The sequence below is a fragment of the Triticum urartu genome, chromosome 4 (assembly GCF_003073215.2).
Source record: "Triticum urartu cultivar G1812 chromosome 4, Tu2.1, whole genome shotgun sequence".
Classification (NCBI taxonomy): domain Eukaryota; kingdom Viridiplantae; phylum Streptophyta; class Magnoliopsida; order Poales; family Poaceae; genus Triticum; species Triticum urartu.
This window is the reverse complement of record NC_053025.1, coordinates 443,306,743-443,378,831: the sequence shown is the minus strand read 5'-3', so window position 1 is coordinate 443,378,831 and position 72,089 is coordinate 443,306,743. Positions and strand designations below refer to the sequence as shown.

The 72,089-nt window shown below is 44.9% G+C and overlaps 3 protein-coding genes across 4 annotated transcripts; 2 read left to right on the top strand and 1 right to left on the bottom strand.

Annotated features, from left to right (window-relative positions):
* Positions 1-23,698: 23,698 nt before the first annotated feature.
* On the bottom strand, positions 23,699-24,902 carry LOC125553920 (sex determination protein tasselseed-2-like). Its single transcript, XM_048717572.1, has one exon. It carries the CDS (start codon positions 24,836-24,838, stop codon positions 23,840-23,842), a length of 999 nt encoding a protein of 332 aa, XP_048573529.1. The 5' UTR covers positions 24,839-24,902; the 3' UTR covers positions 23,699-23,839.
* Positions 24,903-37,243: 12,341 nt separating this feature from the next.
* On the top strand, positions 37,244-43,568 carry LOC125551954 (U2 small nuclear ribonucleoprotein B''-like). Its single transcript, XM_048715378.1, has 5 exons — positions 37,244-37,423; positions 37,900-38,072; positions 38,846-38,939; positions 41,713-41,789; positions 43,110-43,568. Exons 1-5 carry the CDS (start codon positions 37,351-37,353, stop codon positions 43,392-43,394), a joined length of 702 nt encoding a protein of 233 aa, XP_048571335.1. The 5' UTR covers positions 37,244-37,350; the 3' UTR covers positions 43,395-43,568.
* A 151-nt stretch (positions 43,569-43,719) lies between these two features.
* LOC125551953 (SCAR-like protein 1) lies at positions 43,720-51,110 on the top strand. 2 transcript variants are annotated; one of them, XM_048715377.1, is made up of 10 exons: positions 45,149-45,281; positions 45,993-46,103; positions 46,254-46,414; positions 46,524-46,647; positions 46,730-46,859; positions 47,034-47,101; positions 47,208-50,277; positions 50,379-50,462; positions 50,542-50,649; positions 50,759-51,110. In XM_048715377.1, the coding sequence occupies exons 3-10, from the start codon at positions 46,294-46,296 to the stop codon at positions 50,798-50,800; spliced, it is 3,747 nt and encodes a 1,248-aa protein (XP_048571334.1). In that variant the 5' UTR covers positions 45,149-45,281; positions 45,993-46,103; positions 46,254-46,293; the 3' UTR covers positions 50,801-51,110. The 2 variants fall into 2 exon arrangements, with proteins under 2 accessions (XP_048571333.1, XP_048571334.1); XM_048715376.1 differs by lacking the exon at positions 45,993-46,103 and having other exon boundaries at positions 43,720-45,281.
* The last annotated feature ends 20,979 nt before the right edge of the window (positions 51,111-72,089 follow it).

The window sequence follows — 72,089 nt, the reverse complement described above, 5'->3', positions numbered from 1 at the left end:
TCTCTCTGCAGCGATGTGAGAGGCTTGGGAAGATACTCCTCATGGAGACGCGATGGGTCGCCTCCACCGGCGCCTCCGTCAGTGCGGGGAAAACCGGGAGGACTGGGCGGTCCATCGACCATCAGAACCTCCGCCGCCGGATCGCTGCTGTCGCACTCGGATGCGGTCTCTGCGGAGCCAGTCGAACAGGCCGTAGAGGGATTCGTCGGGCTCGATTGCCGCGACTTGAGGGGTGGCCGACTGACGTGCCACCGCGTGTCTCACCCACCGCTGAAGTCTCGACCGACCGGAGCGCTTGCACCGGCGGGAAACGGGTAGGGAGGACAACACAGGAGCCGACCGGTAGGGGGTCGACGGTTGCCGTAGGAGAACGCCGCGGACGCACGCGCTAAAGTGCGTTGCCCCATGAACAGGGAGTGCGTCCACGTCGAGCGGAGCCTCCTGGAGCCAAGCAGACTCGTCGACGATGAACGCGAGCGCGCCGAGACGGATCTCACGGCCCTCCACCGAAACTCCACTGAAAACCATGATGATTCGGGTCGGAAAAGGTCGCAACTCCTCCAACAAAATGCTAAAACACCGGCCCCACGGTGGGCGCCAACTGTCGTGGTTCTAAGTCTGACAGTAGTGTTGGGGGTAAGTATGGAGAGGCAAGATCTTAGCTATGGAGAAGTTGTAAGCACGCAAGGTTTACGAGTTCAGGCCCTTCTCAGAGGAAGTAATAGCCATACGTCTCGGATCCCGGAGGCGGTCGACTGGATTATGTGAGTATGAATTACAGAGGTGCGAACCCTTGTCTCGGAGGAGGGGGAGCCTTATATAGAGTACGCCAGGACCCCGGCCAGCCCACGTTACAAAGGGTTCAATGTACATTAAGGCAGGGTGTTATTGGTAACGCTAGTAATAAAGTGCTATGATGACCATAAAAGCTACTTAATGACCGACCGTTAGCGTGCAGAGTGACTTTAGGTCTCCTGGCCGTCGAGTGGTTGGATCTTGGTCGAGTGATTGCTTCTTGGTCGAGTGTCTTCGAGTCTGTTGAGTGGAACACCTCCAAGTCGATTGAAAGGTGATTTCTTCTAGAGATGTCCTTGGGTAGGGCAGTTAGGACAGGTCCATGACCCTACCCTAGGTACATAGCTTCATCATTAGCCCCCGAATGGATCGAGGTTTGAGTGGGGAAGGAGTTGAGAACTTCTCCGACTCGTTTTTCATGCCGTGAGCATATCTTGTTTCGGATCAACGGACCTGAGTGATGACAGCAACTTCCTTTTCAGTCGCCTTGATCCATTCTTAATTCTTCGTCGAGTGAGTTTCTTTACTTGTAAGGTTCCGAGTGACGATGCGGAGGAGATCTTTGGTCTGACAAGTTGTTTGCTGCCCGCAGATTTCGTGGGATCCAAATTTTGGGAAGCGCGCGGGACGGGGGAGGCCGCAGTAATCGGATGGGATAGAGCGGAGCCGCCTCGATCCCCGCGCCACCTTTTTCGCCACGTATCGCGCGCGCGATCATTACGGGATTTGACAGAGCCACCTGGGCCTACCCGTCAGCCACTCGGAAGCGGCCTCATATAAGGCGTTGGACCGGAGTCTCCCGAACAGTGCGTTCCCATTTCCTCTTCTCCTCTTCATGCCCCTCCGCTGCGCTTGCTCTCTCCCCAGCATCACCGCTCCGTACGCGTCTTGCGAGCGACGATGGGGAAGGAGAAGACGGCGGCTCTGGAGCGGGCAAAGAAGGCGACGACGAGGTCAAAGGGGAAGGCGACCAGCCGGGGCGGATCTTCCTCGCGGACTGGCCTGCCGAAGGGCTGGATCCAGGGCGACTGGATCCACTCGAGGATCACCCAAGAAGACCTCGACGACCTGGCCGAAGGGGGGCTGATCCCCTATGACTCGGCGCGGCTTCCGGGGAAGGAATCTGAGCCGCAACCTCGGGAGGGTGAGCGTGTTCTTCTTGCCACCCACGTCGATCGTGGATTTTCCTTGCCTCCTCACCCTTTCTTTCGAGGGTTTCTGAACTTCTTTGGGGCACAACTCCACCATTTTACCCCCAACTCAATCGTTTATCTCGCCGCTTTCATTTCTTTGTGTGAGAATTTCCTAGGTTGCCGGCCTCACAGGGGTCTTTTCAAGCATATTTTCACTTGTCGCTCCCAGACAGTGAAAAAGGCTAATCCGAGTGACGAGAGGACCCAAGTGATCCAGATGTGTGGGGGTCTTGGCATCCAGACGAGAGGGGAAAGCTCCTTTCCGGCCATGATTCTTCCTAACTCAGTTCGCGGATGGCAGTCGACCTGGTTTTACTGTAAAGACCAGTCGATGCCAGGGCAATCGACTAGCCTCCCTCCCTTTACCATGGACCGAGTGGAGAAACCCTCCCCTTTGAAGGTGCTCCCGGAGGAGAAGGCGCACGTGAAGGTGTTGGTCGATCGAGTGGTCCAGCTTATTCATGATGGGGTCACTGGTATGGATCTCTTGGAGGTCTTCCTTCAGCGGCGCATCCAGCCTCTTCAAGCTCGAGACCATCCGATGTGGATGTATTCGGGTCTTGAAGACTCCACTCGAATCCACCCGGAGGAGGTCGACGACGACACACTGGAGAAGTGGCTGTCGGGCATTACCGGGAACAAGGACAATCCCAGGGGAGCCAGGAGAGTTCCCCCATTCGACCAGTCGCATGCACCAGAGCAGGTCTGATTCTGAGTTTTTGCTTGTAATTTGAATTCACTCGCGCAGCTGCCTATATTGTGTCGACTGACTTTGTTCTCCCTGCTTTCTTTCAGGCCATTATTGAAATGTATTCAATGCCCAACGGGGAGCAAGAGCAAGCACTGGAAGGCGAGGCGAGTGGACTTTCGATGGTGAAGGGGATGGAGGAAGCGACGACTCAAGTGATGGAGAAGAAGTCGAGTCGCCCCCTCGCAGGGAGAGGCGATCCAAGCTCGACCAAGAACGGCCGAGTGCCCGCGACAAGGCAACTACTCAGGCTGGTCAGTCTTCGAAGCATCCTCGGATCTCTTCACCAACCCCGACTGAGAAGGCGCCAAAGCACCCCAAAGTTTTGCTTGCTGTTTGAATAAAATACCAAGATCTGAAATTCTTAAATGTTATAGAGTCTTCACATAGTTGCATAATTATTCGACTACTCATTGATCTTCACTTATATCTTTTGGAGTAGTTTGTCATTTGCTCTAGTGCTTCACTTATATCCTCTTAGAGCACGGTGGTGGTTTTATTTTGTAGAAATAGATGAACTCTCATGCGTCACTTATATTATTTTGAGAGTCCTAAACATCATGGTAATTTGCTTTGGTTATGAATTTAGTCCTAATATGATGGGCATCCAAGAGGGATATAATAAAAACTTTCATATAAAGTGCATTGAATACTATGAGAAGTTTGATGCTTGATAATTGTTTTGAGATATGAAGATGCTGATATTAGAGTCATGCTAGTTGAGTAGTTGTGAATTTGAGAGATACTTGTGTTGAAGTTTGTGATTCCCGTAGCATGCACGTACGGTGAACCGTTATGTGACGAAGTCGCAGCATGATTTATTTATTGATTGTCTTCCTTATGAGTGGCGGTCGGGGACGAGCGATGGTCTTTTCCTACCAATCTATCTCCCTAGGAGCATGCGCGTAGTACTTTGTTTCGATAACTAATAGATTTTTGCAATAAGTATGTGAGTTCTTTATGACTAATGTTGAGTCCATGGATTATACGCACTCTCACCCTTCCACCATTGCTAGCCTCTCTAGTACCGCAGAACTTTCGCCGGTACCATAAACCTGTTGGATATATGCCCTAGAGGCAATAATAAAATGGTTATTATTGTATTTCCTTGTTCATCATAATTGTCTATTGTTCATGCTATAATTGTATTAACTGGAAACCGTAATACATGTGTGAATACATAGACCACAACATGTCCCTAGTAAGCCTCTAGTTGACTAGCTCGTTGATCAATAGATGGTTATGGTTTCCTGACCATGGACATTGGATGTCGTTGATAACGGTATCACATCATTAGGAGAATGATGAGATGGACAAGACCCAATCCTAAGCATAGCTCAAGATCGTATAGTTCGTCTGCTAAAGCTTTTCTAATGTCAAGTATCATTTCCTTAGACCATGAGATTGTGCAACTCCCGGATACCGTAGGAATGCTTTGGATGTACCAAACGTCACAACGTAACTGGGTGGCTATAAAGGTGCATTACAGGTATCTCCGAAAGTGTCTGTTGGGTTGGCACGAATCGAGACTGGGATTTGTCACTCCGTATGACAGAGAGGTATCTCTGGGCCCACTCGGTAATGCATCATCATAGTGAGCTCAATGTGACTAAGGTGTTGGTCACGGGATCATGCATTACGGAACGAGTAAAGAGACTTGTCGGTAACGAGATTGAACGAGGTATGGGGATACCGACGATCGAATCTCGGGCAAGTAACATACCGATAGACAAAGGGAATTGTATACGGGATTGATTGAATCCCCGACATCGTGGTTCATCCGATGAGATCATCGTGGAACATGGGGGAGCCAATATGGGTATCCAGATCCCGCTATTGGTTATTGGCCGGAGAGATGTCTCGGTCATGTCTGCATGGTTCCCGAACCCGTAGGGTCTACACACTTAAGGTTCGGTGACGCTAGAGTTGTTATAGGAAATAGTATGTGGTTACCGAAGGTTGTTCGGAGTCCCGGATGAGATCCCGGACGTGACGAGGAGTTCCGAAATGGTCCGGAGGTGAAGATCGATATATTGGACGAAGGGTATTGGAGTCCGGAATTGTTCCGGTGGTACCGGGTGACGACCAGCGTGTCCGAAAGTGGTTTCGGAGGCCCTGGCAAGCGTTGGGGGCCTTATGGGCCAAGGGGAAGGGGCACACCAGCCCACTAAGGAGCTGTGCGCCCATCTCACGTAACTTGGAGAGGTGGGGGCGCCTCCCCTAGGGCAGCCACCCCTCCCGGCTTGGGGGGAAAGTTTCCTAGGGGTGGGGGCGCCCAAACCCATCTAGGGTTTTCCCTGTGGCCGCCGCCCCTCCCCTAGGGAACCCTAGGGCGCCTCCTCCACCCCCCTTCCCCCTATATATAGGGAGGGAGAGAGAGGGCAGCGGTACCCCTTCCCTGGCGCAGCCCCTCCCTCCTCCAACTCTTCCTTCTCCTCCGTAGAGCTTGGCGAAGCCCTGCAGGAATACCACAAACTCCACCACCACGTCGTCGTGCTGCTGGAGTTCTCTCTCAAATTCTCCTCTCCTCTTGCTGGATCAAGAAGGAGGAGACGTCCCCGGGCTGTACGTGTGTTGAACGCGGAGGCGCCGTCCGTTCGGCGCTAGATCGGATCTTCCGCGATTTGAATCGCCGCGAGTACGACTCCATCAACCGCGTTCTTGTAACGCTTCTGCTTAGCGATCTTCAAGGGTATGAAGATGCACTCCCTCTCTCTCGTTGCTAGCATCTCATAGATTGATCTTGGTGACACATAGGAATTTTTTTGAATTATTGCTACATTCCCCAATAGTGGCATCATGAGCTAGGTCTATGCGTAGATTCTATGCACGAGTAGAACACAAAGCAGTTGTGGGCGATGATTTGTTCAATTTGCTTACCGATACTAGTCTTATCTTGATCCGGCGGCATTGTGGGATGAAGCGGCCTGGACCGACTTTACACATACGCTTACGTGAGACTAGTTCCACCGACTGACATGCACTTGATGCATAAGGTGGCTGGCGGGTGTCTGTCTCTCCCACTTTAGTCGGATCGGATTCGATGAAAAGGGTCCTTATGGAGGGTAAATAGCAATTGGCATATCACCGTTGTGGTTTTGCGTAGTTAAGAAACGTTCTTGCTAGAATCCCATAGCGGCCACGTAAAACATGCAACAACAATTAGAGGACGTCTAACATTTTTTTGCAGGGTTTGCTATGTGATGTGATATGGCCAAAAGGATGTGATGAATGATATATGTGATGTATGAGATTGATCATGTTCTTGTAATAGGAATCACGACTTGCATGTCGATGAGTATGACAACCGGCAAGAGCCATAGGAGTTGTCTTAATTTATTATGACCTGCGTGTCAATGAAAACTCCATGTAATTACTTTACTTTATTGCTAACCGTTAGCCATAGTAGTAGAAGTAATAGTTGGCGAGGAAACTTCATGAAGACACGATGATGGAGATCATGATGATGGAGATCATGGTGTCATGCCGGTGACGAAGGTGATCATGCCGCGCCTCGAAGATGGAGATCAAAAGGTGCAAGATGATATTGGCCATATCATGTCACTTTATGATTTTCATGTGATGTTTGTCATGTTTACATCTTATTTGCTTAGAACGACGGTAGCATAAATAAGATGATCCCTCGCTAAAATTTCAAGAAAGTGTCCCCCTAACTGTGCACCGTTGCAAAGGTTCGTTGTTTCGAAGCACCACGTGATGATCGGGTGTGATAGATTCTAACGTTCGCATACAACGAGTGTAAGCCAGATTTACACATGCGAAACACTTAGGTTGACTTGACGAGCCTAGCATGTATAGACATGGCCTCGGAACACAAGAGACCGAAAGGTCGAGCATGAGTCGTATAGTAGATATGATCAACATGAAGATGTTCATCGATGATGACTAGTCCGTCTCACGTGATGATCGGACACGGCCTAGTTGACTCGGATCATGTATCACTTAGATGACTAGAGGGATGTCTATCTAAGTGGGAGTTCATTAAATAATCAGATAAACTTGATTATCATGAACATAGTCAAAAGTTCTTTGCAAATTATCTCGTAGCTTACGCTTTAGTTCTGCTGTTTAAGATATGTTCCTAGAGAAAATTTAGTTGAAAGTTGATAGTAGAAATTATGCGGACTAGGTCCGTAAACTGAGGATTATCCTCATTTCTGAGTAGAAGGCTTATGTCCTTAATGCACCGCTCGGTGTGTGAACCTCGAGCGTCGTCTGTAGATGTTGGGAAACATCTGACATACACATTTTGATGACTACGTGATAGTTCAGTGCGTAATGCTAACGGTTTAGAATTGTGGCACCAAAGACGTTTTTGAAACGTCATAGAACATACGAGATGTTCCAAAGACTGAAATTGGGATTTCAGACTAGTGCCCACGTCAAGAGGTATGAGACCTCTGACAAGTTTCTTAAGCCTGCGAACTAAGGGAGAAAAGCTCAATCGTTGAGCATGTGCTTAGATTGTCTGAGTACTACAATCGCTTGAATCGAGTGGGAGTTAATCTTCCAGATGAGATAGTGATGGTTCTCCATAGTCACTACCACCAAGCTATTAGAGCTTCGTGATGAACTATAACATATCAGGGATAGACATGATGATCCTTGAGCAACTCGCGATGTTTGACACCGCGAAAGTAGAAATCAAGTAGGAGCATCAATTGTTGATGGTTAAACCACTAGTTTCAAGAAGGGCAGGGGAAAGAAGGGATACTTCATGAAACGGCAAATCAGTTGCTGCTCTAGTGAAGAAACCCAAGGTTGAACCCAAACCCGAGACTAAGTGCTTCTCTAATGAGGGGAACGGTCACTGAAGCAGAACTACCCTAGATACTTGGTAGATGAGAAGGCTGGCAAGGTCGACAGAGGTATTTTGAATATACGTTATATTATTGTGTACTTTACTAGTACTCCTAGTAGCACCGGGGTAAAAAATACCAGTTCGGTTGCTAAGTGTTAGTAACTCGAAATAAAAGGTTGCGGAGACTAGCTAAAGGTGAGATGACGATATGTGTTGGAAGTGTTTCCAAGGTTGATGTGATCAAACATCGCACGCTCCCTCTACCATCAGGATTGGTGTTAAACCTAAATAATTGTTATTTGGTGTTTGCGTTGAAGCATAGACATGATTGGACGAGGAGGCGCCGTCCGTTCGGCGCTAGATCGGATCTTCCGCGATTTGAATCGCCGCGAGTACGACTCCATCAACCGCGTTCTTGTAAAGCTTCCGCTTAGCGATCTTCAAGGGTATGAAGATGCACTCCCTCTCTCTCGTTGCTAGCATCTCCTAGATTGATCTTGGTGACACGTAGGAATTTTTTTGAATTATTGCTACGTTCCCCAATAAAACCCACAATATATCTTCCTCAAAACAGCCACCATACCTACCTATTATGGCATTTCCATAGCCATTCCGAGATATATTGGCATGCAACTTACCACCGTTCTGTTTATTATGACACGCTCCATCATTGTCATATTGCTTTGCATGATCATGTAGTTGACATCGTATTTGTGGAAAAGCCACCTCTCATAATTCTTTCATACATGTCACTCATGAGTCATTGCACATCCCGATACACCGCCGGAGGCATTCATATAGAGTCATACTTTGTTCTAGTATCGAGTTGTAATCTTTGAAGTTGTAAATAAATAGAAGTGTGATGATCATCATTAATACATCATTGTCCCAAAAAAGGCCAAATAAAAAAAGGAAGGCCAAAAAAGGCCAAATAAAAAAATAAAAGGGATAATGCTACTATCCTTTTTTCCACACTTGTGCTTCAAAGTAGCACCATGATCTTCATGATAGAGAGTCTCTTGTTTTGTCACTTTCATATACTAGTGGTAAATTTTCATTATAAAACATGGCTTGTATATTCCAACAATGGGCTTCCTCAAATGCCCTAGGTCTTCGTGAGTAAGCAAGTTGGATGCACACCCACTTAGTTCCTTTTGTTGAGCTCTCATATACTTATAGCTCCAGTGCATCCGTTGCATGGCAATCCCTACTCACTCACATTGATATCTATTAATGGGCATCTCCATAGCCCGTTGATACGCCTAGTTGATGTGAGACTATCTTCTCCCTTTTTGTCTTCTCCACAACCACCCTTCTATTGAAAAAGTTTGAGAACATCAAAAGTATGAAACAATTGCTTGGCTTGTCATCGGGGTTGTGCATGATTTAAATATGTTGTGTGGTGAAGATGGAGTATAGCCAGACTATATGATTTTGTAGGGATAACTTTCTTTGGCCATGTTATTTTGAGAAGACATAATTGCTTAGTTAGTATGCTTGAAGTATTATTATTTTTATGTCAATATTAAACTTTTGTCTTGAATCTTATGGATTTGAAAATTCATGCCAAAATTAAGAGAATTACTTAGAGAAATATGTTAGGTAGCATTCCACATCAAAAATTCTATTTTTTATCATTTACCTACTCGATGATGAGCAGGAATTAAGCTTGGGGATGCTGATACGTATCCAAAGTATCTATAATTTTTGATTGTTCCAAGCTATTATATTATCTGTTTTGGATGTTTATGGGCTTTATTATGCACTTTGATATTATTTTTGGGACTAACCTATTAACCCAGAGCCCAGTGCCAGTTTCTGTTTTTTCCTTGTTTTAGAGTATCACAGAAAAGGAAAATCAAACGGAGTCCAGTTGACCTGAAACTTCACGGAACTTATTTTTGGACAAGAAGAAGCCCACAGAGTATCGGAGATGGACCAGGAGAGTCCCGGGCTGCCCACGAGGGTGGGGGCGCGCCCACCCCCCTGGGCGCGCCCCCCTGCCTCGTGGACAGCCCGGAGATCCACCGACGTACTTCTTCCTCCTATATATATATATACATATACCCTAAAAAATTCGGGGAGCACAATAGATCGGGAGTTCCGCCGCCATAAGCCTCCGTAGCCATCGAAAACCAATCTAGACCCATTCCGGCACCCTGCCAGAGGGGGAATCCCTTTACAGTGGCCATCTTCATCATCCCGGTGCTCTCCATGACGATGAGGGAGTAGTTCACCCTCGGGGCTGAGGGTATGTACCAGTAGCTATGTGTTTGATCTCTCTCTCTCTCTCTCGTGTTCTTGAGGTGATACGATCTTGATGTATCGCAAGCTTTGCTATTATAGTTGGATCTTATGATGTTTCTCCCCTCTACTCTCTTGTAATGGATTGAGTTTTCCCTTTGAAGTTATCTTATCGGGTTGAGTCTTTAAGGATTTGAGAACACTTGATGTATGTCTTGTGTGGGATACCCGTGGTGACAATGGGGTATTCTATTGATCCACTTGATGTATTGTTTGGCGATCAACTTGCTGGTTCCGTCCATGAACCTATGCATAGGGGTTGGCACACGTTTTCGTCTTGACTCTCCGGTAGAAACTTTGGGGCACTCTTTGAAGTACTTTGTGTTGGTTTGAATAGATGAATCTGAGATTGTGTGATGCATATCGTATAATCATACCCACGGATACTTGAGGTGGCATTGGAGTATCTAGGTGACATTAGGGTTTTGGTTGATTTGTGTCTTAAGGTGTTATTCTAGTACGAACTCTATGATAGATTGAACGAAAAGAATAGCTTCATGTTATTTTACTACGGACTCTTGAATAGATAGATCAGAAAGGATAACTTTGAGGTGGTTTCGTACCCTACCATAATCTCTTCGTTTGCTCTCCGCTATTAGTGACTTTGGAGTGACTCTTTATTGCATGTTGAGGGATAGTTATATGATCCAATTATGTTATTATTGTTGAGGGAACTTGCGCTAGTGAAAGTATGAGCCCTAGGCCTTATTTCAACGCATTGCAATACCGTTTGTGCTCACTTTTATCATTAGTTACCTTGCTGTTTTTATATTTTTCAGATTACCAAAACCATTATCTACTATCCATATTGCACTTGTATCACCATCTATTCGTCGAACTAGTGCACCTATACAATTTACTATTGTATTGGGTGTGTTGGGGACACAAGAGACTCTTTGTTATTTGGTTGCAGGGTTACTTGAGAGAGACCATCTTCATCCTACGCCTCCCACGGATTGATAAACCTTAGGTCATCCACTTGAGGGAAATTTGCTACTGTCCTACAAACCTCTGCACTTGGAGGCCCAACAACGTCTACAAGAAGAAGGTTGTGTAGTAGAAATCACACACAGGCTTAACTTCAAGTGACATCTGTGTCACTGGAACCATGGACTCGTCTCCGGCTACAGGTTCCGAACCTTGCGCGTCCATGTACGATGAGCTTGATCGGTCATCGATCGTCGAATTCAGCTCCATGGATATCTTCCGGCACTCGCCTTTGGGCGATGTGTTAAACTCGTTAAGCGCTCTGTCCTTAGTAGGGGGCTCATAGCCAAATTGTGTCCGGTTCGAACTGGAGGCTGACAACGGAGAATTTTGCTTCCCACCCACCGCCCACTTCATACACACCGTCAAAGACTTAACCGACACGCTCGATTACGGCTCCGAAGACATCGACGGTATGGACGATGATGCCGATGAGGAGCCGGGCCAAGACCCGCCGTTTACCGAACGCTGGACGGCCACCTCTTCTTACGACGTGTACATGGTGGATTCACCTAAAAGAACTAACAACGATGACAAAGAAGATCCAGTTGAGGACGAACCTCCTGTGATACAACCAAAACACCGGCGTCAGCAGCGCTGCTCTAAGTCACGTCATGGAAAAGATGGCGATACTAGCACAGGGGAAAATAATATTACGGACGATGCCAAAGATAACGAAGACCCCGCTGAGATAACCTCCGAACAGGAGGAACGGGAAAACAGGAAAGTTGGCCCTGACGAACAGGTCATAAACGATGACTCGGAGGACAATAATTATCTTCCACTCTTCGAGGATGAGGTGACCCTTGGCAGCGAGGATTTTATCGTGCCTGAGGAACCTCAGGAGCAGGAGCGCTTTAAGCAACGTCTAATAGCCAATGCAAGGAATCTAAAAAAGAAGCAGCAGCAGCTTCAAGCTGACCAAGATCTGCTCAACGACAGATGGACTGATGTCCTATCAGCCGAAGAACACGGCCTCAAGCGCCCAGCCAAAAGCTACCCGAAGCGCAAACTGTACCTCGGTTCGACAACGAGGCGCCGAAGCACATACCATCATCGCGCAATGCGGCTGACCGACCACCACGTGGTTGGGATAAAGCGGCAACTCAAGCCGAACACCAGCCTGCCCCGCCTCACCGTAAAAGCAAAGGAAAACAGCTCGCAGTCATACATATGACCTTCGACAGGACCTGGACAATAGAGCAGGACATACCAGATCGATCTACGGATCACAAGGATGTGCCCCGACATGTGACGACGGCTATCTATTCAGACGTGACAAGCCTAGTCACACCCGGGCCGAACACTGTAGACTGACTCCATCGGAACTACGTCGCAATGTGGCCCAACATAGAGGTGCCGCACACCTTCTTTGCTTCACAGACGAAGTAATGGAGCACGAATTCCCAAAAGGGTTTAAACTCGTAAATATCGAATCATATGATGGAACAACTGATCCCGTGGTATGGATCGAGGATTTCCTTCTCCATATCCACATGGACCATGGAGATGACCTTCATGCCATCAAATACATCCCGTTAAAACTCAAAGGTCCAGCTTGGCACTGGTTAAACAATCTGCCCGAAAACTCTATTGGCAGCTGGGAGGATTTGGAGGACGCCTTCCAGAACAACTTCCAAGGTACATATGTCCGGCCACCAGACGCCGATGACTTAAGCCATATAGTTCAATAGCCCAGAGAATCAGCCAGGAAGCTCTGGACTAGGTTCTTAGTTAAAAAGAACCAAATCATCGACTGTCCGGACGCGGAAGCCCTAGCGGCCTTCAAACATAGCGTATGGGACGAGTGGCATGCCCGCCACATCGGTCAAGAAAAACCAAAATCCATGTCTGCCCTTACCGCTCTGATGACCCGATTTTGCGCAGGAGAAGACAGCTGGCTCGCTCATAGAAGCAACAACGCCAACGATCCAGGCACTTCCGAAGTCCGAAACGACAATGGCAAACCTCGATGCAGCAAACACAAACGTCGCAATGATAATGAAAGAACACGCGACACATCGGTCAACGCCGGATTCAGCGGCCCTAAACCCGGTCAACGGAAAAAGGCATTCAAGGCAAACAAAGACGAAGAATCCAATTTAGACAAGATATTGGATCAGCCCTGCCAGATTCATGGCAACCCCGATAAACTAGCTAATCACACCAACAGAAGCTGTTGGGTCTTCAAGTAGGCCGGCAAGCTCAACGCCCAACACAAGGGGAAAAGGCCGCCCAGTGATAGCGATGACGAAGAGATTCACCAACCGAATACCGGGGGTCAGAAGCAATTTCCCCCTAAGGTAAAAACAGTGAACATGGTATACGTCACACACGCCCCTACAGAGGAGCATGAGACGCACTCCCTCCGAACTGAGGATCATACTACGTTCCCTCCAGTCGGAGTACAAATCAGTCTTATTAAACCGCATACCTTGTCGGCCATTAAGCCGCCGGTCTCCATTCAGCAGGACCGACCAATTATGGAGCTGGACTAGCAGTTCGGCTTCCGCCGTCCGCCTCATACACCCGCGAAATATGTACCGCGCATACATAACTATGCACTTAAAATACCATGGGCATCGGCGGAGGCACAATACGGACGGGCCTACAAGTACTCCCATAACCTCCTTCTTTTCTTTTCTAACCACCCTTTCTTTTTCATTATCCTTTACCACAGGTGACTCGCAGGCTGGTCATCTCACCGACTCCATCGGAGTTCCCGTTTGTACATTCATCCAAAAGCTACTCCCTTTAAGGAGACCCTTCATCAAGGAAAGGCGGCGCAGACGTGTGACAGGAGGTCCAAAACAACTTTTTGTAGACCACACTCTATTTTTTGAGCCTGTAAAGTGCCTTCTACCTCAGCCGTCGACCCTTGGCATGTCAAATAGCCGGGGTCGTGGCGTTATTATATACAAAACAACGATTGGCATATCACTCAAGTTCTAGTGAATATAATCTGTATTCAGTATTCACTTTTCTCTTAAAAACTGCATTTTGCTCCTTGTGTTATTTCACACGCCCTGACATAACTCGCCAGGGGCTCGATATGGGAACAAAATAAATTGCCAACAAGTCCGAACAACTTTATAGCATACTTCGGCGTCGCGAGTTTAGCCTTATATGCATCAGCTCTGAATCATGTCATGGGTCAATAGTTAGGTTGCCCGGCTCCTGTGCTTGCTACCTTACGTTCCGCTTTATCGGCTAAGGTAGTAAAGGGAGAACTACTGCGATTGTGTTTCCGGTTCATCTGGTCAAACACCTCAGTAGAGAAAGCCGAAAACTGACTGTCATGATGCGGCGAGAGCTGGTCAACCACTCAACGACTTATCAGAATCTTCCGCGATTCCCCCCGTATTACACGAAGGACCTTTTTTCAGGTCATACATGTAAACGCACCACATTGGGATAACCGTGTACATACCAGGGTTTATATCGTAGACCCACCATAAAACTCCTATGGCTAAGTGAAAGTGTTAACGCCCTATAGTCCGATTGCCTCGTTCACCGCATTGACACCTCCTTCATGGACCAAGACATTGGGTTAAGAGTGATCAAGTGCTTTTCCAAACACCCCCGTATTTTCTACGAGGGGGCTGAAGCCGACGACTGGAAAACTTTCAAATTATACAAAAACGGCCGCACAGGAGGAACCAAAAGCTTTTAAGAAAATATCATAATATTGTCTTTTACAATTCAAATACATTTCATTCGAATATCATATCTTTCAAGCACTGACCCTCTATCAAGCAGGCACCCTCTAAGACGTCCTCGAAATAATGTTTGGGTGCGTGATGGTCCTTACCCTTGAGGGGACTCCTCGCTGCAACGTCGGTGGGGTTCATCTTCGCCCAGTATGTTTTGACATGGGCAAAGGCCATCCGTGCACCTTCAATGCATGTTGAACGCTTAACGGCGTCGATACGCGGCACCACATCCACAAGCCGCTGCACCAAACCGAAGTAACTATTCGGAATGGGCTCAGTAGGCCACAACCGGACTATGACGTCCTTCATGGCAAAACTGGATATCCTGTGGAGCTCGGCCCACTGGGCCATCTGTTCATTTAGTAACAGCGGACGCTTTGGCGCGCCGAACTGTGACCAAAAAAGCTTCTCCGTGGCACACCCTTTCTGCGCTTGGTAAAATTGCGCCGCATCGGCGGTACTCTTCGGCAGGTCCAAGAATGCGCCTGGCGAGCTCACATCTGATTAAGCGGGGAATACTTCGGATCGCCTAATTTAGTCTGTAACAAGAAAGGCTAACCAGCCGCTATCTCCCCAGCTTGTCGGATCTCCTCCCGAGCCACTCTAGACTCGGACCGTGCTTCTCTCGCCTCTTGTAAGGCCTTGTCGAGATCGGCCGCTTTGGCTTTATTATCCCTCTCGAGGAACTCGCACTGGACAGTAGTTTCCTCTAGCTCGCGCGCCATGACAGAAATTCTCTACTCACACTGGCATCGAGCAGCCTGTTCGGTTTTTAATTCATCAGCTGCCTTATTGGCAGCCAAATTGCTCATCCGGGCTTGCTCCATGGCTAGATCAAGTTCAACCCGAAGGGCCTCTACCGCGGCAGCACCATCTGCAGTTATGCGTGTCTCAGTATACAATTCTAGCTTCGTGCATATATTATCATTGTTGGGGAACGTAGTAATTTCAAAAAAAATCCTACGCACACACAGGATCATGGTGACGCATAGCAACGAGAGGGGAGAGTGTGTCCATGTACCCTCGTAGACCGAAAGCGGAAGCGTTAGCACGACGCGGTAGATGTAGTTGTACGTCTTCACGATCCGACCGATCCAAGTACCGAACGCACGGCACCTCCGAGTTCAGCACACGTTCAGCTCGATGACGTCCCATGAACTCCGATCCAGCGAAGCTTCACGGGAGAGGTTCGTCAGCACGACGGCGTGATGACGATGATGATGATGCTACTGACGCAGGGCTTCTCCTAAGCACCGCTACAATATGATCGAGGTGGATTATGGTGGAGGGGCACCGCACACGGCTGAGAGAGATCAACAGATCAACTTGTGTGTCTAGAGGTGCCCCCTGCCCCCGTATATAAAGAAGCAAGGGGGAGGGTGGGCGGCCCCTGTAGGCGCGCCAGGAGGAGGAGTCCTCCTCCTAGTAGGAGTAGGACTCCCCTCTTTCCTACTCCTACTAGGAGGGGGAAAGGAAGGGGGAGAGGGAGAAGGAAAGGGGGCGTCGCCCCCCCCCCCTCTCCTAGTCCAATTCGGACCATAGGGGAAGGGGAGCGTGGCCTACCCTAGGCTAGTCCTCTCTCTCCACTAAGGCTCATAAGGCCCACTATTTCTCCCGGGGGGTTCCGGTAACCCTCCGGCACTCCGGTTTTCTCCGAAACCACCCGGAACACTTCCGGTGTCCGAATATAGTCGTCCAATATAACGATCTTTACGTCTCGACCATTTCGATACTCCTCGTCATATCCGTGATCATATCCGGGACTCCGAACTACCTTCGGTACATCAAAAGACAAAAACTCATAATACCGATCGTCACTGAACTTTAAGCGTGCGGACCCTACGGGTTCGAGAACTATGTAGACATGACCGAGACACATCTCCGGTCAATAACCAATAGCGGAACCTGGATGCTCATATTGGCTCCCACATATTCTACGAAGATCTTTATCGGTCAAACCGCATAACAACATACGTTGTTCCCTTTGTCATCGGTATGCTACTTGCCCGAGATTCGATCGTCGGTATCTCAATACCTAGTTCAATATCGTTACCGGAAAGTCTCTTTACTCGTTCCGTAATACATCATCTCACAACTAACTCATTAGTTACAATGCTTGCAAGGCTTATAGTGATGTGCATTACCGAGTGGGCCCAGAGATACCTCTCCGACAATCGGAGTGACAAATCCTAATCTTGATCTATGCCAACTCAACAAGGACCATCGGAGACACCTGTAGAGCACCTTTATGATCACCCAGTTACGTTGTGACATTTGGTAGCACACAAAGTGTTCCTCCGGTAATCGGGAGTTGGATAACCTCATAGTCATAGGAACATGTATGAGTCATGAAGAAAGCAATAGCAGTAAACTAAACGATCAAGTGATAAGCTAATGGAATGGTCCAAGTCAATCACATCATTCTCCTAATGATGTGATCCCGTTAATCAAATGACAACTCATGTCTATGGTTAGGAAACTTAACCATCTTTGATTAATGAGCTAGTCAAGTAGAGGCATACTAGTGACACTCTGTTTGTCTATGTATTTACACATGTACTAAGTTTCGGGTTAATACAATTATAGCATGAATAATAAACATTTATCATGATATGAGTAAATAAATAATAACTTTATTATTGCCTCTAGGGCATATTTCCATCAGTCATACACACATATACTGACTGCCCCAAAAAACATACCTTGCGCCTCGTCAAGCCGCCTGTTGATAAGCGTGGTGTCATCATCTGCCTCAACAATCTTCCGCTGTAGATATGCAACCTCTATGGATCGGGCAGTAGCCGGGGAGGTAACAGCCTGTGTTCCAAGTAGTCAGATTATTTCCTGGACATATCTTTTTGACCCCCTGATCGCCTCCCTTGGAAAGCCAATTAGAGTCTCAGGGGCTACTATCTATACACAGGAGTACTTTGTGAATAAAACACAATCGAAAGCATTACAGCACAAATCTCGAAGCCTCTTAGCAGGCTCGTGAAGGCCTCATTCAATCCGCTTTTTGCGGACAGGACCTTTTCAACCACCGTACCCATCAAGGTACGATGGTCCTCGGAGATAGACGCATGTCGCAGCATGTTCGTCAATATATCTGGCGCTTCTGGATCTCCGGAAGCTGCTGTAGCAGCACGGCCTCCCTTCGAAGGGATCCGTTCATTCGCCCCTAGAGTTGTCTCCGGCTGAAAGCCGGACATTCCAAGACCTTTATTGTTGGCCCCCGGACCCTGGGCTACCGAAGTATCACCTTTGGTTAGTGTTTTCATCATCCCTCGCATCACTTGTTGATCAGGGGAGACCCTCTGGGACGACACCTCAAAGTCGTCCGCCCTATTGGGCGAGGAGACAGGTGGAGGCGTCTCGCTTTCCATCATCTCTGGGAGAAGATCCCTCGAGGAAGAGGATTGTTGAGGAAGATTGTGCGCCGAGCTGCAAAAACATACATTCTAGATGTTACCCTGGTCACAGGAGAGGAACGGGGTATGTGTAAAAAAACCTTTGTTCGCTTACGATTTAGGCTTGTCCTCGCCGAGGGACTGCGCGATAATGTCGTCCTCCAAGCCCGAGCCGCCCGACAGGGGCATCTTGCCTCGCTTGGGTGCCTTTTCCTCCCAATCTTCGGAGACGGCCCTTTTCTTACCATGGGGAGAATGAATGTTGTCTTCTCCTTTACTTTTGTCTTCGGGCGATGGGATTTTCATCTCCCCGGACACATCATCTAATATATCTTCGGGATGGAGGCCACCTTCGGTCCTCCTGCTCTCTGTCTTGTCCTCCTTCACATGCATCTGGTACAGTGCCGGGACCAGCATCCTTGTTAATACGGAATCCACCGAGTCTTCGGGAAGGGGGCCGAACACCTGATTCGCTCTGCTTTCTTTATCCAGCCCTGGAAGAGGATAGTGTGATCAGTGTCGCACTACGGCATACATTACTGAAAAATTGTTCGGAAATAGAGTGCTTACCGAGGTGTCCGGATGGTTGCGGTGAAGGCCGATGTCCGATGTCCTCGGTGGTGTCCGGCCATTGTTTTTGTTTCCCGAAAAACAGCTTCCACATTCCTTTGTGCGTAATACCAAAGAAGTCTTGGAGGGTCCATGGTCCTTTCGGATTAAACTCCCACACACGGAGAGGCCGTCGCTGGCACGGCAGAACCCGGCGGACCAGCATTACTTGAACCACGTTGATAAGACTGACGTCCTTCTCAAGGAGGCTCCGGATGCGGCTCTGTAGAGTCTGCACTTCGTCAATTGATCCCCAGTCCAGTCCTTTATTAATCCATGACACAAGCTGTAACGGAGGGCCAGATCGAAACACAGGTATAACCTCCCACTTGGTACTGTGGGGTTCAGTGACATAAAACCACTCCCGCTGCCGTAGGTCAGGAGTTTCGGTGAAAGAGCCTTTTGGCCAGGGAGCATTGATAAGTTTGCTCACTGTAGCACCTGTGCACTCCGCTTGTTCCCCGTCGACTACCTTTGGCTTCACACTAAAGGTCTTGAGCCATAAACCGAAGTGCGGGGGAATGCGGAAAAAGGCCTCGCACATGATAATGAACGTCGAGATGAATCTGGGGCTAGATCGTGAAAATCTAGTCCGTAGTAAAACATGAGCCCCCGGACAGAGGAGGCCACCCATCGGCCCTGTGGGCTGGGTCCGGACATAATCCTAGCCCTCGTAGGAAGTGGGAGATGAACACGACCCTCTCGTCGGATCTGGGAGTAGGAATAACATGTCCTCGAGCAGGGAGCCTGTGGGGGATCTCTGCGGTCAGGTATCTTGTCGCATGAAGCTTCGTGATGTCCTCCTCCGTAACAGAGGAGGCCACCCATCGGCCCTGTGGGCTGGGTCCGGACATGATTGGGAGGAATCTTAAAGCGATGAAGTCGAGCCTTGGGTGCTAGAACTCGAAGTTGGAAGGGCTAAGGAAAAGGTTGGCGCAAAACAAGGCGGCCCTTGGCTCCTTTATAAAGGCAACGGATATCGAACGCCTCCACCTAAACCTGAAAACCTGCCTATTCCTAAGAAATCATACCAATGGAATGGTTGGGTTATCCACGCTCGTATTGATGAGAATCCCGCAATAAAGGGACACGATCTCTTCTTCGAAAAGACATGCCAATAAAAACCGCGCCCCAAAACATGGAACGGCGGGACAAGAAACGGTTCGAAATAATGACCTAGCAGACGTGATGTCACATTACAAAAAGTTGTCAGCGGATTGGACTCGTGCAATATTATATTCTCTGCGGTTGTATGTGGTACTTGTGTCGTAGATCCGGACACGTTCATTACGTCCGAAGACTATCTTGGAGTATTCGGAAAGGGGAACCCGCCTTGCAATGCCGAAGACAAACTGCGCGCCGGACACCTCGTCATTGAAGTCTGGTTTAGGGGCTACTAAGGGAGTCCTGGACTAAGGGGTCCTCGGGCGTCCGACCTATTAGACATGGGCCGGACTGATGGGCTGTGAAGATACAAAGACTGAAGACTTTACCCGTGTCCGGATGGGACTCTCCTTGGCATAGAAGGCAAGCTAGGCGTCCGAATATGAAGATTCCTTTCTCTGTAACTGACCTTATGTAACCCTAGATCCCTCCGATGTCTATATAAACCGGAGGGCTAGGTCCGTAGAGATATATCCTCATAATCATAGTCAGACAGGCTAGACTTTTAGGGTTTAGCCATTACGATCTCATGGTAGATCAACTCTTGTAATACTCATATTCATCAAGACCAATCAAGCAGGAAGTAGGGTATTACCTCCATAGAGAGGGCCCGAACCTGGATAAACATTGTGTCTCCCGTCTCCTGTTACCATCGACCTTAAACGCATAGTTCGGGACCCCCTACCCGAGATCCGCCGGTTTTGACACCGACATCCACCACCTGCGGCCGGTGGGAGCTACCGCTTGTCACCTCGTCGTCCTGCCGTCCCCTCAACCTCCCCCCCCCCCTTCGCGGCCATCCCTCCAAGGCCTTGTACAATGCTAGATGCTTAGAGAGGTGCTTAAAAAAATAAATTGGGTTTTTTCTAAAGCATCGGTGCCTATTTCTATAGGAGAGACGCTTAATTAAGCATCTCTCCTGTAGAAATAGGCACCGGTGCTTAATTAAACGTCTACCATGTACAAATAAGCACCGATGCTTAATAAAAGCCTGATTTATTTCGCTAAGCACCTCTCCTAAGTACCTTGCATTGTACAAGGCCTAAGCCTCCCCCGATGTACAGTGTCAGCATCTACCGCCTCCCTGATCCACACCATCAAAGTTTCATACTGGTTCCTACACCTTCACCGTCGCACTCGTTGTGGAGCCCGTGGTCGACCGCGCCTTCCTATCTCACACTCAGAGGGGAGCAGAAAAAGTGCTTAGCGCAATTTTTTTCCAGCTGCATGATATTTGGCCGTGGCCTTTAATCAGATAGTCTTATTGCAACATCAAATAGGAAGTCTGATACGTAAAACGAATGAGACAACCCACACTCGACAAGGAAAATCATATTAGATGCTCCATCTGTTTCAAAATATAGTGCATATTTTGGTTTCTATGCTAGACCAAGTTCAAATTAAAACTATCAACATCCACAATTCAAAATTAGTATTATTAGATTCATGATGAAGTATACTTTCATATTTTATTTATTTATTTATTTATTGTTTTAGATGTGGATAGTTTATTCTATAAACTTGATCAAATATAAACATGTTGACTTTTCAAAAACAAAATATGCACTACATTATGGAATGAAGAAAAAACTAAAGAACCACTCACATAGTCATATGCCTGCAATCCAAACATGAACATCAACTCCCATATGAGCCAATTAAAAATCTTAGCGGCGTTCTCCATCGAGGCGTTATGCCACGATCGTTGTAGGATAGACCATCACCGCAACAAGTTGGTACTTTTTGGTGTAGGAACACAACTGATCTGAAATTAGTGCAGTCGCCCGCGTGTTGTCCTTGGCGACTTGGGTGGCGATCCTGCGGTGACAAGAACCACCGCCACCTCCCTCCCCCTCCCCTGCCGCTGCCAGAGGGCGTCGTCGAAAAAGTTATGCGGCGTTGGCGGTGGCAAGATGGTGGTCAGCCCGGGCGAGGCGTGGTGCTCGATCTGGGTTCAGGCAGGGAGGCATGTTGGGTGCTGACGTGAGGTTGCGTGTTGGTGCTCCGGTGCCACCACTACGGTTGGTTGATGGTCGTGTGTGCTAACGTGGCCCCTGCTTGCTCTGCAGCGGCGACTGGCTTGGGTCCAATGTGATGGGGGCGTAGTAGCCCGATTTGGTGCAAAGGACATCGACCATGTTGGACGGCTTGTTTCAGACCAAGATCCGACGCTTCGTTGGTGGCTCGGCAGGTGGATCTGCTTCCTCTAGGCCACGACTAATGATGCCGCAGCGTTGGTGGCTCGACCGACTTGAAAACTTTCTTCATAAAATTGGTCAAACCATACTGATTTGTCTTTTACAAAATATATCCATCCAAAAATAAGTGTCGTTGATTTGGTATAACTTTAGTATAAGGTTGTATCACGTGAGCGACACTTATTTTACGACAGAGGAAGTACATGATAGCTGTGGTGAGTTACTCGGTTATCTCGAGCTGACGATTATTTTGATGCAGATCATCACCCCATGAAAGAAAAACGTAGGTACATTACGCACCGTGTCCCGACGATTGCCGAAGCGACGGGTAGTAGAACAGAAGAGAATGGCGTGATGAGATGAGACAAGAAAGAAAGATGGAGGGGCAAGAGAAATGGATGGCAGACAGGGATATGGCAACCACATGTCCCCCATACTCGGAGCTCTGTTGCCGCGAGATGGAGCAAATCCGCGCGCGCGTACACACACACACACACACAGCTGGTGTGGGAAGGGAAGGCGTGACTCGGTCAGGGCTCTACAGTTGTCCCTCATGGCGTGCCACTCCTACTCCTACTCCTCGGGATCGGGGTTGCACCAGTCTGGCACCACGCAGCTCCCCCCTACTCCCCGCCCGCCATCTTTCTTAATTTAGAGTAGAGATCAGTCGGTCTAATCCATCCAGGAAAGAGACGGCACCGTGCACCACTCAGCTCCCCCGATCTCTGTTTCCACGATCGGTCTCATCTCCACCATCTCCCAGTGATACCACTCCTAGATATCCCCTGCCACAACCAAAAATTAAGTAAATAAAAAGACGAGTTCCTGCTGCAGGTAAGCTAGCGCGTATCTGAAATTGTCGTCGGTCAAAAACGTTGTATGGACATCATAACCTTTACCTTTCACATTGTGTCATTCCCCAGTTTAGTTTTTCTTTTTTTGGCCAAACCCCCAGATTATTACTACTACAGTACAGTATGACCGACGATGCGGTGAGCTTCGTGAGCGCGTACGCAGCATTGCGTAATGCGCGTTGAGGTCCCTACACTAGACGGCCAGGCTGCTGGAACGCAAGACGTGGCTCGGCTGCATTCAACTTTTAGGCCAGCCATCCCTTTTCCCCAGTTTATACATATATTCTGCCCTTCGATCTTTCCGGTCCATTTTGAACTCCCCATGGAATCTCTCCTACGAACTGTATCGCGTCTTTTTCCTGGCCCGGAAACCCGCACGCAGCTGCTTCTTTCTCAGCTCCGCTCTGCAGAAAATTGTTCAAATCGACAGATAGATTTGCTCGGGGAAACCGCATTATTGGTGCCCCGTACCCTAGTTGCTGCCTCTGCTCGCCAATGGGCATATACAAAGTAGGAGTAGCAACCATGTCAAATCTACAGATAGATCGCACCCTGGGAACCAGCTTACCCGTCGCCTAGTTGCCAATTGTAAATGCACAGCCTATCAACCATCCCAACTCTAGCGGAAGAGAGCGTGTGTGTGTGTGTGTGCGGCCCAAAATTTCCCAGTGGCCCGTTTGATAATCACAACTGGTTCAATAAAAGTACATGCGTGTACAGTGCACCAAGTACCCAAGGCTGCAAGCTAGGCTAGTGCTAGTGCTAGTGCTAACTGATTCGCAGTACTTACTGTACTTTCCGTCTCAGATCGTATCTGCTAGGCTGCTAGCCAGAGGCCAAACGATTGGAGCGTTCAGAGACAAGCCAGAAAAATGGGACACGGAAGCAACAATGCTCGGACGAATAGCACACTGAATCAATCAACCAATTAACCGAACCAACCAAAGAACTTGCGTACAGTTATTGCAGACTAAACAATCGGCCTTGTTCCTCCTACTGATCTACATTACGTAGGTGCCTAGATGCGAGGTCGGCCATGTGATTTTCACAGCCCGATCAAGTTTCTTGAGGTGGTGACGCCGCCGTCCACCACGAGGTTGTGGCCGGACACGTATCTGGAGTCGTCGCTGGCCAGGAAGAGCACCGCCTCGGCGATGTCCCTGGGCCTGAGGGTGGACCCCTTGAGCGTGGCGAGGCTCCTCACCACCTCCTCCATCTTCTCCACCTCCTGGTCGCTCGGCGCGGCCACGTCGAGGCCGATGTCGGCGTCGGCGTCGTCGGCGGCGGACGCGTCGTGGCCCTGGCGCCACGCGTTGATGAGCATTGGGGTGGCGACGCCGAAGGGCGAGACGCAGTTGACGCGGATGCCGTGCGCGCCCAGCTCGCAGGCGGCGTTCTTGGTGAGCCCCACGATGGCGTGCTTGGAGGCGGTGTATGCGTGCGGGCCGAGGCCGCCGAGCACGCCGGCGACGCTGGCGATGGAGACGATGCTGCCGTAGCGGCGGGCCATCATGGCGCGCCCGGCGTGCTTCATGCCGAGCGCGGTGCCCAGCGCGTTGACGCGGAGCACGCGGTCGAACTCGCCGGCGTCGAACGTGAGGATGCTCTTGGCGGCGCTGGTCTGGCGGCCCAGCACCCCGGCGTTGTTGCAGAAGACGTCGAGGCGGCCGTAGCGCGACACGGCGCGGTCGACGGCGCGCTCCACGTCCTCCTCCACGGACACGTCGCAGCGCACGAAGGCGACGTGCGGGCCGAGCGAGGCGGCCAGCGCCTCGCCGGCGGCGTCGTCGATGTCCGCGATGACCACCTTGGCGCCGTGCTTGACGAAGAGCCTGACGATGGCCTCCCCGATGCCCCGCGCGCCGCCGGTGACAATGGCCACCTTGCCGTCCAGCCTCTTGTGCATGGGGGTGGGGGCGCCGCTGGCGTCCCACCCGTGGCCGTGGTGCGACGGCGACATGGCCGGCTGGTGGGCCTTCTCCGGCATGACGTCCAAGGCAGGCATGGCGAGGTCTTGCGCGTACGAGGCGAGGCTAGCGCGCATGTACAGGAGCCACAACAGGAAGGAAGGAAGTGTGTGAAGCTTGCTGGTTTATGCAGGGGAGTGCCGGGCTGTACTTTATATAGGCGGGCCGGGGCGACTGGTTGGTTGTACGGCCAGCTCTCGCGGGACTACACGTAATTCAACGCGTACGTAGTTGTTGCTTGCTTATGTGTGGCCTAAAAGAAAAAAGTTGTTGCTACTTCTTTATCGTTTGATTCGCGATTAGCCAAGCAAATACTTTCAGTAGTAGAGGGTGCTCTGATGTACTCGTACATGGCTGTCTGGCTGGCTCTGATGTCATGGTCTTTGCAGCCTTGGTTAACTCGATCTGGTGTGAGATTATTCAGTACCGGCGGATCAGCGCGGAGAGAGACACTGCCTCTGACCGGACCAGATGTCTGCGGTCCACGAGGGAGAAAAAAAAAACCCCGAGAGAAAACAGAGACGTCGCCAACGCCAGCGCATTCGTAGAAGCGAACGCGAGGGCGCGACAGGGAGGCCGAGACCGAGGGGAGAGGCGCACACGGTTGGGCGGACGGATCGGATTGACCGCGGCTTCGGGTTTGGGGGTGGACCGCCCGCCCGGCGCCGGAGAAATGATGGGCTCCGACGACCGTACGTGGGTGGGGTCGGTGGCTGTCTTGAGGCGATGCCGATGCGTGAGCGTGACTAACTCAACCACTAGGGCGGATTTCAACAGTGTGGACGCTCGCAAGATTGAGGAGCACGAAACCGATGCCCTTTTCTTTTCTTTAAATTGAAAAAAAACAATTGTTTTCGTGGGACTTTTGCATTGCATGGGAACGAGACTATGCGAGGGTTGCGTGCTGGGTCAACCCCTTCAGAGGAGGGGAGAAGACATTGTGTTCGCTTGCTTCGACTTTTCTGGCCGGGTGGTTGCCGACCGGAGCCCCAGTTCAACATCCTCCTCCTCCGCCTAATTCTACGTGCGAGAACGGTTCCTACGCAACACCCTCCTCCTAACTCATCGCTTTACCAGCCCACAAAGATCGGCATTTTCAGCCTCTCCTCTGGTTGGGCCATACGGTTCCTTTTCCGTATAAGGCTGTGCTAAGTCTTTTTTTTTTAGAGGAAAAGGGCCGCGCCCCTGTTCCATTTTTTGAATGCTAAAGCCTTCTTTGGTTTGTAGGAATCTCATAGAAATTCTAAAGGATAATATTCTTATAAGATTTTTTTCTTTAGAGCCTTTTGGTTCATAGAAATGGATTCCTATTCCTACATAGGATTGGTTTCTATCCTTTACATTTCATAGAAAAATAAAAATGAGCCTAGACTCAATGAAAAAATTCATTTGATGTCAACAAAATGACATCTTGTTTCCTATTCGTACTCATACGATTTGAGATATATGTCATCTCATTTCCTACAAGATTCCTATTCCTACGATAATCCTATCCTATGAATCAAAAGAGGCCTAAGTCTGTACCATGTACCATGCTTTTTTGTCTGTACCACGCTTTGTTAGAGTGACTGCATTTTTTTCACTCGTGCCGTACGGTCTTACACTTTGCCCGATTGTAATGTAATGTACATGAGAGAATTCCTTATTTAACACTGTGTCTAAATTTTATGCCCTATTTGACATCGACAAATAGTTTCTTCCCTATATAGCAACGAGTCTAAATTTTATGCCTTTTATAACACTTATGTCCATTTTTAGCCTAAATGACACTTGAAAAGACCCTTTTGCCCCTCAAGTGGTATGTTTCGGCGCACGTGCTGTTCAATGATTTCTTATCATTTTTATTAATAATTATTATACTATTAATTGTTGGATTTTCTTATGGAGCTCACATAATCTATTTTAAATATCTGAGTTTTCTTTTAGTGCAGGATCTTCAAGGGAGAATATATGTATGTCTAGATACATTATATAGTGGATGCATACATTAGATGGTCTATCATTGCCTTTGTACGTAGTGCATGGCAAAATTGCCCACGCGTACAATTGCATACATGCATCGAAGGCCATACACGGCAGTAGCATGTACTCCGTACGTGGCTTATGGCTCTAGCAGATGTATGTTGTATGCATACAATTCTGAATACCCACACGTCTATGCTGCACGTACAGAATACCATGTATGTGTGTGCGTGTTTGTGCTGCTGCGTGTGTGCTGCGTGCGTGTGCGCTGTTGTGTGCGCGCGTGCCTATGTGCAGTGTGCTGCTGTGTGCGTGCTCCTGCCGATGCGTGCGTGTGCGCTACTGCCCCATTGATGTTGTGTGTATACTACTGCATCTCACACACACATATATCACACGAGGGGCAAAGGGGTCTTTTTATGTGTCATTTAGGCTCAAAATGGATGAAAGTGTCGTAAAGGGCATAAAATTTTAACTCGTTGTTAGATAAGGAAGGAAAAAAAATTAAGTACTAAATAAGGAAACAAAATTTAAAATAGTGTTAAATAAGGAATTCTCTCAATGTACATCCCCTCGCTCTACTCCAGCGATCGAATTAATCACCTCGCTTTATTATATATTGACTCAATGGACAATGGTGCCCCTAATTTCTGCCCACAAACCCAGCAGCTCCATCACACATTCATACATGCGCATATGATCACAAGATTAATCGCACCCAATCGGGCCGGCAATCGGTACAAAGAAGGCATACATATGCAGTGTAGAATAGTCTTTCTTTTTTTGCGAAAATGAATAGTCTCCTTTGAAAGAGAGAGAGAATTCCGATGAAGGAGACGAATTTTAGTCCACCCCACGCCAACAGCAATCCCGGTGTTAAAACCTCTCCCCAAAAAAAAGTCAAAGGCGAAGAAGGCCACGAACCTTCCTCCATCTCATCAACCCCAGACTCCAGGTATAAAAACGGGCTTGGCCTTTCGTCGGGACCCGGTTGCAGACGAGCTAAACAAATTGACCAAATCTTGGCGTCACCGCCTAATAAGCACTTTTGTAGTAGCACTTCGTATGTATACGTATGGCTCTCCCTTATGCACGTACTGCTTACATCAGTCGTATCCCGCACCGCGTACATGTATAATACCAGTATATGTACCGGTGACGTGATGCTGATGATAATACGTATGTTGTCGACGTGGGGAAGCCAGGGTGTACACATGGTACTTATTGAATTCCTGTGAGATGGCGTAGGGACGTGGCGATTTCAGAAGACTTTTCTGAGTTATACGTACGAGTAGTATATTCTCTCGTGGAAGGGGTGGAGACTATGAAATGCAGGTTAGTTTCTTACGTGGACGAATCTGCTCATATATTTTTTGGCTCTTCCCCTTGAAGTATCGCTGCTTGCTCGCAGGTCAGCATCGCCCGGCTAGCTAGGAGCTAGCTAAGCATAGCCATGTTATGGCCAAGCCAAGTTGGAGCCGAGCAAAGCCGGCTTAGCCAAAGGCCGGTGCAAAGCTAAGCTCTCGAGTCAAGGCTAACACATGCATTATTGATGCCGGACAAGGACAAAACTGCAGGGAATTTCGGCTTCTAAGGCTGGTCGTAATGGAAGTATCATAACTAGTATCATGCATGCCAATTAGACAATTTAAATGATGTGACATAGAATTAAATGAAGAAAGAGAAGGTTGAGTATCATATTATGATACCGTATCATAATAAATGTTACACTACTATGTGTCATGCATGGCAATAAATAAAATCATCTATGATACTACTATATGATACTATGCATTAGAGAGGTAGTATCATACACTAGTATCAGCCTTAATGCCCTGTTTATTACTATCATTAGGCCATGATCCGATGCACTTAATGTCGTAATCATTAGGATTTATAGCGTGTACAACTTTCTGCAGCATCACTGTTAGCCATTCACGCTGTCCGGTTAATTTGCTTTGCCAAGACCATTACTTCAACCAGCTGGTAACAAGCTCACTCTGTAAAACAAATGTATACAGAGGGAGTAGTATAACTCACTGTTGTTGATTGTTTGCCCTAACATTGTCAAGGATCTAATTTATGTTTGTAAACTATCTCGTGACAATCAAGTTTTAGGGCCGTGGTCGCCACCGCCGTTGCCACCAAAGCCGTGTCCAGAGGAAGGAGCGTGGTTGCCGCGGTCGTTGGTGGAGCCGAAACCGCCGGAGACGGTGAGAGCAGCAGAGTCCACCTCGGCAGCGCGGAGATTGAGGTTGTATTCCGACGAGGTCCAACCCAGAGCGCGCGACATCGAAGGCAGGCAGCGGCACCGTGTCTTCGAGGATGGTGTCGAAACGGTGGTTGAGACCATGGAGGAGCTGCATCGTCAGATCCTTAGGAGAGACCGGGTTGCCGTTGTCGGGGAGGCCGTCCACAAGAGTCTTGAGGCGGCGGGCGTAGTCGGAGACCATCAGGTCACCTTGCTTGAGGTTGTCGTACTGCCGTGTCAGGTGGAGGTAGCGGGCACCTTGGTTTGCGAGAAAGTAATCACGAATGCAAGACCAGGCCGTGTACGCATTGACGGCGTGTACCCATGATGAGCACGAGGAGGGAATCAACTAAGGTGAAGACAATCCAATGAGTAAGCCTCTGGTCGACGGCAAGCCAGGCAGCGTCGGGATTGGCCGGGGGCGAACGATTGACATGATCTTGGACGCCATATTGGAGGATAATGCAGGTCAAGAAGGTGTGTCATTTTGATGTAGTTGTTCTCAGCGGGAACGAGTTTGAATTTTGTGTGGTTTGAGATATGACATGTATGAATGTTGAGATGGAATGGGTCGGGAGGTGGAGTGGTAGAGAGGGCGACGATGGTGGTGATTGCCGAGGAGGCAACGGGAGTAGCGGATGAAGAGAGGGAAGAGGAGGTCCCAGGAGAGGAGGACTGAGGGGGTGGCGAGCGGGCGGGCGGCCAGAGTAGGGAGCTCGCCGAAGATGTCTTCGGAAGACATAGAATCTGATACCAGGATAGACGAAGGAGATCTCAATGATGTTGTTATTTGCTCTAACATTGTGAAATGTCAAATTTCCAATAGTATGTTGTATGAGGAGATTATGAATAGCTTATCGTACTAATAAAATACCATGCTGGCCCATACTTGCAAGGTGCACGTACGATTTGCCGAAGAGTTTGTCTAGGTCTCAGTCGACTTAGACTTCACGAAGTCTAAGTCAGGTGACATCATCCAACAGTAGCCCAGCCCATTTTAGTTTCTTATTAAGTCTTGGTACCTTTTTCTACTGTTGCTGGGCCGACCGTATTATTGCAGCCTAATGCCTTCATTTTTTCGGTTGTTGTGTGCTTTTGGACCAACGATTTTTTGAATATCGAGAGTTTTTGTAGATGCTGCTCGTTCTGGCACACTGGCCGGGGCAGTAGTTAACTTTTTTTTACGGTGAGGGCCAATAGTAACCTTAGATGTCTCAAAACAAGTAGTAACCTTAGCCGTTTGCATGATTTTCCTATCATCCGGCCTTTTGTTGTTTTTGTTTGGTTTTTCTGTTTTTGCTTTTGTTTGTTAAATGTTTATTTCCTTTGAAAAATCAGTTATTGCTTCACCGTAAAAAAGAAATGAAAGCTTTGTTTACATTCATAGTAATATTTTGGAAGAAAGTGCTTGTTTATTTTTTAAATCATCATGTGTTGAAACAAATATTCTTAAAAAACATCATGTATATTAAAAAAATGTTCACGGTGTGTTTACAAAAATAGAAAATAACTAAAAATACAACAACAAAATAAATTAAGCAGAAAAATAAAATATGATAATAATAGTAGTAGTGATAATAATAATAATAATAATAATAATAATAATAACACAAAGTTGCACTTTGAAAGACATGTAGTTGTAGTCGCGGCTACACTGTATCTAGTGGATGATATGCAACTGTCCCCCTTCTGACAAAAAGCATCACTGAGTTGCAGTCACGTTGAAGACACACAATTGCAGTCACCTGTCCAGCCTTGATTTTCCCAGTTATTACTCGAGCGCGCTGAGGGGGAGTGACACTTGCAGTGGTGTGTTTAATGGCAGAGATGAAAAGAAAAAAAGTTTCACACCGATAGTAGACATGTAATTACGCGTGATTTAATTTACACGCAATTGTGTGTGATCGATGTATGTGCAAATAGGTGGTAATATTTTTGAAAAAAATAAAATTAATAAAAACAGAAAAATGGGGAAAATAAAAAACAAAAATGGGAGCGAAGCTGGGGAACAATCAAGCGCAAATGCAACACAAAGAATGACAAAAAGAACAAAAAAACAAAACAAAAATGCGTGCCCGCCCAACCCACAAAAGCATGCCTAGTGTCAAGAATGCAACTGTGCCCCCTCTCCTGTCGCCCTATGGGGAAATGAAGGTAAGTTGCAGCCGGATGGTTAGACATTAAGTTGCAGTTTGGGGCGACGCTTGCAGTTGCGTACCTAGTGTCAGACATGCAATTGCAGTCGAGGGTGACACTTGCAGTTGTATGCCAAGTGTTAGACATGCAACTTCCCCTACCTCTCTCGATGCCCTCCAACAAAACAAAAGTTCAGTTGCAGTAGGGGGCGACACTTGCAATTGCATGCCTAGTGGCCGACGTGCAACCGCCCCCTCTCCCACTGCCAGCTAACAAAACAAAGGCCAGTTGCAGTTGGATTAGTAGACATGCAATTGCAGTCGGGTACGACGCTTGCAGTTGCGAGCGTAGTGTTAGACATGCAACTGCCACCTCTCCCATCATCTGACATAATAAAAAAGTCAGTTGCAGTCGGGTGGGTAGACATGTAGTTGCAGTCGAGGGAGACGCTTGCAGTTGCATGTCTAGTGTCAGACATGCAACCCCCCCTCCCCTCTCCGACTGCTCACCGAGAAAACAAAAAGGATAGTTACAGTCGTGTGGGTAGACATGCAGTTGTAGTCGAGGGCGACACTTGCAGTTGCATGCCCAGTGTCAGACATGCGACCCCCCCTCTCCGACTGCTCATCGAGAAAACAAAAGGATAGTTACAGTCGGGTGTGTAGACATGCAGTTGTTGTCGGGGGCGACACCTGCAGTTGCATGCGTAGCATCAAACATGCAACAGCCCCCGCTCCCACGGCCTACCGACAAAACAAAAGGTCAGTTACAGTCGTCTGGGTAGACATGCAGTTACATTCAGGGCGACACTTTAGTTGCATGCCTAGTGTCAGACATGCAACTGCCCCTCTCCCGCCTCTCTTCGACGAAACAAAAGTCAGTTTCAGCTAGGTGGGTAGACATGCAATTGCAGTTGGTGGTGATGCTTGCAGTTGCATGCCTAGTATCAGACATGCAACTACCCCTCCTTTCCCTCATCCTCCGACATAACAAAAAGGTTAGTTGCGGCCGGGTGGGTAGACACGCACTTGCAGTTGCATGCCTAGTCTCAAACATGCAACTACCCCCCTCTCCCGCCCACTAGCGGAACAATGGTCAGTTTCAGTTACCATTGAAAATTATTGAGTTGCCGTTGTGATTTTAAATTCCCTCCATAAATAGATGCCAACCGCTACCCATGTTCCTGTGTTTGCAATGACTCAAGCAAACTTCACAGACCATTGCCAGAGCGCATAAAAGAACAAACAACATGAAGAATGTTAACAAGGATATGAAAATGGCATATTTTATGACCAGACAAGCAAACAACGGTTTCTTAACTAGGATATGAAAAGGCAAACATATATGCATAGATGATATAAAAAAGAAACAATTACTAACAAAAATATGCATAAGTGGATTTTTTTTCCGTATAAGTGGATATATTAACAGGATGTGGTCACAAAAATTGAAAATGAACATATTATGTTGACTAACAAACAAATTCCGCTACTATCAAAAAAGAAACATTTCAAAAACTAGACAGAAAAACAAACATACATGCATACCTCTAGAATGTCTACTTGAAAACTAACAGAACTCTGCATTGACTAACAACAAACTCTATTGCATTTAAAACAAAGAAACATTTCTATTTGAAACTACTACAAACTCTGCTTGAAAATACTAGACCTCTCTTGATCCTCTGCTAAGAATGGGGAAATGGAAATAAAACTCACTAACCTCTGCTGATCCAAAATATATTTTGACTACTGGTGAAAGAGAAACTATTAATCTGCACTTTGTCCAAACTACTGGAACAAACAAATCCCCTGGGAAAATGAAGATAACTACTAATCTCTACTTAAAACAACCTACTGGAACCAACAAACATAAGAAATCGGAGAAACACCTACTCTCAGATCTACAGAATGACAGCTAAAAAAAAGAAATCAGAGGAACGCCTACCCAGCCCAGCGAACAACCCACCGAGAAAACCTCCCATGTCCCCCGACAAAAAGAAGCCCGACAAACAAACAAACAAACGGGCTGGACACACATGTTACACAGGCTGAAACAAGATAACCCACTTTCAGCGCGAATCTTGAAGTAAACAAAGATTCGACGGATGGCGCGTCGACTGAGACTTCACTAAATCTCAGTCGACTGAGATTTAGCGAGTCCGTTAAAATAATGAAAGCTAAAAAGTACAAAAAAATAAACTAAAAATGGGACAATAAAAAATAATAACAAAAGAAAGAAAAAAAGAAAAAGAAAAGACATACAAATGATACATAAAATGAAAAAGGGAGGAAAATAAAGAAAAAGAAAAGACAAAGAACGAGAGAACAGCAGCCTAAAAACACACATTGAGATGCGACCTGAAAAAAATAAAACAAAATGAGAAAGACCTACACGCATGGCCTGTTACATACACAGATAACAAAAGTGAGAAAATCACAACACGAAAACAAAAAACAGCCCAAACAACGGAAGACACAGACAAACAGAGAATCGGGCTGGACGCTCTCCTTAGCAGGCTGAAAACGAGACAGCCAACTCTCCAGCATGAATCTTAAAGCAAGAAATAATCATACGGCTGACACGTCGACTGAGACTTCGCGAAGTCTCAGTCGACTGAGATTTAGCGTCACCGTTTGCCGAATATATATCTAGATAGTATTGCCATTTCCTGATTCATGACTAATGACAAGTCGAATCTTTTAAGGATCGGTATCCCCGGGTTGTTACTAAATTATTGCACACCCAGATCTCCTTCTCTTTGTATATCGCCGCAGACCAATCTAACAATCTGTGTGGCTCTACCGATGTTTTAAAACGGGGGCTGCAGGGAGTGCAATATCGATCAAGATATGCCAAGAAAAGATGAGACATCTAAGCAATCAACCAGTGCAGGGGGGACGACCTTCCTTTTGCTCCCGGGATGGACGGGAGCTCTAGGTGCAATCAGTGCGTGGGCTCAAAAATCTTCTGAGACACTGATATGTGCCGTTATTTTTTTATGATCGGATGGCGATATAAGATGCTATCAATGATCAAACAGGGAAAGTATATACCTTTTATTGCCAACAATACTGAAATAAAAATCAGCGTCACTAAAATAAAAAGGTCGACAATTGATGAATAGATCGAAAATTGCAAATGCCGCCCCCACCCCCGGCGCGTTCACATTGCGGGCCTTTTGTCTGATTCAAAATATTTCTCTACACATTAACATAAGCCTTTTGAGCTTTGAAAAAAAGGAAAAATCAAGTCTTTTTTTTTTCGACCAACGTGGCGAGCGTGGTAGAAGCAATTTCAAACAGACAAAAAAAAGTCTTTTTTTTCAGGAAAAAAAATCATTGAACGAGCTAGCATACCCGTGGATCGGTCCAACTCAGGCATCCAAGGCAGGCAGCCAACTACTCTGTTTTGAAAGTCACTGACGACTTATATTTTTCCTGAATCCGGTCCAGCGGGGTAAAACAAAACATCCAGCTGACGGGGCGAGTGGTGCCTTGGATTGTACGTTTATAAGGATTTTGCTGTGGTCTGGTGTGGTTTGTGCGAGAGAGAGAGAGAGAGGGGTTGACCGCCAACCGATCCGGCGGTCAAAGGCCAGGATCCTCCTCCATTGCTCCCACTCTAGAAGGTGTTTTGACCCGACCCTGATAGGCCGGTTGACCCCTGCCAGTGGCGCAACTCGCAGGCACCCTGCTCCTTTCCTGCTGATGAAAAGGACGTCAGTCGCGTCAGCCATGTCGAGTTCAGGTTTGGTATTATGTCGATTCGAGTAATTAATTATGGGGTTTGCTGTATGATAGGAGTAGCACTTGTTTTTGATTTCGAGAATAAGAACCGACGCATTGATCTGCACAGATCCGCGTTCTGTCCGTCGTCGTTTGTGTGTGAGATGTTTGGGGCATGGCCATTGTGCTCCGGTTTACTCCAGTCGAGAGGCAGCTTTGAGCAACTCTGGTAAATGCGCCATATCAATCTGATCATCGTAATATTCGCAGTTGAAACAAACGGTCTACTAGAGTCGCCATAGCCTGTAGTTAAAATTATACTAGTATCGAATACTAGTTTTTTCTTCTTCCAGAAAACATTCGATCTATTCATCATCAATCATATAGTATTAAACATACATAACAAAATAATAAAAGTTACATCCACATCCGTAGACCATCTAGTGATGAACTAAAAGCACCGAATCAAGCTGGAGGCGCGTCGCTGGAGCCGGACAAACTTGTTGTACTAGACAATTTATTTCAACGCAGCAGAACAACAATCGTCACCGATGAAGAGTAACGTAAATCGAAATAATTCAACCTGAAGACACATGAAATAGACGACGACGACCAGATCCATCAAAGACAGATCCGCCGAAGACACAACTCCATACGCCCACTGACGACACTAGAGGCGCCACCGGGACGGGGGCTAAGCGGGGAGAACCTTATTACATCTTCATGGAGCCGCCACCATCTCGCCTTTCTGAGCAGGACACAAACCCTAGCAAAATTTAAAAAAAACATATGAAAATGGAGATCTCCCGCCGGCAAGGACCGGGATCCATCGCGCCCCCATGGTCCTAAGACCACCGCAGACGAGGCGGACCGACGGCAACGCCGACGGGAGGTAGAGGTACCCTAATCTTTTTCGAAGAGGAGGTGGCTGGGGGCTGTTTGTTAGTTTTGGCGTGGTTGTATTGAATACTAGTTGAAACGATTGTTCAAATGGTTGTTGAAATCCTTGCAGAAATCAAGTTAAAAAATAATTTAGTTGTTGTTCAATGAGATGGGGAAGGCAGAGGTCTTGTTAGTCAAATGGAAAACTGGTTTCACACATTTTTTTGAGGACTTCATTTGTCGCGCATCTAAGTTTGCGTCTCCATAATATTCACTGCTTAATTGTTAAGGCCGCCGATATCTAGCGCTGCTCTTGACAAACCGAATTGACATGGAAGGGAAATATACAGGCGACTGAACTGACCATTTCTTTCTTTCTTTCTTTCTTTCTTTTGAGCTGGTTGAACCGATCAAGTTGAAGTATATATAATCGCCGCACAATCATGGATTTCCTTCTTCGCGAGTGTCATTACCCTGGACTAAGATCGAGTCCCACTAGCCCGACCTGCGGGGTCGTAATTGGAAGGGGCACGTTCGCTGGCCGTCCTTTTGCTGCAATTGGAACTAGCCTGTGCCCTGCAGCCCTGCTCATGGGCTGCAAAATTGGCCCCGACAGCTAAACTTAGCAGGTTCAGGCGGCAACTTGGGCGCCCAGCCGTGCGATGGAAAGGGGCTCCGCACGAGCGCGGCTGATCTGGGCACTAGTACGTGACAGCCACCGTCCGATTAGGACGGACGGAATCCTTCCTTAATTAAAAAAGGCGGTGATTCCGACCGAAAAGCGACGATCCAGCACTTCTCGCAGGGATCCACTCCACCATGGAACGGGCAGCTTCCAGGAACACCGACTGTCCCGGCGACCAAGTGGCGGCCAATGCCAAGCGGCGTTTCCAGCTCCGGAATCGGGTTTTGCCGAGAGGCGCCGCGGAAGAGCCCTGGCAGCTAGCCCGTTCACACTCGTGCAAGTGCAAAGCTAGCTGCCGCTGCTTGTTGGCGACGCCATTCGAACTTCAGCTGCTGTTTTTCCGTTCGGGAAAAAGTGGCCGCGATCAGTGAAACTTTTGACAGAGTAAACGTGATTAGTTCTTCGGTTAATGGACATGAGATTACTTAGAGCAGCGACGTTTACCTGGTCTTGCCAGAACCAGGAACGTTTCTGTTGGAACCTTTCAAAAGTGAGGAATTAGAATGAGAGTATATATACGAGGTAAAGTTAGATGATGGACCGATTTTACCATGCAGCGAGTGAAAAAGCACTCACTTTTTTGTAGCAAATCAGTCTGTCCTTTTTTGGGGGGCAAAATTTCGAGAGACGTTAAGATATTTTTTTTTGAAAAAAGCAGAACAAAGTAACCGGACTACTATTAAAAGCCCAATAGGTATACAAAAAATTCATTCAAACCCAGCCAATATGGGTCTACGTGGTCCACAGACAAGCAGGCTGAGCCCATATTATCCATACAGCCCATCGACCTGGCCTGTACCGACCTCGAGGCCCGAAGAGATAAGCGGAAGCGGGACTGGAAACCCAAAAATCAGCGACTAGAATATCCCGGCCCGAAACAGCAAGGTCTCTCTCTCGCGCTCGCCTCTCTCCTCCTCGTCTTCGGCGGCGGCGACGGCGGTGGCGATGCTGTCCGGCGACGTTCCCCCGAACCAGACCGTCTACTTCAGGAACCTCAACGAGAAGGTCAAGAAAGAAGGTATTCTTCACCCGGCCGCTTAGCGTCCCGCCGCACCCGCTGGCAAAATCCCTCTCCTAAAACCCTAGCCTCCCGATCCAGGCTGTTGCTCGTCCGCGCCTCGCTTTCGGTTCGTAGGATATGGTGCGGACTCTCGAGAGATGAAACGTTAGTTCATAGTGTTAAATGCTGGCCGTAGGAGCTGACTGAGCTGCCCGATTTTGGTTTCGTTTCATGCTTTTGCTGGAACCTGTGTTTGGCTCAGCCCGTCTCATCCTTTTAGGAATGTCTCACTCTCTGCAAGCTGCGTCAGAGCTTTGAAGGGGCAAAATTATTGCCTCCCTCTACAGAGCATAGTTGTAATGTCCAAGCGAGCATGGCCATATATTTGTCTAAATCGAGTTTGCATAAACAATAGTAGCTCTTTGGTTGTAGGCTGTAGTATGCTAGTAATTTCAGTCGGTTCATGCTGTAACGATTGTTCATCTTTCCTGCAGAGCTGAAGAGATCACTTTATGCATTGTGCTCTCAGTATGGAAGGATAGTGGATGTTGTGGCCTTGAAAACTCATAAACTGAGGGGGCAAGCCTGGGTGGCATTCAGTGAAATTACAGCGGCTACCAACGCTTTCCGGGGCCTACAGGACTTCGATTTTTACGGCAAAAAAATGGTGAAACATCTCCACTTTAGATTATATATAAAATGTCAGGTGTTTTGTTTTACTTTTCATTCTCCGTGTTCTCTTCTGTGCATAAGAAGCTTGGTGGGTATGGTTGGTCCAAGACAAGCAATCTGTTTCTGATTATCACAAGTAGTTAATTTAGTCTTCCTAGTTCCTATATGGTTCTTAGATTTGCATTAGCAGTTTAGCACAACAATGCTCCACTTCAAAGTCTCCGCTGGTAAATTTTTGCACAATAAAGTTATACCTTGAGTTTAAGTCTTGTGTTTTGTTTGCAATCTGCAGAGGCTTGCCCATGTGTGCTAACCCAGAGTTCTTTGCCTAACTGGCACAATTATGGCGACCATTTAGGTTGCCACATACACTATGTCACTTGCCTAAGTTTAGGTATGGCGAAATTGTTCATGATCCGTGAACCAAACCCACCCGTAGAAAATACAGCCTTGTAGCCTTCGTCTTTTACAATGTTTTGATTAACAGTTTGTAGAATACTGTGGATAGACGATAGACGTTTGTTCTTCAAATGGTGCTAGCAGACACTACTTGCTTAGGTTATACTGATATACTCTTTCAAGAATCATATGTCCAGATGATCTCTGACTAGATGCTGAAGCATGTAATCTTTATCTATCTAGTTGTTACTCCTATTTGAATCTATTGTTTTAACCTGTAAGTGAAACTGTGTCGCATTGACACGCAAACAAAATTAGTCTTAACAATACCATGGTTGACAACTTACTTCTTTCCCTTCCCTTATGCAGCGGGTACAATATGCAAAAACAAAGTCTGACTGTTTTGCAAAAGCCGATGGGTCTTATGCTCCTAAAGAGAAAAGGAAGAAGCAAGAGGAGAAAGGTATTTCTAATTGTAGATTTTATTTATGTTTTAGTCTACACTCTACACTACAACTGCCTGTTGAGATAATAAACTAGCAGCAATCCTAGTTGGATATGTTGGGTTAGTACATCAGGGGAGCCAAAATGATGATAACATCTACACTAGTGTGCATATTAGCTTGCTTTTCTGTTCTCGAAATCAGAACCTTCCCTGTTAGAACATATAACTACTTCTATGGAGATTAATGCTGCTTTATTTAACCATTTAAGAAAAACTATAATTGCCCATTGAATTATGTAGTCTAATTTCAACTATGATGTATGATAGCATCCACTTGCACTCTGTGTTATTTAAATTGGTGCCAATAACCCCTTCACACCCCGATCTTGGGTGCCTTTTATTTGCATGTTATCATTCTCAGCAATTGATCCAGTGTGGTGTCAGCAGGCGTGCTGATGCGTTTTAACATTTTGAAAGTGTACAAAACTAGTAATCTGAAATTTACCAAGGTAGGCAAATAACGTAAAATGACCACCCACCTTATCATGTGGCTTTACTACATCACCACATCTGTTTTCTGATCACCCCCCCTAGGCCCCTCCTCCCTGTTGGCATGGTCAATTCTTGTGGTGCATCATACATGCTGCTGTCTATTGCTTGTGCCAAAGGTTAAAAAACCCCGGGGAAAAGCGCGCTCAGTGCAGGCCTGCTACTCTGTTTTGCTGAAATCTGGGGTCTAGGCTCCTTGCAAAGCCCCCACTGTGTGCTGCAGCAGCCTCTAGCTACATACCCCAGACACCCTCCACCCTGCCGCAGCGCAACTCCTAGACTCCTGTGCGATGCCTAGGCAGTCTGGGCGCTAGGAGCAGGTTCGCCACCCGCCTAAAAAACCGTGCTTCTGCCAAGAATGCTTTATATCCATTCACTTGCCTCGCTCGCTGCCTCATTATACTGATGCCACCAAAGCATCCTGTCACCTTGGTTCCTGCCTGATTAGTCGTATTGCTTGTGTTTTCAACAATGTTCAAAAAAGCGGTGAGCGTAAGCGGAGCGGAAGGCCACAGCTTAGAGCAATGGCCGCTTAAGCGCAGCTTAACCGGGATTAAGCGTTTTTTAAAAGTTGGCCAGAATTTGGCTGTTTTTGAATAATATGCACAAGAAAACAGGAGACATAGCACATAGGTAACTGAAAAAATAAATCTGAAATAGCATATAAGGTTGAGGTTCGGTGGTTCACACACCACAACAAATAGCCAAATAACACATAAGGATAATGTTCAGTGGTTCACACAGCAAGCATAAATGCATAATATTGTCTTAGAATGAGCATATAGGATAAATGGCAGCAGCCAAGCAGCTGCTCAGGCAGCTGCAGCAGCAGCCAAGCTGGATGCAGAGCAGAAGCCGCCGTCACAATGCTCTCTTCTTTCCCCTCCTTCTAACCCAGTAACCCTAGCCAAACAGGCCACTTTTGGGCCGGGCCTTATATACCCCCCCCCCCTTTCCCCCTCTCGCCTGTGTCTATTTCAGCTCCCACCTGACTTTTGGGCCCGCCTTCTTTGACTTTTCGTCACTTAAGCGCGCTGAGATCATGCTCAGCCAGCACTTAGCGCTAAAGTGATCGCTAAATCACACTTTTTTCGCTCAACGCTAAAAGTTGCGCCTAGGCCAGAAGCGAAGCGTTTAGCTGTCGCTCAGCGCTTAAGCGCCGCCTAAAAACGCTTTCTTGAACATTGGTTTTCAACAATGTGAGATGGCATGGAATAATGGAATGCACACACTGGCGCCCATTTCATTCGTGTAATGGTAAGATCAGGTAAACAATAGGCAAAGAAGTGTATTTCAGCACAACTTTCCGTAGACACCAGAGAGGGAGTGCAGGCGATCTGACCTCCCAGTGACACTAAGATGGATGTGCTCTGAATAGTAATGGGTCTTGGGTGTTGGCAGCTTGAGGTCCTCCGTGAGATGACCAGAGCACATTCAGTAACCTAGAACCTCTAACTCATCTTCGATGCCATTGTTACTGGACTTGTCGTGGGCGCTACCGCTCTACCTGAAGAGTGGTTTCTGGAGAGAAAAGGGATGGAGGCAGAGGTGGCCATGACTGTTGTTGGGTCCTGCCATTCGTTTATATTGATTTCTGTTTTAATTTAAGACACATGTCATTACATGCATGCCTTGGAAGCATGGGAAAGTATCTGGTAAAAACCAAGTTACGACAGAAACTCCGTGAAAAATTTCTTTCGAGAATTCTAAAAAGAACTTTATGCTTCAAAGGTAATACTCTATCGTGTAAAATTTCAACTTCAAACTTATCTATTTGGGGGGAATGAAATCATTGCTGAATTTGTTTTTTCCCTACCACCCAAATGAATTTTATTTTGTACTTGAAATTTTAGATGTTTATTATAGAACATTACCTCCGCATTTTGTTTCAGAATTTTCGGTAGCTTGGAAATATGTTTTTTTGTTTGGCTTGGTTTTCACCGGTTTCCACTGTGACGTAGTTACCACCGGATATTTTTCTTTGTAAGCACATATCTATGGATGCTGCCATAGTCAATTTTATGAACTGATGTTTCTAAGATGTGGTAAATTTAGAACAAGGGTGTTATGCACTCGCACTTCAACTGTTGTAGGTGACGAAATAGATGGTATCATACTTACTTGAAATGAGATGACTTGAATAGTTCAATGGGCATAACATGCACCTTTTCCTTATTTTACTGTTTGAAATGTTCAAAGTGTGTATTTACATATTGGCCATTGCCTCTTATTCCCCTTGTAGCTGCTGAGAAAAAACGGCGAACTGAAGATGGACAACAACCTGGTGCTAGTGCTCCTGTTGCCCCAAGCAATGGAACTGTAAGTTCTCGGTTTAAAAGCCACACTTTGGTTTTTATTTGTTGTTTAACCATGTTGTGTGTTATCTCTGCAACCATTGGTATTGTATGCCAAAAATTCGCAAATTGTACTAGCCTTACTGAAGATATGAAGTGATGTGTTTGTCTATGTAGTATGTTGTACTTGTTCACCACAAAGCCTGCCTTCCTTTTTATCGTTTTATATGTAGAAATTAGTTTTTTTTAATAGGTAGAAATGTCAGACAATATATGCTTGCTGTCTAAAGTGTTTGAGTGTGTCACTCGTTTTCTTTTCTATCAAAAATTTCACCGACAGAATCTGAATGATCTAGTCACTATAACTACTGTTAAGCTGCTAATGATTATCCTTTTAACATTTTTAATCAGTTTGCTAGATTGTATGGCACACCTTTAGTTACTTGGGTGTCTCTGAAGTTTATGTGTAAGCGTTCAACTGCGACCAAGCATCTATAAATGCATCACGTCTAGCTCTGCAGACCTCGTTATTATTTGTAGTTGCTCCTTCGTCTGAAGGGTGTAAATTGTACCTTACCACTTTTTTTTGGCTATGACCAAAATATCGATCTTTGTTTGGACGAGGGCCAACTTTTTGGCATGCCAATGCTGCTTTCCCAACTCTAGTTCATGTTTAGCCAATGTTGGCCAATCCATAGCAGGCAACCTTTGGCACCAATCAAACACACTGGCAGTTTCGACCTTGGTGAAGTGTTCCTTTGACAATGTATACCTCTAAAAGTTTGCAGTAGTTGAGCTGCAAGTTGGTGCTGATATTGTATTCTGTTATGTTTCACTAGGGCACCAGGCCTGCTAGAAAGCTGATATGGTTGCATACCTAAGCGTTATGTCAGAAACTAATCTGACTTGAGCTGGCTGGTCTACTTGAGTCATGGATTAAGCTGAAATATTTTCAGTGTCTTTGAGTTGGAAGATAGTCTTGTCATTCGTTCCATTCACTATATTTAATTTATGTTTAGGTATCTTAGCTCACCAATGCCGTGAGCACTCTGCCTTTACTGACCTAATCCCACAAAGATATTCAACCGTCTTAACTGTTCCTAGTCATGCCACGCTCATACTGTCCTGTTAAATTGGGGAGTAGTTGTTAGTAAGATATCATATCTTGCTAGCATCAAAATCTTTGTTGAATGCAGCATCGCCTTCATGAATGATATATATGTGAACAAACCAAGTATTAGCGTACTTATTAGTTTGAGATTAACATTTAGCGGTGCATGAATTTTGGTATGCAACTTTGAGATTCTTTTTGAAGTAATTTAGTTAACCTTTTCTACTTGTGCAGGGTCATCAACCTTCTCGTTTTGCCAAGCCTCCGCAAGAGCCAGCTGCTCCGCCGAACAACATCCTCTTCCTCCAGAACATGCCGGACCAGACCACGAGCATGATGCTCCAGATCCTGTTCCAGCAATACCCTGGTTTCCGGGAGGTGCGGATGATCGAAGCCAAGCCAGGCATTGCTTTTGTGGAGTACGAGGACGAGAACCAGTCCATGGTTGCAATGGAAGCCCTCCAGGGTTTCAAGATCAGCCCAGAGAACCCAATGGCCATCTCATACGCCAAAAAGTGAAAACGATCGATGTGATCTCGGAACCGGCCAAAAGAAATCTGTAACTGTAAGATTTTCCACCTTAAGCTTTCAAGCTGCTGTGCTGTGCTTGTGCTGGCTTTCTAACCCTGTATTTCTTGGAAGTGACTTGCTTGTTGTTTAAGAAGTTAAAAAAGTATGTGCTACTTTAAATCAGGTTTGGCTGTACGTTTTCATGTGAACCCTGGTATTGTCCTTGTCAAGTCTGGTATCGTGGCCTATGCATGATCATTTTATCTATCTACAGTGGTAGGAGAAGTTAACAAGGCATGGACGATGTACCCCTCGCTTAAAAGGCAAGAGAAAATCATCAGGCCTATCTATCTATATTCCTCCTGCCTCTAGTCCATGGTCAGAGATGAATGAATGAATGAGGTGTATATTCCAGTAATATATATTTTGGCCGGAAATCGGAAGTGTCACCTTAGTAGTTGCCGGCATGATGCCTGATGGTTGAACAAGTATTTTAGTAGTGGGATGGTTGGTTTGGTGGCCTGTTTTTTGTTTAATGGGAGGCGTGCGTGCCGCCTTGTACCACTACGGCTTAGCAATTATGGGATTGCTGTTGCATTCGTGGCCCTCATATTAGGTGCGTATCTCCTCCCCGTTGGCCGCCTTGTATGAGTAGCTTTGAAGTTGAAGAATGTGCAGTATGTGTGCATGGTCGCCATGTTTCTTTCTAGTGGAGGGAGGTGGACGGCTAGCAAAGGCAGGCGAAATTTCCTTAACTTTCTAAAAGGAAATAGTTCCCTTCCCTCTGGTGTTTGTTCTCGCTCGCTCGCTCGTGCAACCTATGCTGGTCCTACGCCTATGCTGGCTGGTTGGTTGTTGCAGGGCTACAGATAGTGTGCTGTGGGGTTGGGGAATTTGTAGGGTGTTGTGGTTGGGCACCGTTTTGTCCCGTCAAAATCGGGACGAAATCTTGTAGCGTACTGCGCCTGTGAGTCGTGTTTTCGTCGTGTAACGGCATCATGTGACACGTAAAAAGGCATCAACTAGCTGGTTTTGCCCTGTGACCGTTGTCTGGTTGGATATGGATGTCCTTCCTGATTCTTACGGGATTAAACACGCGCTTATGTAAGTGGAAATCTGAATAATCACACGGAGCAGGAGCTGTGTAAGTAAAATTTACTCTGCGCAAACGCAAATGTGCTCATGGGAAGCTTGGCGTTGGCACTAGGCAGTTAAAACTGCCATCGCAGACGGCGTGGAAAGTCATTCCGAAGCCACCTTCGAATTCAGTTACGCACGGGCACGGCAGTGAAGGGGATCACACTTAACAAGTTCCGCTATAGTACCAAGCAACATTGACTCATTGTCCATTAACAAGTTCACATGATGCACTACGCCGGAGTATGGGCGGGCCCCTCTCGTTGCTGCGGAGATAAAACCAAGAGAGAGAGACACCGCAATTAGCTACGAGTAACCCCCTTTAATCCCGCTCCCTCCCCTGAGAAGTACGAGAAAGAGGCACAGAAAAAACAGAAAGGCCACCGCCGCGAACAACACCGGCCACGCCCAACCTTTTGGGCCTTCATTTAGCGAGGCCAATCCTAAAGTGTAGGAGGATCCTCCTACACCTCTGCGCTCCTGCCTCTGCCTGAGCCACCGGGATCGGCAATCAACCGGGAAAAGCTGCCATTGCTGCTGCTGCAGGAGCAGGAGCAGCAGGAGGCGGGAGGGGAGCTCCCGTCCGGAGCAATCAAGGACGACAATGCCTCTGTCAAGGCACACGGTGGCCAACGAGTACTCCCTCGGCGGCCGCGACCTCTACAAGCGGGCCGACCAGCACGACCCCGAGGCCGTCCTCGACGGCGTCGCCACCGCCGGCCTCGTCGGCCTCCTCCGCCAGCTCGGCGACCTCGCAGAGTACGTCCATGCCGCTCCCTCCCTTGCTATCTCTTCTGAGTTTCTCTTTTCTTTTCTTCCGTCGGACGAATTCTACTTCTTGCGAACATTTTTGGATTCTTATTTTTGCGTCATGAATCATCAGTATTGCTGGGTCAGTGGTGTTGACAGCGAGTAGATCACCTAATGCTTTTGTTATGAGCAAATTCGGTGGTTTTCAGACCCTTTTTCCAGACCAACTAAACTAGGTGATTGATGTATGGATTAGCGCCCTTGACTTCGAGGTGGTTAACTGTTGCTGTTGATAGTCTTGTCCTTGCTAGGCAACACAGAGCAGTTTCCTTTTCTTGGTTGTGATCAAGCACTCTCTTGTCATCATATAACTTCCACCATTATTTAATCTTATGTTCCCATTCATTCACTGATAGAGAAAACAACTTTGATTATTGTATATAGAGTTTCAAGGTTGAAGCAAAGACAATACAATACTGCTCTAAAAGTAACCAAAGTTTGACCCCTAGAAATCACAAGACGCTGCATTACAATCGAGTTTCCCTTATCAAATTAATCCCCCCCTTAAGTTGTTCTTGGGATCGATGGAGACGATCATTGGCTTTTCGGTTTTTCATCAACTTCAGATTTTCTTTCTTTTATGTTTTTTTTAATGCGAGGGGTCCAGTACAACTGTACAACTCAGCTATAATATCCTTGTGTTTGGCTTCAATGTTTCAGAGGTTCTTGAATTGCACCTAAGCCACATGTTAGGACGTACTCCATACTATTAGTTCAATCTTCAGTGTTCTTGGTCTTATGATCTTTTGGTGTAGCAGTGGCATTTAATTAGTAAGCACTTTTCTTCTCAGACGAAATTTCTGCAACCACTTCAATTTTTCGCTATAACGTACTAGTGCAATTATAGGAAGATGCATCAGAATTCATAACTCAGACGTCTTGACCATGATGCCATCGTATGGCACCATCATCTGTGAGCAGATTTGCAGCAGAGGTCTTCCACGGGCTGTATGACGAGGTGATGACCGCGTCGGCGCGGGGGCATGGGCTCGTGCTCCGGGTGCAGCAGCTGGAGGCAGAGTTGCCCCTACTGGAGAAAGACGTCTGTCAGAGAGATTACCTGTACGTTGCTTCTAACAGGGGTGGGTTCAGCACAGAGCACAAACTTCCTCTCTGTAAACTTGCATCTTTGGACTGCTTGTAGTTTTTCTCTTTTTGCTGTACTGCGATAACGTTGCCATGCTCATGCAGGAGTTGATTGGCATGCGAACCTGAGGGTGGACCATGGGGTTGTGACGACGGGCGACACGCCTCGCTTCATCATGGATTCCATCAAGCAGTGCCATGGGCCTCCAAGATTGTTCATGCTTGACAAGTATGATGAGTTTCTGTCTTTTGTAAGTTGGGAGGTAACGAAGTGATGTACTCGTGTTTATGGAAGTTTGGTCAACTTTCAGGTATGATATCGGCGGCGAGGGAACGTGCATGAAGAGATACTCGGACCCGGCCTTCTTCAAGACAGATTCCGCGTGTTCCAGAATGCTGCAGGAAGGAATTAGAACAGAAAGAAAACCAATTAGAACCATGGTAATCAACTGTTAATCTCTAGTGTTGTTATTGCATTAAGTTCATATATACTAGTTCACTCAGTTGTAATCTTTGTTGATATAACCCTACTAGTCTAAATCAGAATAAGAGTTTCTTGTGCTAACTGTTTATCTGGAAAGGATATTCAACATATTTTGTTCCTTCCTTTTGCAGGAGATCAGGCCGGACCTGCAGAATGCTGAGATTTTCAGACCTTCTGATGGAGCCAACAATGACTCAAGGTACACCCCCATCCCCCATAAGAACAACAAAAATCTAATGCTAAAGTGTAACTTTATTGTTCTCTGTTTATTCCTTCTCAAACAAACTTTCCATTTCCCTGCATAGGTTCAAGACTGATTTATCGGGTGAAGCGTTGGATGAGGTCCCGCCAAGGCGCCAGCGGCTGAAGCACCGACAACTAAACGGGACCGTGTTCCGAAGCTTCAGACCGCAGATGCAGGACCTTTATGGAAAGGCTTCACCAGAGGAGAAAACCTTCTCCATGGATCGGTCAGAGGTGCAGATATCTTTCACCGACTCACCCGACACAAACGCCGAAGAGAGAGATATCATGGTGGACACTTCCAGCAGCACTGAGAAGGGCAAGGGAGGCTACTACGCCACAGCACGCAAGAGGAGGTCGACTTCCCAAGAAACCCCGTCAAGCTGTTCAGCAGGAAGCAGCAAGGGATACAGCTCTGAAGTTGATATTTACGTGGACACACTCACCACAATGGGGTCTGAAGTGGAGACAGACTCAGAGCACAGGGACCATGGTGGACAAGGTGCCTTTGCACCGGCACCGTCGGGCAAGATGTGCTCTGATGCTCAGGGTGCCGCCGTCTCCAGGTCTAGTACCTTCAGTAAAAAGGAGGACTCTTGCTCTTCAGATGTTGGCTCAGCAAACAGAGACGAGGCTGATCACTCCGAAGGAGATGTCGCTGTCTGTGTAACGGAGGCCAAGCTTGTTGGTGGTGAACATGAGAGGACTAGCTCGTTGGAGGAATTGTTTTCGCAAGAAAAGCCGGTTTCTTGCGAGCATGAGAGGACTGTTTCCTTGGAGGAACTGCTCACTGGTGACATACTTCTTTCAGAGCCCGACACAAGGGAATTAGCCACGGAGTCCAATAGCAATGCTATTGTCAGTAATGCTACACCCGATGGTACAGTTGATGCTACTAAAAGGGCCAAGGGGAACAATGTTTCGGCCATTTCCTTCAAGAAAACAGCGAGCAAGAGGTGTGTCGAAAGCATGGAGCTGTTTGCCTCAAAAGTCGGCATTCTGCCCAGGAAACTCTCCAAGAAGCATGACCCGTTCTCTGATTCTCTCCGTAACATGGCAAAGGAGCTGCTTGAGCTCAAGTGTGATGGCACTCAAGATACTGACTTGTATGAGTTTGAAGCGAATGGCGATGGATTCGACGTCAAGTGTCGGAAAATGGCTCACCCTCCTATTGAAATCATGGAGGAGAGTTTCAGGAAGAGCATTTCTTTTGATTCACCTCAAGATGTTGGTTCAAGGGAATGCCAGCTGGAAGTAGTGGACCAAGAGTCAGACCATGATGTCCCAACTGCTGACAGTCCACAAGATTCAGTGCCTGATGAAAATGGTTTTCAGCACACCGATGTCTACCTGACAGACATCACATCACCGAGTCCCAAAAAAGAAGAAGAGGAAGAAGAAGAAGATGAAGAAGAAGAAGAGGAGGAGGAGGAGGAAGAAGAGGAAGGATGGACGGTTGCAGCACCTGATGAGCATTCATCTGCTGGCATGCTCAATCATGCATCAGAGCTTATTCAAGAGCACACTGAGGATATACATACCGAAGGTGCTTCTGAAAATGCATCTGATATGGGTGAAGATTTGAAAGAAGTCTGCATTTGCGAAGAGCGTGTCAATGCGGAAGATGCTGATGGATGCAGTGAATCTGATGAATATGCATCGGAGGAAGAAATCACAGAGAACACAGGAGAACATGTGGTTCCAGATGATGTGATCTCACCGATTTCATCCAAGCAATCTGATGATCCTTGCCAAGTAACTCCATTCACTCTCAAAGATGCAGATTTGGCAGCAGCAAGGGAAGGCCAGGACAACTACATCCCTGAAATGGAGCATGTCACCTTGCTGGAAACAGTCGTGGAAACGGGACTACCTAAAGTTGTGACTGAACCAGTAGTCAGCAGCGAGGCTGCCGTGCCAGATGATGAACAGTGCTGTCTACATCCAGAAACTAGTTTACCACAAGATACTGTTCTTGGTAGCTGTGAACTTCTAGACCAAAATGAGCAACTGCAACTGCACAGCTCATCCATGAGGTCTGCCACTCCAGATCCAACTGTAAAGACAGGGGAAATGCATGAATTGTATGAAGAACCGCCTAATCCATGCAACAGCATCAGCACTGACATTTTTGCAGATCAATTGGCTCCTGACTCCACAGATTTGCCGCTGCCCAACATTTCAAGTTTTGATTGGATGCTTAGTGGTTTAATGAAGAAGTCATTGAACGTGCTTCCTGCTCCATCAAGTAATATAAATCTACAAGAGATTAGTTCTTCTGAAGATACTGAAGAAGCACCACCACTTCCACCTCTTCCGCCGGTGCAGTGGCGAGCGACCAAGCCTCAGACAGGATCCGCATCTTTATTTGCAAAATTCGGGAGACCACCAAGGCCAAAACCTCCAGTGAAACAGCTAGAAAATGAAAATAACTCTGCACCCGGCGAAACAAATCAAGAATCTGAAAATGTTCAGGAAATAAGCTGGAACAATGGTTTTAGTTCACAGAAGGAAATGGCACAGGCAACAACACTTTGTAGTCAGACTCGGACAGATCTGTTACCTGAGAGTGATTCTCAAGAGAATAATGTCCAAGAAGGACACAAAGAGTATGATGTGCAGTCTTCTAATCTATTTTGCTCATCAGAAGTCAAGTGCAACACAGACGTTACTTCAGTAGGCGACGACATGCACGCTTTGAAGCCGCCTGAGCTTATAGTAATTCCAGAGGAGGCTTGGTCTGAGCTCGTAGATATAAAACCGATACTGAAGCAGGAGGAAGAGAGAAAACAACAGCTCATAAATGGAGTTTCTGATTGCAGTAGCATTCATACCAGTGGTTTGCCAATTGAAAAGACCACTGTGGAGCATGAAAGATTTGACCAAAAGGAGGAATTGTCAGCAGCAGATAGCAACACAACTACAGATTCAGAAGAAAACAAACCAAATGGGCTTCCTTGTCAAGATGATATTCAGAATCCTGACTTCTCAGTGCAACAGGAAGATAAATCCAATGACATTAGGGAGTTCTCTTCGGCATTAGAAGAGGAACTAGCAAAGTTGCCTCCTCATTCAGTGCCAGAACCACCTAGATATCCTCTGCTTCAAGTTATTTCTCATGATAGAAGCATGGTATACAATATAACTACTTCCATGTTCTGCGTTTTTTTCCCACCACTTTAAGATCATCACCCTGAGTATATTGACTTAATTTTTTCTTTTCATGTTTGTAGCTAAGAAAGGCTCCAACTTTGGTTCAGCCATCAAGTAAGCTTTCAGATGAGAAGAACACAGTGTTGGATCAGATAAAGAACAAGGTAAGCCTTCACCCTGCACATAAACAACATCGTTGTTCAGCTAGATTATATCCTAAATATAAAAATGATTTGTTTGCAGACTTTCAACTTGAAACCGGTTGTTGCAAAGAGACCAAATGTGATGGGTGGTCCAAGAACAAACTTGCAAGTGGCGGCCATTCTCGAGAGGGCCAACGCGATTCGCCAGGTTAAACCCTCTTGTTTCATCCTGTATATATCTTGCTAGAAGTTTCAGCTGACAATAGCTTTACCATATGGCACGGTACCGAGATGACACCTTCTTCTTTTAAAAACAGGCGGTTGCTGATGACGATGACGAGGATAGCTGGAGTGAGTAGCTTTCCTCAGAGCAATTTGGCGGCTGATGTTTCACATGTTATGCGCAGGTCTTGTGCTCGTGTTCTTGCATGAAGAAAATGGTAGAATATATCAGTAGAGTCAAATGCACCTTTTTCTTCATCTCGAGAACACCATGCCAAGACAGTTTGATCTGTGCTAGCGTATTTTGACGTTTTCGGGGCATGCCATATGTTTATTATCTTTTGATGTGCCTCCTGAAGTTTGATTTTTGATAAGGACTGTGTGTACGCCTATAGACTAGTGTGATTGTTGTAACTTGAGTGTATATAGAAGAAGCAAAAGTGCACATTTTGTCTGGTCAAAACCAAGTCTTCTGAAGCCAAGGAGACCTGTTGTCGCCCTATCTCTTCATCATTGTCGCCGACCTACTGCAACAGATGATCTAGCAAGACTGCAACCTTCTACATCTTAGCCACCCTTTGTTCTCACACCTACCGCCAACAATTTTGCAGTACGCCGACAACACTCTCATCATCACCAAGGCTTCGATTAACGCATCCATACAGCTAAAAAGCATACTCCACAAATTTGCTATGGCAACTGGCCTCACTATAAACTTCACAAAAACCATGTTTGTAATGCACGTCTGCCCTGTTTTCGCAGCCGACATTGCCACCACACTGCAGTGCACGACCTCCACCTTCCCGCAAATTTGCGTAGGACTACCCTTAGCACCCACATGCTTACCTGCTAACGCTTTCCTCCCAATCATAGAACGATGCTGGAATTTTTTGACAGGCTGGCGGGCCAAACTTCTCTCTAAGGGCGACAGATTTATCCTACTGTCGTCTGTACTTGACTCCATCCTGGTCTACTTTATGTCTGTCTTCCTTATTCCAAAGAGTGTTCTAGAAACACTAGACTTGATTCAACGAGCCTTCTTCTGGACCGCAGAGGAAACCTGCATCGATGCACAATGCTTAGTTGCCTGGAAAAATGTATGCAAACCGAAAAGGTTTGGGGGTTTAGGCCTGAAAAATCTTCATCAGCAGAACAAATGTCTCCTGATGAAATTCTCTGTAAAAGCACTACTACCAGACCAAACGCCTTGACTAGATTGGATCGCCCTGCAACACCCTAATGCTCTCATCGCTCCACAAAAAAGTCGGTCCTTCCTCTGTCGTACTATCAACCAACAACTGTTGGGGAACGCAGTATTTCAAAAAAATTCCTACGATCACGCAAGATCTATCTAGGAGATGCGTAACAACAAGCGGGGAGAGTGTGTCCACGTACCCTCATAGACCGAAAGCGGAAGCGTTTAGTAACGCGGTTGATGTAGTCAAACGTCTTCGCAATCCAACCGATCCAAGCACACATTCAGCTCGATGACGTCCCTCGATTTCTTGATCCAGTTGAGGACGAGGGAGAGTTCCGTCAGCACGACGGCGTGGCGATGGTGATGATGAAGTTACCGGCACAGGGCTCCGCCTAAGCACTACGACGATATGACCGAGGTGTGTAACTGTGGAGGGGGGCACCGCACACGGCTAAGAGAAGACCTGGTGTGCCTTTGGGGTGCCCCCTGCCCACGTATATAAAGGAGGAAGGGAGAGAGGCCAGCCCTCCTAGGGGCGCGCCAAGTGTAGGGAGTCCTACAAGGACTCCCAAGTCCTAGTAGAATTCTCTTTCCTTTTCGGAGTAGGAAAGAAGGAAAGGAGGGAGAGGAGAAGGAAAGGGGGGGGGGGCGCCCCCACCCCTTGTCCAATTCGGTTTGGGCAGGGGAGCCGCGCGCCACTCCATGGCCCTTCTTCCCTCTCTCCACTAAAGCCCAATAAGGCCCATTAACTTCCCCTGGCGAATTCCCGTAACTCTCTGGTACTCCGAAAAATACCCGAATCACTCGGAACCATTCCGATGTCCGAATATAGCCTTCCAATATATCGATCTTAACCTCTTGACCATTTCGATACTCCTCGTCATGTCCGTGATCTCATCCGGGACTCCGAACAAACTTCGGTCATCGAATCACATAACTCATAATACAAATCGTCATCGAACGTCAAGCGTGCGGACCCTACGGGTTCGAGAACTATGTAGACATGACCAAGACACATCTCCGGTCAATAACCAATAGCGGAACCTAGATGCTCATATTGGCTCCTACATATTCTACGAAGATCTTTATCGGTCAAACCACATAGCAACATACATCATTCCCTTTGTCATCGGTATGTTACTTGCCCGAGATTTGATCGTCGGTATCATCATACCTAGTTCAATCTCGTTACCGGCAAGTCTCTTTACTCGTTCCGTAATGCATCATCCGTAACTAACTCATTAGTCACATTGCTTGCAAGGCTCATAGTGATGTGCATTACCGAGAGGGCCCAGAGATACCTCTCCGATACACGGAGTGACAAATCCTAATCTTGATCTATGCCAACTCAATAAACACCATCGGAGACACCTGTAGAGCATCTTTATAATCACCCAGTTACGTTGTGACGTTTGATAGCACACAAGGTGTTCCTCCGGTATTTGGGAGTTGCATAATCTCATAGTCAGAGGAACATGTATAAGTCATGAAGAAGGCAATAGCAATAAAACTAAACGATCATTTATGCTAAGCTAGCAGATGGGTCTTGTCCATCACATCATTCTCCTAATGATGTGATCCCGTTCATCAAATGACAACACATGTCTATGGTTAGGAAACTTAACCATCTTTGATTAACGAGCTAGTCAAGTAGAGGCATACTAGGAACACTCTGTTTTGTCTATGTATTCACACATGTATCAAGTTTCCGGTTAATACAATTCTAGCATGAATAATAAACATTTATCATGATATAAGGAAATATAAATAACAACTTTATTATTGCCTCTAGGGAATATTTCCTTCAGTCTCCCACTTGCACTAGAGTCAATAATCTAGTTCACATTGCCATGTGATTTAACGCCAATAGTTCACATCACCATGCGACCAACACCCAAAGGGTTTACTAGAGTCAATAATCTAGTTCACATCGCCATGTGATTAACACCCAAAGAGTACTAAGGTGTGATCATGTTTTGCTTGTGAGAGAAGTTTAGTCAATGGGTCTGTCACATTCAAGGTTGTCAGAATCATGATTCTGTTATACGATTCTACGACTTTACGATCCAAACGACCCCTATGATTCTACAATTTTAGTTCATAGAATCTACGTTTCTACGATACTCATAGTGAAGATTCTATGATTTGCGATCCTGCCATCGGAGCACCGATCCGATTCAAAATCGCGATTCTGACAACCTTGGTCACATTCAGAGCCATATGTAAGCTTGCATCGACGTAACTCTTTAAGACGAACTCTTTATCACCTCCATAACCGAGAAATATCTCCTTAGTCTTCTAAGGATATTTTTGACTGCTGTCCAGTGATCCACTCCTAGATCAATGTCGTACCCCCTTGCCAAACTCATGGCAAGGTACACAATAGGTTTGGTACACAACATAGCATACTTTATAGAACCTATGGCTGAGGCATAGGGAATAACTTGCATTCTCTTTCTATTTTTCTGCCGTGATCGTGTTTTGAGTCTTACTCAACTTTACACCTTGCAATATAGGCAAGAACTCCTTCTTTGACTGTTCCATTTTGAACTACTTTAAAATCTTGTCAATGTATGTACTCATTGAAAAATCTTATCAAGCGTCTTGATCTATCTCTATAGATCTTGATGCCCAATATGTAAGCAGCTTTACCGAGGTCTTTCTTTGAAAAACTCCTTTCAAACACTCTTTTATGCTTTCCAGAAAATTCTACATCATTTCCGATCAACAATATGTCATTCACATATACTTATCAGAAAGGCTGTAGTGCTCCCACTCACTTTCTTGTAAATACAGGCTTCACCGCAAGTCTGTATAAAACTATATGCTTTGATCAACTCATCAAAGCGTATATTCCAACTCCGAGATTCTTGCAGCAGTCCATAGATGGATCGCTGGAGCTTGCACACTTTGTTAGCACCTTTAGGATTGAGAAAACCTTCTGGTTGCATCATATACAACTCTTTAATAAATCCATTAAGGAATACAGTTCTGACATCCATTTGCCAGATTTCATAAAATGTGGCAATTGATAACATGATTCAGACAGACTTTAAGCATTGATACGAGTGAGAAAAATCTCATCGTAGTCAACACCTTGAACTTGTCGAACACCTTTTGTGACAATTCGAGCTTTCTAGATAGTAACACTACTATCAGCGTCCGTCTTCCTTTTGAAAGATCCATTTATTCTCAATGGCTCGCCGATCATCGGGTAATTCAATCAAAGTCCATACTTTGTTCTCATACATGGATCCCATCTCATATTTCATGGCCTCAAGCCATTTCGTGGGATCTGGGCTCATCATCACTTCCTCATAGTTCGTAGGTTCGTCATGGTCTAGTAATATGACTTCCAGAACAGGATTACCATACCACTTTGGTGCGGAACGTAATCTGGTTGACCTATGAGGTTCGGTAGTAAGTTGATTTGAAGTTTCATGATCATCATCATTAACTTCCTCACTAATTGGTGTAGGAATCACTGGAACTGATTTTTGTGATGAACTACTTTCCAATTCGGGAGAAGGTACAATTGCCTCATCAAGTTCTACTTTCCTCCCACTCACTTCTTTCAAGAGAAACTCCTTCTCTAGAAAGGATCCATTCTTAGCAACAAAGATCTTGCCTTAGGATCTGTGATAGAAGGTATACCCAACAATTTCTTTTGGGCATCCTATGAAGACACACTTCTCCGATTTGGGTTCGAGCTTATTAGGATGAAACTTTTTCACATAAGCATCACAATCCCAAACTTTAAGAAACGACAGCTTAGGTTTCTTGCTAAACCATAGTTCATACGGTGTCGTCTCAACGAATTAGACGGTGCCCTATTTAACATGAATGCAACTGTCTCTAATGCATAACCCCAAAACGATAGTGGTAAATCAGTAAGAGACATCATAGATCGCACCATATCCAATATAGTACGGTGATACGTCTCCAACGTATCTATAATTTTTGATAGTTCCATGCTGTTTTATTATCAATCTTGGATGTTTTATAATCATTTTATATCATTTTTGGGTACTAACCTATTGACATAGTGCCAAGTGCCAGTTGTTGTTTTTCCATATTTTTTACACCGCAGAAAATCAATATCAAACGGAGTCCAAATGCCACAAAACTATACGGAGATTTTTTATGGGCCAGAAGGAAGGCAATGGGCCCTGGTTGCACCTGGGAGGTGTCCCGAGGGGGGCACAACCCACCAGGGCGCGCCAGGAGGTCCAGGCGCGCCCTGGTGGGTTGTGCCCACCTCGGGTGCCCCCCGGACCGCCTCTTTGCTCTATAAATACCACAATATTCTAGAAACCCGAAAGGCATCGACGAAATATTCATCCAGCCGCCGCAGAGTCCAGAACCACCAGATCTAATCTAGACACCATCTTAGATGGGGTTCAACACCTCCATTGGTGCCTCTCCGATGATGCGTGAGTAGTTCTTTGTAGACCTTCGGGTCCGTAGTTAGTAGCTAGATGGCTTTCTCTCTCTCACTGAATTCTCAATACAATGGTCTCTTGGAGATCCATATGATGTAACTCTTTTGCGGTGTGTTTGTTGTGATCTGATGAACTTCGAGTTTATGATCAGTCATATCTTTTTATATCCATAAAAGTTATTTGAGTTTCTTTGATCTCTTATAGCCTCGTATTTCTTCTCCGATATTTGGGTTTTGTTTGGCCAACTTGATCTATTTATCTTGCAATGGGAAGAGGTGCCCGGTAGTGGGTTCGATCTTACGGTGCTTGATCCTAGTGACAGAAAGGGAACCGATCGATACGTATGTATCGTTGCTACTAAGGATAAAAAGACGAGATTTATATCTTCCGCCATATAGATAAACGGATCTTGTCTACATCATGCTGGATAGCGGTCGATGTGTGGAGTAATAGTAGTAGATGCAGGCAGAAGTCGGTCTACTAATCTTGGACGTGGTGCCTATGTCATGATCATTGCCTGGAGATCATCATAATTATTTGAGGTTCTATCAATTGCCCAACAGTAATTTGTTTATCCACTGTTTGCTATTTTTCTCAAGAGAAGCCACTAGTGAAACCTACAGCCCCCGGGTCTCCTTTCTCATATATTTGCCTTGCGATCTACTTTCCCTTTGCATTTTTATTGAGATCTATTAAACCAAACATACAAAAATACCTTGTCGCGTTTTATCTTTATTTATTTTATTTGGCGTTCGATCTATCAATCTACTATAATTTACCTCACATCCGTTTGCCTATCTTGAGGCGCCATACCCCGGAAGGGATTGACAACCCCTTTAACACGTTGGGTTGCGAGGTGTTGTTATTTGTGTGCAGGTGTTGCTTACGTTGTGTTGCTTGGTTCTCCTACTGGTTGGATACCTTGGTTTCATAACTGAGGGAAATACCTACCATCGCTGTGCTACATCATCCCTCCCTCTCCAGGGAAATACCGACGTAGTTCCAGCTACCATCAAGGAGAATTTCTGGCGCCATTGCCGGGGAGGATCTTCATCATAACCAGGTTCCTAATCACAAATCTCATCTCCTTCCAATTTACATTATTCGCCATTTACCTTTCGTTTCCCCCCCCACTACACAAAAATTTGCCATTTTATTTGCCTCTCTTTTTCCGTTCGCCGTTTTCTTGCCGGATCTATTTTTGAGTGCAATCTTGTTTTGTGGTCATCATGACTCAAGAGAACACCAAGTTATGTGATTTCTCAAATACCAACAACAATGATTTTATTGGCACTCCGCTTGCTCCTCCCACCACTAGTGCGGAGACTTGTGATATTAATACTGCTTTGCTAAATCTTGTTATGAAAGACCAATTTTCTGGTACTCCTAATGAGGATGCCACGTCCCATCGTAATACCTTCGTGGAATTATGCGATATGCAAAAGAAAAAAGATGTGGACAATGATGTGGTCAAGATGAAATTATTTCCATTCTCTTTGCGTGATTATGCAAAAATTTGGTTCTCTTCTTTGCCTCGTAATAGTATTGATTCTTGGAATAAGTGCAAAGATGCTTTTATCACTAAGTATTTTCCTCCCGCAAAAATTATTTCCCTTAGAACCCAGATCATGAATTTCAAGCAACTTGAAAATGAGCATGTTGCGCAATCTTGGGAAAGGATGAAAATGATGCTAAGGAATTGCCCAATTCATGAGTTAAATCTTTGGATGATCATACAAATTTTTTATGTGGGATTGAATTTTGTTTCTCATAATCTTTTAGATTCCGCCGCGGGTGTTACTTTTATGGAAATTACTTTGGGTGAAGCCACCAAATTTCTTGATAATATTATGGCAAATTACTCGCAATGGCATACCGAAAGAGCTCCTACTAGTAAAAAGTTAATTCGGTTGAAGAAATTTCTTCTTTGAGTGAAAAAGTTGATGCTCTTGTGAAATTGGTTGCTAGTAGAAGTGCTCCTATTGATCTTAATGATATGCCTTTATCTACTTTGATTGAGCAAAATAGTGATGCCATAGACGTGAATTTTATCTCTCGAAATAATTTCAACAACAATGCTTATAGAGGTAATTTTAATCCTAGGCCTTTTCCTAGCAATTCCTCTAACAATTATGGTACTTCCTATGGAAATCAATCTTATAATAATAATAGGAACACCTATGATCTTGAGAATAATATTAAAGAATTTATCAATACACAAAAAGTTTTCAACACTTCCATAGAAGAAAAGTTGAGTAAGATTGATGATTTGTCTAGAAGTGTTGATAGAATTGCTCATGATGTGGAAAATCTCAAGATGAAAATTTTTGTGCCTAAAGTAGATGAATCAATTAAAGCTCTTTATGTTTCTATGGATGAAAGTAAGAAAAGAACTGCTATGCTTAGAGCTAAAAGAGAATTTTTAGAAAAAGCTTTTTCTAGTGATTATTCTTGCAAAAGTGATGAAGATATTAAAAAGATTGGTGTTTCTTCTATTAATTCCTTGTTTATTAAAGTTAAGAATGATTAAAAAGGGACTGGAGAATAGTCAACTTTAGGTAGAAGGCGTCCCAATATTTCGGAGGGTGAAAATCTTGTTGAGAAAATTGATGAAAGTGGGTTTGGAGAGGTCAAAACTTTAGCTAGTGATGTGCCCACTCTTTTGGATTACAAAGACTTTAATTATGATAGTTGCTCTTTGATTGATTGTATTTCTTTGTTGCAATCCGTGATAAATTCACCCCATGCTTATGAACAAAATAAAGCTTTTACTAAACATATTGTTGATGCTATGATGAAAGCTTTGGAAGAAAATTGGAATTAGAAGTTTCAATCCCTAGAAAATTGCATGATGAATGGGAACCTACTATCAAAGTCAAGATTAAAAATTATGAGTGTTTTTCTTTGTGTGACTTGGGTGCTAGTGTTTCCACAATTCCGAAATCTTTATGTGATGTGCTTGGTCTTACCAATCTTGAAGTATGTTCCTTGAATTTGCACTTGGCGGATTCTACTATTAAAAAGCTTATGAGAAGATTAATGATGTTCTTATTCTTGCAAATAGGAATTATGTGCCCATATATTTTATTGTTCTTAATATTGATTGCAATCCGTCTTGTCTAATTATTCTTGGTAGACCGTTTTACGCACTATCGGTGCCGTGATTGATATGAAAGAAGGCAACATTAAGTTCCAATTTCCTTTGAGGAAAGGTATGAACATTTTCCTAAAACAAAAATCAGGCCACCTTATGAATCAATCATGAGGGCATCTTATGGATCTCGAACCAAAGATGACAAAACTTAGATCCTTGCTTTATGCCTAGCTAAGGGCGTAAAACTATAGCGCTTGTTGGGAGGCAACCCAATGAATAAAATTCATTTTTGCCTTTTGCTTTCTATTCTTGAGTGTTAGCACAATTATGCTACTGTTATGATTGTGTTTTTTATGTTTTAATTAGTGTTTGTGCAAGTAAAGCCTTTAGGATCTTCTTGGGCAATAGTTGTTTGATCTTGCTGAAAAAACAGAAATGTTTACTCTCACGAAATTAATTTTCATGTTTTACTAGAGAACGATAAAATACCCATTCCAATTGTAGTAGATCAATATACAAATTTCTCAGGCCGTCCTAATTTGGCATAATTTTTGGAGTTACAGAAGTATTCGAAGTAGTCAGATTGCTACAGATTGTTCTGTTTTCTTTGTGTTGTGTGCTTATTTTGATGGTTCTATGGTTTTCTTTGATGAGTTTTTGCCATAGAAAAGTTGATATACAATAGATATAATACAAAAACAAAATATGAATTGGTTTGATACAACACTTATAGTAGTGGTTTATTATTCTTATACTAACGGATCCCACGAAGATTTTTGTTGAGTTTTGTGTGATTGAAGTTTTCAAGTTTTGGGTTATCTTACGATGGATGAAGGAAGGATGTAAGAGCCTAAGATTGGAGATGCCCCGGAATACCAAGATATTATCCAAGAATGAGCAACCAACTAAGCTTGGGGATGCCCCCGAGTGGCATCCACGCTTTCTTCCAACAACTATCGGCATTTTACTCGAGACTATATTTTTATTTGTCACATGATATGTGTTTTGCTTGGAGCGTCTTGTATGATATGTGTCTTTGCTTGTTTTATTTTGTGTTTTAAGTCATCAATCCTTGCTGGACACACCTATTTGAGAGACCAAAATATATCATGACTTGTTAGAATTGCTCTCTGATACGTCCATTTTGCATCATGCTTTTCTATCGATATTTATTGCATTATGGGCTGTTATTTCACATTATGTCACAATACTTATGGCTATTCTCTCTTATTTTACAAGGTTTACATAAGGAGGGAGAATGCCGGCAGCTGGAATTCTGGGCTGGAAAAGGAACAAATATTAGGGACCTATTCTGCACAACTCCGAAAGTCCCGAAACTCCATGGAATACCTTATAATAAATAATGAAAAATCCTCGCCAAAGATGAAGACCAGGGGGCCCACACCCTGTCCACAAGGGTGGGGGACGCCCCCACCCTAGGGCGCGCCCCCTACCTCATGGGCCCCCTGGTGGCTCTCCGATGACCATCTTCTGCTATATGAAGTCTTTCGTCAAGAAAAAAACCAGAAGCAACCTTTCGGGATGAAACTCCGCCGCCACAAGGCGGAACCTTGGCGGAACCAATCTAGGGCTCCGGCAGAGCTGTTCTGCCGGGGAAACTTCCCTCCCAGAGGGGGAAATCATCGCCATCGTCATAACCAACGCTCCTCTCATTGGGAGAGGGCAATCTCCATCAACATCTTCATCAGCATCATATCATCTAAAAACCCTAGTTCATCTCTTGTATCCAATTCTTGTCTCCAAGTCCGGGATTGGTGCTAGTAGGTTGCTAGTAGTGTTAATTACTCCTTGTAGTTGATGCTAGTTGGTTTAATTGGTGGAAGATCATATGTTCAGATCCTTTATGCATATTATTACCCCTCTGATTATGAACATGAATATTCTTTGTGAGTATTTACGTTTGTTCCTAAGGACAAGGGATAACTCTTGCTATTAGTAGTCATGTGAATTTGGTATTCGTTCGATTTTTTGATGAGATGTATGTTGTCTAGCCTCTAGTGGTGTCATGTGAACGTCGACTACATAACACTTCACCATTATTTGGGCCTAGAGGAAGGCATTGGGAAGTAATAAGTAGATGATGGGTTTCTAGAGTGACAGAAGCTTAAACCCTAGTTTATGCGTTGCTTCATAAGGGGCTGATTTGGATCCATATGTTTCATGCTATGGTTAGGTTTACCTTAATACTTTTGTTGTAGTTGCGGATGCTTCTAATAGAGGTTAATCATAAGTGGGATGCTTGTTCAAGTAAGAACAGCACCCAAGCACCAGTCCACCCACATGTCAAATTATCAAAGTACCGAACGCGAATCATATGAACGTGATGAAAACTAGCTTGACGATATTCCCATGTGTCCTCGGGAGCGCTTTTCCTTATATAAGAGTTTGTCCAGGCTTGTCCTTTGCTACAAAAAGGATTGGGCCACCTTGCTGCACTTTATTTACTTTTTTTTACTTGTTGCTCGTTACAAATTATCTTATCACAAAACTATCTGTTACCACTTATTTCAGTACTTGCAGAGAATTCCTTGCTGAAAACCGCTTATCATTTCCTTCTGCTCCTTGTTGGGTTCGACACTCTTACTTATCGAAAGGACTACGATAGATCCCCTATACTTGTGGGTCATCAAGAATCTTTTCTGGCGCCGTTATCGGGGAGTGAAGCGCCTTTGGTAGGTGGAATTTGGTAAGAAAAAATTTATATAGTGTGCTGAAATTTACTGTCACTTGTTACTATGGAAAGTAATCCTCTGAGGGGCTTGTTCGGGGTATCTTCACCCCGACCAATAGAGCAAAGAGTTTCTCCTCAACCTACTGAACCTATTGAAAATGAAATTCCTTATGAGTATCCTTCGGGTATGATAGAAAAACTGCTAGCTTATCCTTTTACAGGAGATGGAACAAAGCATCCTGATGAACACCTAATATATGTGGATGAAGTTTGTGGATTATTTAAGCTTGCAGGTATACCTGATGATGTTGCTAAGAAGAAGGTCTTCCCTTTATCTTTGAAGAGAGACGCATTGATATGGTATAGGCTATGTGATCACACGAGATCATGGAACTATAGAAGATTGAAATTGGAATTTCATCAAAAGTATTACCCTATGCATCTTGTTCAACGTGATCGCAATTATATTTATAATTTTTGGCCTCGCGAAGGAGAAAGCATCGCTCAAGCTTGAGGGAGGCTTAAATCAATGTTATATTCATGCCCCAATCATGAGCTCCCAAGAGAAACAATCCTTCAAAAAATTTATGCTCGACTTTCTGAAAATAATCGCACCATGCTCGATACTTCTTGTGCTGGCTCTTTTATGATGAAGACTATTGGATTTAGATGGGATTTATTGGATAGAATTAAACGCAACTCTGAAGATTGGGATCTCGACAAAGGTAAGGAGTCAGGTATGACACCTAAGTTTGATTGTGTTAAATCTTTTATGGATACCGATATTTTCTGTAAGTTTAGCACTAATTATGAACTTGATTCTGAGATAGTAGCTTCTTTCTGTGAATCTTTTGCTACTTATGTTGATCTCCCTAAGGAGAAGTGGTTTAAATATCATCCTCCCATAGAAGTAAAAGTATCTGCACCAATTAAAGTTGAAGAAAAGACTGTCACTTATAATGATCCTATTGTTCCTACTTGTTATGTTGAGAAACCACCTTTCCCTGTTAGGATAGAGGATCATGCTAAAGCTTCAACTGTGGTTCGTAAAAGCAATATTAAAACATATACACCTCCTGAGCAAGTCAAAGTAGAACCTAATATTTCTATTGTTAAAGATCTCTTGTCTGATAATATTGATGGGCATGTTATTCAGTTCTACGGTGAAACTGCTAGAATTGCTAAACCATGTGCTAAAGATAAACATAGACCTGTGGTAGGTGTGCCTGTTATTTCTGTTAAAATAGGAGAACATTGTTATCATGGCTTATGTGATATGGGTGCTAGTGCTAGTGTTATACCTTATGACTTGTATAAGGAAATCAAGCATGAAATTGCACCTACTGAGTTAGAAGATATTGATGTCACAATTAAACTTGCTAATAGAGATACTATTTCAGCAGTGGGAATTGTTAGAGATGTTGAAGTCTTGTGCGGGAAAACTAAATATCCTGCTGATTTTCTTGTTCTTAGTTCCCCATAAGACAACTTTTGTCCCATTATATTTGGTATACCCTTCTTGAACACTGTTAATGCTAAGATAGACTGCAAAAAGAATGTTGTTACTATCGGCTTAGATGATATGACTCATGAGTTTAATTTCTCTAAATTTAGTAAACAACACCGTGAAGAAGAATTGCCTAGTAAGGATGAAATTATTGGTCTTGCTTCTATTGCCGTACCTCCTAGTGATCCTTTAGAACAATATTTGCTAGACCATGAGAATGATATGTTTATGAATGAAAGAAAGGAAATAGATGAAGTATTCTTTAAACAAGAACCTATTCTGAAACACAATTTGCCTGTTGAAATCCTAGGGGATCCCCCTCCACCTAAGGGTGATTCCGTGTTTGAGCTTAAACCGTTGCCTGATAATCTTAAATATGCTTATCTTGATGAAAAGAAGATATATCCTGTTATTATTAGTGTTAACCTTTCAGAGCATGAAGAAGAAAGATTATTGAAAACTCTGAAAAAGCACCGTGATGCTATTGGATATACTCTTGATGATCTTAAGGGCATTAGTCCCACTCTATGTCAACATAAAATAAATTTGGAAGCAGATGCCAAACCAGTTCGTGATCCTCAACGACGTCTGAATCCTAAAATGAAAGAAGTGGTAAGAAAAGAAATACTAAAGCTTCTGGACGCATGTATAATTTATCCCGTTGCTGATAGTCAGTGGGTAAGTCCTGTTCATTGTGTCCCTAAGAAGGGAGGTATTACTGTTGTTCCTAATGATAAAGATGAATTGATTCCACAAAGAATTATTACATGTTATAGGATGGTAATTGATTTCCGCAAATTAAATAAGGCTACTAAGAAAGATCATTACCCCTTACCTTTTACCGATCAAATGCTAGAAAGATTATGCAAACATACACATTACTGCTTTCTAGATGGTTATTCTGGTTTCTCTCAAATACCTGTGTCGGCTAAAGATCAATCAAAGACTACTTTTACATGCCCTTTTGGTACTTTTGCTTATAGACATATGCCTTTTGGTTTATGTAATGCACCTGCTACCTTTCAAAGATGCATGATGGCTATATTCTCCGACTTTTGTGAAAAGATTTGTGAGGTTTTCATGGACGACTTTTCCGTCTATGGATCTTCTTTTGATGATTGCTTGAGCAATCTTGATCGAGTTTTGCAGAGATGTGAAGAAACTAATCTTGTCTTGAATTGGGAAAAGTGCCACTTTATGGTTAATGAGGGTATTGTCTTGGGGCATAAAGTTTCTAAAAGAGGCATTGAAGTTGATAAAGCCAAGGTTGATGCTATTGAAAAGATGCCATGTCCCAAGGACATCAAAGGTATAAGAAGTTTCCTTGGTCACGCCGGATTTTATAGGAGGTTCATTAAGGACTTCTCGAAAATCTCTCGGCCTCTGACTAATTTAGTACAAAAAGATATACCATTTGTCTTTGATGATGATTGTGTAGAAGCATTTGAAATACTTAAGAAAGCATTAGTCTCTGCACCTATTGTTCAGCCACCTGGTTGGAATTTACCCTTTGAAATTATGTGTGATGCTAGCGATTATGCTGTAGGTGCTGTCTAGGGCAAAAAGTTGATAAGAAATTAAATGTTATCCATTATGCTAGTAAGACTCTAGACATTTCTCAAAGAAAGTATGCTACTACTGAAAAAGAACTTTTAGCAGTTGTATTTGCTTGTGATAAGTTCAGACCTTATATTGTTGATTCTAAAGTAACTATATACACTGATCATGCTGCTATTAAATATCTTATGGAGAAGAAAGATGCTAAACCTAGACTTATTAGATGGGTTCTCTTGCTACAAGAATTTGATTTTCATATTGTTGATAGAAAAGGAGCCGAGAACCCCGTTGCAGACAACTTATCTAGGTTAGAGAATGTTCTTGATGACCCACTACCTATTGATGATAGCTTTCCTGATGAACAATTAAATGTCATAAGTACTTCTCATAGTACCCCTTGGTATGCTGATTATGCTAATTACATAGTTGCTAAATTTATACCACCTAGCTTCACATACCAACAAAAGAAAAAGTTCTTCTATGATTTGAGACATTACTTTTGGGATGACCCACATCTTTATAAAGAAGGAGTAGATGGTGTTATTAGACGTTGTGTACGTGAGCATGAACAGGAACAGATCCTACGCAAGTGACACTTTGAAACTTATGGAGGACACCACACGGGAGATAGAACTGCACATAAGGTATTGCAATCCGGTTTTTATTGGCCTACTCTCTTCAAGGATGCCCGTAAGTTTGTCCTATCTTGTGATGAATGTCAAAGAATTGGTAATATTAGTAGACGTCAAGAAATGCCTATGAATTATTCACTTGTTATTGAACCATTTGATGTTTGGGGCTTTGATTATATGGGACCTTTTCCTGCCTCTAATGGATATACACATATTTTAGTTGCTGTTGATTACGTTACTAAGTGGGTAGAAGCTATTCCAACTAGTAGTGCTGATCATAAAACTTCTATTAAAATGCTTAAAGAAGTTATTTTTCCGAGGTTTGGAGTCCCTAGATATTTAATGACTGATGGTGGTTCACATTTTATTCATGGTGCTTTCCGTAAAATGCTTGCTAAATATGACGTCAATCATAGAATTGCATCTCCGTATCACCCACAGTCTAGTGGTCAAGTAGAATTGAGTAATAGAGAACTCAAATTAATTTTGCAAAAGACTGTCAATAGGTCTAGAAAGAATTGGTCCAAGAAACTTGATGATGCATTATGGGCCTATAGAACTGCATATAAAAATCCTATGGGTATGTCTCCGTATAAAATGGTATATGGAAAAGCATGTCACTTACCTCCCGAACTAGAACATAAGGCATATTGGGCTATTAAAGAGCTCAACTATGATTTCAAACTTGCCGGTGAAAAGAGGTTATTTGATATTAGCTCACTTGATGAATGGAGGACCCAAGCTTATGAAAATGCCAAGTTGTTTAAAGAAAAGGTTAAAAGATGGCATGACAAAATGATACAAAAGCGTGATTTTAATGTAGGTGATTATGTATTGCTATACAACTCTCGTTTAATATTTTTTGTAGGAAAACTTCTCTCTAAATGGGAAGGTCCCTATGTTATCGAGGAGGTGTATCGTTCTGGTGCCATAAAAATCAACAACTTCGAAGGCACAAATCCTAAGGTGGTAAACGGTCAGAGAATTAAACATTATATCTCAGGTAATCCCATAAATGTTGAAACAAATATTATTGAAACCGTAACCCCGGTGGAATACATAAGGGACACTTTCCGGAACGTTTCGGACTCCGAAAAGGAATAGGTATGTGGTACGGTAAGTAAACCGACTCCAAAACAATTTTTAAGGCAATATTTCTCCGTTTTGGAATATTTAGAAAAATAGAAAATTAAGTAGCAGTCCGGGAAGGACACGAGGGCACCCCCTACCTCGTGAGCTCCTCTTGTGCCTTCGGACTCCATTTTCTTGCACGATGCATATTTTGGTCGGTAAAAATTCACTATATATTCTCCCGAAGGTTTTGACTCCCGTATCACGCAAATATTCTCTCTTCTTGTTTCGAGCTGTTTTTCTGACAGATCTAGATTATCATGACGTCCCCAAGTGCTTCCAAGGACAAGTTCTTCGAGAAGGTCATCAACCCTTACCTTGCGGAGGTGCTGCGACACCCTCAAACCACCGAGATACGTGATGGGTTGCTGCACATCCGCGATGCTGAGGGACCAAAGGGAACCGGAAGCGTGGAGACGAGGCTTGAAGCAATGGAGCAACAAGTTTTCAAGTGCCAGGGGATGGTGGAGCATGGAATCAACGCTAGCCACACGATGCTCGCGGAGTTCACTAACAACTACAAGCCGGATGCCAAGAATATCGAGGAGGCCATCTTCAAGCTACATGAGGAGATCGAGCACCTCCAAGCCCAAATCTATGACCTGCAAAACCAAAACTATGAGTATGAATATAGATTCAAAAGAATGAGTTTGGCTGCAGATTCGAGGATTTGGAGACTCGATCATCCTTCTATGATGGTGAACCTATGCCTTGGAAGATGGATGACAAGCCCGCATCATAAAGATAAGTAATCATATGACAATATCTATATATGTTGCTGTTATGAGAATAATCATGATGCCTTCATGTCCGTATTTTATTTTTATCGATGCCTCTACCTCTAAACATGGGGACATATTTATTGTTATCGACTTTCGCTTGAGGACAAGCGAGGTCTAAGCTTGGGGGAGTTGATACATCCATTTTGCATCATGCTTTTATATCGATATTTATTGCATTATGGGCTATTATTTCACATTATGTCACAATACTTATGGCTATTCTCTCTTATTTTACAAGGTTTACATAAGGAGGGAGAATGTCGGCAGCTGGAATTCTAGGCTGGAAAAGGAGCAAATATTAGAGACCTATTCTGCACAACTCCAAAAGTCCTGAAACTCCACGGAATACCTTATAATAAATAATGAAAAATCCTCGCCAAAGATGAAGACCAGGGGGCCCACACCCTGTCCATGAGGGTGGGGGGCGCGCCCCTACCTTGTGGGCCCCTTCATCAACACCATCTCATCTCAAAACCCTAGTTCATCTCTTGTATCCAATTCTTGTCTCCAAGTCCGGGATTGGTGCTAGTAGGTTGCTAGTAGTGTTAATTACTCCTTGTAGTTGATGCTAGTTGGTTTAATTGGTGGAACATCATATGTTCATATCCTTTATGCATATTATTACCCCTCTGATTATGAACATGAATATGCTTTGTGAGTAGTTACGTTTGTTCCTGAGGACAAGGGAGAAGTCTTGCTATTAGTAGTCATGTGAATTTGGTATTCGTTCGATATTTTGATGAGATGTATGTTGTCTAGCCTCTAGTGGTGTTATGTGAACGTCAACTACATAACACTTGAACATTATTTGGGCCTAGAGGAAGGCATTGGGAAGTAATAAGTAGATGATGGGTTGCTAGAGTGACAGAAGCTTAAACCCTAGTTTATGCGTTGCTTCGTAAGGGGCTGATTTGGATCCATATGTTTCATGCTATGGTTAGGTTTACCTTAATACTTTTGTTTTAGTTGCGGATGCTTACAATAGAGGTTAATCATAAGTGGGATGCTTGTTCAAGTAAGCACATCACCCAGGCACCGGTCCACCCGCATGTCAAATTATCAAAGTACCGAACGCGAATCATATGAACGTGATGAAAACTAGCTTGACAATATTCCCATGTGTCGTCGGGAGCGCTTTTCCTTATATAAGAGTTTGTCCAGGCTTATCCTTTGCTACAAAAAGGATTGTGCCACGTTGCTGCACTTTATTTACTTTTGTTACTTGTTGCTCGTTACAAATTATCTTATCACAAAACTATCTGTTACCACTTATTTCAGTACTTGCAGAGAATACCTTGCTGAAAACCGCTTATCATTTCCTTCTACTCCTCGTTGGGTTCGACACTCTTACTTATCGAAAGGACTACGATAGATCCCCTATACTTGTGGGTCATCACTCTCTATGCTTCACTTAAATATTTTATGATCTAGGACTTGCTCTAGTGCTTCACTTATATCTTTTTGAGCATGGTGTGCTTTGTTATTTTTGAAGAAATTCTCTCTTGCTTCATTTAGATTTGTTTGAGAGTTAGTAAAATTTTGAAGAAATTCTCTCTTGCTTCACTTAAATTATTTTGAGAGAAAGAAAATTTGTTATGCTCTTGATCTTCACTTATATTTGTTCGAGCTTATGAAAAGCAACACATGAAAATTAGTGCCAAAGTGATAGATATCCAAGAAGGATAAATAGAAGAAAAATGTCATGAAGATTATTGGACAAAATAAGCTTGATTCTTAGTAATAGTTTTGAGATATGATGATGTGATATGTGAGTTATGTTAATGAGTAATTGTGCTCTAGTAAGAATATTGGTGTTAAGGTTTGTGATTCCCTATGCATGCGCGAAAGTCAATAATCATGCAATGAAAATTATATCCTACTTGTGGTGCATTATTCGGTGTTAATTATGCTTAATGCTTTCTTATGAGATTATTCATTTGTTGGTTGGTCGCTTCTCAATCTTTTTGCTAGCCTTCATTTTGCACTAAGTATGACCTCTACTTGTGCATCCAAAATCCCTTAAACCAGTTTTGCCACATGAGTCCACCATATCTACCCATATGCGCTATTATTTTGCCGTTCTAAGCAAATTTGCATGTGCCATCTCTAATTTTCAAAATAAACTTCTCTTTTGTGTGTTTGTTTCGCTCGCGGAGCGGTGAGGGGTGGCTAATATTTTCCATGCTAGATGTGTTATTCTCAAGATGAGTGTTTATTTACTTGTCATTGCACGAGAGTAAGGCAAAGGTATTAGGGATGTCCAGTCTCGAAATGCAAAATAAATGAATTTACTTTATGTTGTCAAATAATAAATTCCTTGGAAAGTGTTGGTATGGAGGGCACCCGTGGATACGGTTAGCCATGGAAAGTGAAAGTTATGGTGGAAAAATGAATAAACTTTATTTTCTGTTTGGGAACCGCCTATGATATATCTATATGCATGGAAATTATTGGGAACTCTAAGTCGTTTTCGTTGGTGGGATGGATACACCTCCCAAAATGTTTTTATCTCAATTTTTTTCGCTTTGAGCTCTGGCACCTCTACAAATCCCTACTTCCCTATGCGAAGGGACTTTCTTTTACTTTATGCATTTTTTTGAGTCTCCATCTTCTCTCATAAAAGCACCAACTAGGAGGCAATATGATCGTGCTCAAGTAATTGGTGTAGTTAATATTCGAGTGTGTTTCATGAATGGATCAATGTTTGAGCATGATGGGCTAGGGATAACTTATTTTAGCATTGATATTTTGAAAGACATGGTTGCTTGTTGATATGCTTGAGTATCTAAATTATTATTTCAAAACTAGACTATTGCTTTGAATCACATAAAAGTCCAAATGTCCATGCTATAAAGAAAATAATATGATATGACTTGCTGAACAACACTCCACATCAAAAATTCTGTTTTTATCACTTACCTACTCGAGGACGAGTAGGAGTTAAGCTTGGGGATGTTGATACGTCTCCAACGTATCTATATTTTTTGATTGTTCCATGATGTTTTATTATCAATATTGGATGTTTTATAATCATTTTATAGTCATTTTATATCATTTTTTGGTACTAACCTATTGACATAGTGCCAAGTGCCAGTTGTTGTTTTTCCATGTTTTTTACATCGCAGAAAATCAATATCAAACGGAGTCCAAATTCCACGAAACTTTACGAAGATTTTTATGGGCCAGAAGGAAGGCAATGGGCTCTGGTTGCACCTGGGGGGTGCCCCGAGGTGGGCACAACCCACCAGGGCGCGCCTGGGCCAGGTGTCGGTGTCAAAACCGGCAAATCTCGGGTAGGGGGTCCCAAGCTGTGTATCATGGATCGATGGCTAACAGGAGATAGGGGACACGTTGTTTACCCAGGTTCGGGACCTCTTGATGGAGGAAAAACCCTACGTCCTGCTCTTGTTTATATTGATGGGGTATCAAGTACAGAGTTCATCTACCTCGAGATCATATGTTGTGGTCTAAAACCTAAGGGTATGATGAATAATATCGTCCTCATCTATTGGCTAGCCTGGCCACGACTTATATAACATACCAGAGGCCTAGGATAACAAGAGTCCTAGTCGAATACGTCGGTGGGGAGGATTCCTTGTCTTGATCACCAAGTCTTGTGGAATCTTCCTCGTATATGTCTTCGGTTGTCCAAACTGGCCCATGAGTAAACGGCCATGGGGGTCCTCGGCCTAATCCAACTGATCGGGAGACGATGTGGTGAGTACCCCCTAGTCCAGGACACCGTCAGTAGCCCCCTGAACCGGTCTTCAAGTTGGGGACGCTCCTCGGTTCTTTCGAACTGTTCTTCGTCTTCGGTCATCGGTCTTGAAAACCGGTTCAACAAATCTTCCCACCTTCTATCTTGAGGATTGCCGAGCTAAATCTGAAGATCTCACACGTCGGGTATCCGAGGAGCCCTTTAAGTCTTTGACCTTTATCAATGCCTCGTTATTCTTATGCCACACCTCGGGTTTGAAGTTGTTCCCGGGCGGCAGTGTCCTCTTGCGTCCGAGCTCCAATGCCGGACTATATTGGAGGTATCTTTTGCAGACGAGCACCAACGCCGGAATGTATTCGAGCTCCAATGCCGGACTATGCCCAAGCTCCAACGCCGGACTATGTCCAAGCTCCAACACCGGACTATACCAAGGTGTCATAGATCACCTTGGTTCAAAAAAGTTGAAGGAGTTTAGCCAAGCTTAATGCCAGAAATGCCCTCTATGGAGCCAGCCACTGGCGCCCGAGCATTATGTCGGACTGCTTCCGAGGTGGTGCACCACTGATGACCCACAAGTATAGGGGATCTATCGTAGTCCTTTCGATAAGTAAGAGTGTCGAACCCAACGAGGAGCAGAAGGAAATGATAAGCGGTTTCCAGCAAGGTATTCTCT

Bases quoted from the DNA above. Each gene is read 5' to 3' on its own strand.
- LOC125553920 (XM_048717572.1), bottom strand. From the start codon at position 24,838: ATGCGCGCTAGCCTCGCCTCGTACGCGCAAGACCTCGCCATGCCTGCC.
- LOC125551954 (XM_048715378.1), top strand. From the start codon at position 37,351: ATGCTGTCCGGCGACGTTCCCCCGAACCAGACCGTCTACTTCAGGAAC. The intron at 37,424-37,899 runs GTATTCTTCACC...TCTTTCCTGCAG, and splicing joins CGAGAAGGTCAAGAAAGAAG to AGCTGAAGAGATCACTTTAT. The intron at 38,073-38,845 runs GTGAAACATCTC...TCCCTTATGCAG, and splicing joins ATTTTTACGGCAAAAAAATG to CGGGTACAATATGCAAAAAC.
- LOC125551953 (XM_048715376.1), top strand. From the start codon at position 45,127: ATGCCTCTGTCAAGGCACACGGTGGCCAACGAGTACTCCCTCGGCGGC. The intron at 45,282-46,253 runs GTACGTCCATGC...ATCTGTGAGCAG, and splicing joins CAGCTCGGCGACCTCGCAGA to ATTTGCAGCAGAGGTCTTCC. The intron at 47,102-47,207 runs GTACACCCCCAT...TTCCCTGCATAG, and splicing joins GGAGCCAACAATGACTCAAG to GTTCAAGACTGATTTATCGG.